General features: G+C 42.6%; 2 protein-coding genes across 2 annotated transcripts; one reads left to right on the top strand and one right to left on the bottom strand.

The window, feature by feature from the left end:
* The first annotated feature begins 2,802 nt into the window (after positions 1–2,802).
* Positions 2,803–11,706, top strand: TMEM243 (transmembrane protein 243). Its single transcript, XM_054399880.1, has 4 exons — positions 2,803–2,880; positions 9,341–9,391; positions 10,256–10,360; positions 11,584–11,706. The coding sequence occupies exons 1-4, from the start codon at positions 2,803–2,805 to the stop codon at positions 11,704–11,706; spliced, it is 357 nt and encodes a 118-aa protein (XP_054255855.1).
* A 1,663-nt stretch (positions 11,707–13,369) lies between these two features.
* DMTF1 (cyclin D binding myb like transcription factor 1) lies at positions 13,370–44,612 on the bottom strand. Its single transcript, XM_054399610.1, has 17 exons — positions 44,587–44,612; positions 35,967–36,083; positions 35,424–35,543; positions 34,402–34,496; positions 33,586–33,700; positions 30,303–30,379; positions 28,766–28,923; positions 27,947–27,979; positions 26,759–26,868; positions 25,553–25,781; positions 23,756–23,907; positions 22,094–22,309; positions 18,905–18,990; positions 18,100–18,261; positions 16,974–17,360; positions 14,265–14,412; positions 13,370–13,479 (listed from the first exon to the last, which is right to left on the bottom strand). Exons 2-17 carry the CDS (start codon positions 36,073–36,075, stop codon positions 13,370–13,372), a joined length of 2,307 nt encoding a protein of 768 aa, XP_054255585.1. The 5' UTR covers positions 36,076–36,083; positions 44,587–44,612.
* Between the last annotated feature and the right edge of the window lie 27,262 nt (positions 44,613–71,874).

Raw genomic sequence — 71,874 nt, forward strand, 5'->3', positions numbered from 1 at the left:
CCAGGCTAGCTCAGTCTGGAAGCGAATGAAAGCTGTTTTTACAAGCAGAATCTACAATCTATGATGAAATGCAATGAATATGTACAAATATACAAAATTCACAACATTTACATATATATACAATCAACAGAAAAGCACAGCCAAGCTCCCTTTGCTTCCCCACAAAGGGGACCTTTCCCAAGGGGCCTCTCTCCCAGGGGCCGCCTCCCCCCAGACTCCCCTGGCGGAAAGCAGTTAGTTAGGTAGAAGCAAAGAGGCTGTTAACTTAGCTGCCAAGGTCAGTGTGTTATCTTCAGCCAGAAGAGAAGAAACAGCAGCCAGACAGCCCAGCAAGTTGCCCCAACTGAAGACTGCCCCACTTTGTTTTGAGTAGTAGTTCTTAAACATTTCTATCTATCCAATGGAAGTGTTTAGAACAATCATTATTTTGCTTTCTTACACCCAATAGTGACTTATTTACACTCTTTCAGCTTTCTCTGCTTGAACTTTGAGAAGAAAAATTAAAAAGACCGTTTCAAACCATCACGGTACTTACTACTTAACTAAAGTTAGGTATCACAGAATCATAGAATTATTTAGACTGGAAGATCCTCCAAGATCATCAAGTCCAACCATTAACCCAATGCCACCATGCCCACTAAATCATGTCCTGAAATGCCATGTCTACACGTTTTTTTGAACACCCCCTGGGCTGGTGACTCCACCACCTCTCAGGGCAACTTCTTCCAATGCCTGACCACTCCTTCAGTAAAGAGTTTTTTTCCAACATCCAATCTAATCCTCTCCTTGTGTAATTTGAGGCCATTTCCTCTTGTCCTAACACTAGTTACTTGGGAGAAGTGGCCAACCATCACCTGATTACAATCTCCTTTCAGGTCAAGATCAAGAAGATCTCCCCTCAGCCTTCTCTTCTTCAAACTAAACAAGCCCAGTTCCCTCAGCCACTCCTCATAAGGCTTTCTCCAGACCCTTCACCAGCTTTGTTGTCCTTCTCTGGACCTGCGCAAGCACCTCAAAGTCTTGTAGAGAGGGGCCTAAAACTCAGCACAGTATTCAAGGTGGAGAAAAGGATTCCTGGATTCATCATTCCCACATGAAGAAAACGGAAGCAGTACTGGAATAATTGCATTGCAACATGAGGTTAAGAATTTTGGAATTCTGTCTGTAGTGGAATCAAATGGAAGTGGTGATAAATATATCGGGGCATGATTATGGAAAACATCCATTGGACTTGTCAGTGAATGATTCTTATAGAAACCAAATATTATTAGTCACACACAAGCACAGAGGCTGCAAAAATCACCCAGTGAATCAGAGGTCTGATTGGCAAGGATTTCAGAAATTGCAGTGGCAGGCTCAGTTTCATGCATTCAGAGGAGAGAAAAAAGCAAAATGAGGAGTAAATTTGTTCCAAAACTCAATGTGGGGTATGATTTCCATGTGTCAATGGTGGAATCATTAAAGCAGGAAACCTGTTGGATACGCATCTACTTCCTAAACCCACAGCATTGGTTAGTTTACCAATTCCTGACAAAAGCAATGGCAAAAATATCAGGGTTGTTGAGTGACAGTGTTGGAGATAATAAACAGTGGAATATAATCAATCCAAACCAGGAAAAACCCTATGCAAGATGTGTATGCAGATGCTACCTCCCCTCTCCAAAAGCAGTGACATTATGCAAAAAATCCCATCTTTGTAGGAAATCAGATGCAGTGCAGCAACTTCTGGGTTATCACTAGCTTGGCTTGCTCCATCTACATAGGGCATCTATTGCCAATGTGGAGGTACAGCAGATAAGGGGGTACCTCAGGTTGTGGAGGCATTTGCAATGGGCCCTGATGGCACAATAAAACCCAGTAAGCTGAATCAAGGTTCATGGTTGAGAACCCTTTTAAACTGCATAACAAGGGGAATGAGTCCTCTAGTTCAACAGTCAAGAGGATTCTTCTCATTCCAGCGTTGAAGTTAGGAAAGGCCAGGAATTATCACTCTGGGAATTATCACTCTAAGACATGGTTTAGTGGCCATGGTGGTGTTAGGTTGATGGTTGGACTTGATGATACTAGAGGTCTTTTCCAACTATGATTCTATGTAGATAACACATATGTTATGTGTCTATCTATGTTAGTGACTGGGAAGATCATTGTAAGCTTATTTTTTTCAGCTCTGCCAGAGTCAGATGTTTAAAAATGATGTTGAATGAAATGAAATAGAATTCAATAAACCCAAAATGAAATAAAATGAAGTAAAATAAAATGCAATACATTAAAATGAAGTGAAATAAAATTAAAAATTACATGAAATGAAATGAAATGAACTAAAAAAAAAAAAAAAAAGGATTTCTCCAAATCACAATGAGCTCTGCCTAAATAACGTGACTTTATGGAACGATACCTGAGCACAGGCAGTTAACAGCCCAGCGACCTCAACTCCTCTTCACGCCACAGCCGAGGTTGGCGACTCGGCAGCTGCGGAGGTCCCGCGAAGCCGCCCCGCGCCCGCGTACATCTGCGCAGGAGCGCAAGCCCGTGCGCCTACAGACTCGCGTACCTGCGTGCTGCTAGCGCAACACGAACACCGCGGCAGGTGCACGGCCCGCAACCCTCCGCAGCCCACTCCCAGCTCCCCCGCGGGGCGGAGGCGGGGCGCAGGCGGGGCGCAGGGGCGTGGCGGAGCGCGGAGCAGAGCGGAGCGGAGCGGGGGGTCGGGGGGGGCTGCGGAGGAACGCGGCGGGACGCGGCGCGGGGGCGCAGCATGAGGGCGCGGACCCCGCTGGCCGCCCCCCTTAGCGCCCCCGCGCCATGGAGAGCTTCGCCGCCCGCAGCTACGGCACCGGCGGGACGGACAACCGGCCGCTCTTCGGGGAGACCTCGGCCAGGGTAAGGGGGGCGGCGTGCGGGAGAGAAGGTGTGCGGCCCCGCTTCGCCGGAGGAAGGGTAAAACACTGCCCGGAACCCAAAAAGGGGGACCCCCTCTAAAACCCCCCTCCCGCCCTCCCCGTCCCCCAGCAAAGAAAATGCAGCTCTAAGCCCCCCACGAGCGCAAGTCCTCCACAGTAATGAAGAACCCCCTTTCTCAGCACCCTCCGTCATCACCCCCCCCCCAGCAATAACGGCAGCCCTCCCCCCACCTTCGACCCCCCCTCCCCCCCGGCTCAGCAGACGCCAAGAGCGCCGCAGGCAGCCGGAGCAGCCAGCCCCAAGCAGCGAGGAACCTGCCGAAATCCTGCAAAGAAATTAAAAAACACCCAGAAAATAAGAACAGCCTCAGTCCCCCCCCCCGCCCCCCCCGCCAAAACCAGCCTCAAAAACCGGTAAAGCGACAACAGATCTGCGCCCCAATGGGAAAAGATAAGAAGAAGCCCTCCAAATTCCAAAAGAAGAAATCCTTCAAATTGGCAGAATTATAAAAAAATAAATAAACCCAAGCTAAAGCCTGCTGCTCAGTGCCCCAAAACAAGGCAAAAATAATCCATCAAAACTATTCCAAACAAAAAGAAACAGCCACTCGAGTTTAAACAAAACCCCACAGCTTCACAACAGTTCCCCAGAGTGAGAACTCCCCCTCAAATGAAAAAGATTTCCCCCCCCACCCTTCCAAATAATCACCCCCAAACCAACCCCATGATAGGGAGCAGGAGCTTGGGGTCAAGAGAGCTCCAGGGTCGGGGATCCCCCTGAGTGGGGCTGGGGAAGAGGCTTGGGCACAGGCAGACAGTCACTTCAGACAGGGGGTAGGTCATCCCACAGCCCCCCAAACAGGGCCTAGGGCTGCAGCCCCCTGAGCTGCATCTGTCCTAATTCGGGGGGTGTGTGTGTGCCTTTGCTGGGAATGGGGGGGCTGCTTTTGGTGCTGCCCTGGTAATCTCTTCCCTCAGTGGCAGCTCTGCAGTGGTGGTGACTCTTCAGGTGTCAATCCTGGTAAGCTGCTCAGCTAGCAGCTTCCACTGCTGCTGTGGGGGGGCTGTGCCAGGGAGGGATCTTCTCAGGGCACTGCCTGACATCTCCATCCCTCAGGAATTGCAATACTCGGCAGTGCACACCTGTTTGCAGCAGGGTGACAGCAGGTGGTGGCTTGGTATTTGTCTGCTGGTAGGAGAGTTGACCCATCGTGGTATGTGTGGGTTTGGAAGGACCCAGGTTGGAGCTATGCTGAGTTATTGACAAGTGTACAAAATGCATCATCCCTTCCCCAAAATACTTGGAAATGCTGCTGAAATTATGGTGTTTAATAAAAACATAAATGATAGCAGCCAAATTTTGGGGGAGAACCGGGATGATGTGGGATTAGGAGGAGGACAGGCAGGAGCTCTGAGAACGTCAGGGGGGACAGGTCTCCCCTGACAGTGGTTGCTTGCAGTGATGGGAATACTTGGAAGTGATGGGACCTTCACCAGATTTGTGCCCTGCACAGGTTGTGTTGGCTGGTCCTTGACTTGGGATGCTTCCAGGGATGGGGTCTGGGATGTGCTGTGGTTGCTGGGCAGCAGTCCCCATCCCTGGGAACTTCCCATCCTGGGTCAAGCCTTTGATTCTTGACCCCTCATCTCTTTCTTGCTGCAGCTCTGCTCGCAAAGGAGAGCAGCAAAGAATAATGACAAGAATTTAATTCCAGTTCCTGTGCTTGAGTGGGGACCCAGTGTCCTGCACATCATCCCTGCCTATCTCCTGTGGCTGGTTTTGGAACCCTTCTTATGGGACCAGCAGCAGCCGATGGTGTGTTGCTGCTGTACCCGTGCCCGACGGACAAGCTATCCCTGTGCTGGCCTGGGGTGGTTTCCTCTGTGATTTTCTGAGGTTGCTTAGAGATGGATGCTGGTGAGGTCTGGAGCTGGATATATTCTGTCTTGGAAACGTGAAGCTAAACTTTGCCTTAAAATGGGAGCAGGTCTGCTGGGAGAAGCACTTGTGTCCATGCTCTGGTTCTGCTTTTAGGTCGTTACAAGTGATGGCTGGTGCTGGCAAGCTGGGACCTTCTGTTTAGGCTGGGTATGGGGAAGGGCAGAGGCAGTGTTCATGCCTCGGGAAGATCTGCACAGGGATCTTGTACCCTTGCTGGTGACTGGAGATGGATGTAGAGATGGAGATGCCCTCTTCTTGTTGCCTTATGCTCTCCTGGAATTCGAGCTGGTGGCTTTGGGGGTAAAGCCACCCCATGGGGATGAGAGAGCTGAGCAGCAGTAGCACTGGGTTCCTTCTGCTGCTGTTGGCCCAGCTACTTCTGCCAAGCTTGCCCTCCCAAGTGCTGGATGCCAAGCAGAGGTTATGGGTTGAGCTGGTACCAGAGAAGTCTCTGGTGGGAAGAGACTGGTGTGTAGCAAGACAACATTGATGAATGCCAAGCACTGTAGATTCAGCTGTGGTTACTAGGGATGCAGCACTGGCAGTGAGTGGGTGTGATACAACACAAAGCAAGGGCACGAGCGGAAAAGTGGCAAAGAGGAGAGAGTCTGAGATGCAGATGCAGGACTTCTTAAGTTGAAAGTAGAAACTGCTTGGGTTCCTCTGTGAGGGGAGCATTTAAATTTAAGCATGTGGGTTCTAATTGCTGTATGCTGGAAGCTGAAGGCAATAGAAGGATACTGAGCAGCTCAAGATGGGGAATGAGGAGCCACCGAGGACACAGCAGTGTTTCTGCATGTCTTGAAGAGGGAGAGTGGCCAGTGAGGTCCTGAACATGACTCTTCTCATGTATAGCATATGCTGTCTGCTATTCCATGCCAGTTAACCTGGCACTAGATTAAAGTGTCCCAACTGGCTGCAATGGGCTGTGATTGCTGCTGGCCATCTGGACTTGCTGATGTAAGGCATAAAAATGGCTTTTCTGTCATGCGTGCAGAGATGCCACCAGGTTCCCACCCTCTAGGGGACCAGCCCATCCCCCCTGACCATTCTGGTCAGGCCACTGCTGGGACCTTGTTCCCCATGGGCTCAGCCCACAAACTGCTATCTGGAGAATGCAAAGTGCAAAGCTGGAGTAGAGTGAAGAGCTAAGATGTCACTACATCAGAGCCCATGCTGCAGGGACAGTGGTACAGAAACACCCTCAGTCCTGCCTTGGTTTCCCTCTTGCTCAGAAGAACCCTGACCCAGATCCCAAAGGAAGGATTGTGCCCTCCTGTTCCATGAATGCTTCCTGAATTTGTCTCTCTTGCCCAGACGCAGTTGGAGGGAGTCCTCTGCACTGCAGCAGCTCCTTGGGACAAGCCTGGTGCCCCAACCCCTGCAATACCTTCCCTGGTGGAGGAGAGGGCAGAATTTCTCCTGTTTGGAAATGCAGCTTGTGCAATGCTGGAACACAAAAGTCATCATCTGTTTGGAGAACAGCTTGTGATGTCTTGGCTGCTGGCTGGCTGAGCAGAGACCCTCATCGGCACATGGTGCACTGCTGGGCTGTGGGAGTTAACGCCTTTGTGTGAGCACACGGCACTGGTGGCCTCCAGCAGCCTGTGTGCACACTGGTTTAGTGTGCACAGTGCCTTTTGTGGTTTACTCTGGGAGCTATCATAATACATAGTAATGGTGGAGAAAAGCCCTCCCTGAATCAGCTGTTCTGGTTGCAAGAGCTGACTGTGCCAGCTGGGTGACATGGTTTGTAGGACACACAGCTTGTCACAGCCCATTTCTCTGTGCCCAGTATCCACAGGTGTCAGCCCCAGCTGGGCTGTGCACTCGGACGTGGTGTGGAGGTGAAAGGCTCCGTCATCCCCAATCCCTTTAGCTGTCTCGGCCTCTGCTTGTGTATTTTTAACCTTTTTGCTGTGCTAAGCTGCCTGGGGCTGAGGTGTCAGTGGGCACCGGGGAATGCAGCCTCTGGCTGCTTTGCCAAGCCTGGGATTTCAGGATCAGTGGCTCTAATCCCCAGATCCTGAAATACCTTCCTCTGCCGGTGGTTCATTTGGAAAATTTCCGTGACCGTGGGTTTAACCGTAGAGAAGGGGATGCCCTGACCCGCGGGGACTGGCTGCCACATGGCAAAGCTGCTCCGCTGCTGGCATCCGTACCTGATACAGCTGTTGTTGTAATGTCCATCCCTTGGTGGCCTCAGATGAGAGGTTCTTTGTGCCTGTGGGAAGCTCTCCCGCAGCCTGTGAAACAGGCAGAGAGAAATGCCCTGTGGTCAATGCTGAGTCCAACCCCTGCATTTTCTCCCAGCAAACCAGTCTCTGCCCTGGCAAAACAGGTGAATACTCACCGTTTGAACACTGCCACCCTCCAGTCTCTAGGCAATTAGGAGAATCCTAACCTTGGCTAATCATGGGTGGTGTGTGCTGTCCATAGGTATGTGACCGTGTGTCCGTCTTTGAAAGCCTTTCTGTGGAGAGCAGGATGTGACTGTGCTCACCAGGTTAGCTGTACGGGATGGCTCTGCAGCTGGCTCCTCAGCTTTCCCTCCTTTTCCTCTGCAGTTCAAAACCCACCTTCCCCTGGCCCTAAGGGAGAGGGGATCCAGCTGCTTGCCTCCTGCCATCACTTTTGTCCCTGGGTAGCTGAGCCCAAATGCAAATTTTGGTCCTTCTCCATAAAATCATCTTGATGGACTCAGGTGGGTCTGCAGGGCAAGGGCAGAGTGAAACTTCTGTCCTTTCCTGATACCAGGAGTTGCTTTTTGGGATAATGACCCCTCCACATGTCCAGAGTGAAGTAAGCTTTGAGTTCTTTATTTTATCTTAGGTGGAGGAGCCCAGCTGAGCTGTCACAGTTCTCTCTGGTGGAGCTAGGGTGCTTGCATTTCACTCTCTTGCTTCTGTTACTTTTCTGGAGTTATTTCTCTTAGCTCATCTTTTGGAGTCTGTGATGGATAACTCATAGATGGCTCTCAGGGACTGCACACAAATCCCATTGAGAAGAGTTTGTGCCTGGCTGGTGAGGACCTTGTGTTGGGGGTGTTGGTGACCATTTCCTATGGAGGTGGGTCACTTCCCACTGCTGCAGCCACCACTGTGCCCCCACAGCGTGGGACCTCTGAACTGCAGCAGCAATGGTTTGGTTTTATGTAGAGGAGCTGGGGACTAATAGAAGAGGCTTTAAAGAGTCTGCGTTCTGTGGTCCATTCTCTTGGGACAAACAGAACCAGGGCACACATCTGCCTGTTAGTGAACTGCAAGCTCAGGTGCCCAAGCTCCAACAAGCTTCAGCTCAGGGCTCGTGGTTTCCTACTTTGCTCTCTGATTTCTCCTCCTCTTTGTTCTCTGCTTTCTTCTGTCCTACTGCTGTGCCATGAATTACTTCTCCATGACCTGGGGCTTCTTCCTCTACATATTGCCTTCAAAAATGTAATGCTAGGAGGGAAGAAGGTGTGCAAGACCAGGTGGAAATTTAGGTTGCCCTGCATGCTGGCTAGGATATCTTGGATGAGATGCTTTTACTGCTTGAACTCTTTTCTCAGTTTCCTTTAACTGTACCTGCTTAATGACTTTAACTGGCTGAACTTCTGGGGGTTTTCTCTTTGCACATCTTTTCTAATGTAGCTGTTTCTGCTAGCATTTTATTTGGGGGGGCTGCTGTCAAGGGTGTCACAGACTGCGTGCAATCCAGTCTGACTGATAGATGGTGACACTTGGAGCAGGACCATGAAGGAAGGGTATCCATTAGGGATGGGAATGCTCTCGTTTTGCATCACATCATTTCTTACTCCACGGAGTACAGGATCCTGTCCTGGGCACTCCTCTGGCCCCACAATCATGTAGCCCTGTGTCCCTGCCCTAATGCCATCTGCATAGGGTTGCAATGCCAGCACCAAGGGAGACCTCTTCCCAGGCGCAAGAATTGTCTGATCCCAGCCAAGTGTTTTATACTGATGGGGAGCAGCAGAAAGAAGTGTGTGTGGGTATCTATCTGTCCAAGCGGGGCTGCCCTGAGGCATGTTCAGGTCTGCTGGTGTTAGGAAGGAACATTGGGGCACAGGGAACACATCACTTCTTTGCCAGCAGCCCACAAGCTCCCACCTAAGACACTATCAAGCTGTTCATTCTCAGGCACTGAGGCTAAAATAAGCTTTTTATGGCAACTTCTGTCTGTGCACCCTCTTAAAATTTTTAAATAGGATTTGCACAGCTGTTAATTGGTGCAGATGTGGCAAAGAAGCCAATTGCAGATGAGCAAACCTGCTGCATGGGGCCTTGGCCAGTACAACTTCCTGAGGTCCATGGAGGTGGATGAAGGGAAACCTTCCTGCTTGGCAGAGCTGACCAGGTAGCCTCGATGGTGTTGCTGGTTGTGCTGGGGATAATATGGGTCTTGGTTTTTCTGGCTACTGGTCTGTTTTATGTGGGGTTTGGTTTGATTTTTTTTTTGGGGGGGGGAAGGTGTGCATTTAACTGTCCTCTCTTTTCTTCAGGACAGAGTCATCAATCTGGTTGTTGGCAGCTTAACGTCCTTGCTGCTTGTAGTAAGTATCCCCATCGCATCCTGTGTTTTGTGCCTCCCTCAGGTGACAGGGTGAAAGCCAGTGTTCCTTCCTACTGACCCAACAGGCTGCAGCTTCGGGCCCAGGTAGTCCTTTGAGGCACATCTGTCTTTTGAAACGCTTGGACAGGAGAATACTTTAATCCATATTTTAAGATCTGGCTGTGCAATAACAAGCCCCAAGTCCATGGGCAGATTGTCCATCCTGGCTGAGCATGAGGCAGAGTGAGATGACAAATGCTTATGACCCAGGAGAACATGTTTGCTTCCCTTCATTTCCTTCTGTTTACCATTCATTTCCCTCTCTTTATGATTTATAGGAGTTTGTCCATTGCTTGTTGCTTTGTTTTGAGCTGGGTTTTGCCCCAGCTTTAGAGACAAACCCAACACCATCACTACTGAAGAGCATCAGTTCTCCAGTCCAAGGTGACCACGGCTTGTTTGCAACCCAAGGTGTAGAGCGAGGAGGTAGGGAAAGCCAAGGTGCCAGCTGGTGGAAAGCTTGACTGAAGGGATGCTCCTACATGGGCAGTGTGCACCCCTGTGCCTGCTGGCTTTATGGGTGCTTGGAGGATGATTTCTGATGAAAAGCTAGGGTAGCAAAGCTTTTATCTTTGTCCTTTTTTTTTATTCCCACCCCTCTCTCTATGGTTGTTTCAAAGTGATTGTCCTACAGAATTTTGTTTCCCTCCAGCTCTTCATGGGGTGAGAGTTGAAGAGCAAGGAGGGTTGTGCAGAGCAGGATGTGAGTTCTGCACTAATGCCAGCTGTCAGGGTGAGCCTCTTCTCATCATACCTCTGATGGTGGCCAAGAGCAAAGTCTTCCTCTTTGTTTTCCTCCATACAGGTCACTCTGATCAGTGCTTTTGTCTTCCCGCAACTACCTCCAAAACCTGTGAATATATTTTTTGCTTTCTGCATCTCCTTGTGTTGCATTTCTGCTGGCATACTTGTAAGTACCGTGCAAGCTTTTGAGTCTGTGACTGAGAAGATCTGAACAGGATCTATTTTACATGCTGCCACCTTGTTTTTGCACTCTCCTAGAAAAGCTTTCCTGCCTCCTTAAAAGGAGTTGGCAGTGGGAGAATAGTCACCAGTTCTGTATTTACTGCAGAGTAAGCATGTGGACTGAGCCAACTTCTGCAGGCCAGCTGTGATGCAAGACTTGTCACCTTTGTGACAATGCCATCTGTAGCTGCCTGTAGAGACAAAGTAGGAAACCAGGGAGCAGAGCAGTGAGATGGGAATGCAAAGGTGGATTGTGCTGCAGGAGACTAAGGGTGGAGCAAAACTTGAACTCAAGTGGTGGGGCCAGCCAGATGCTTGCAGAAGTCCTTGACCTTTCAGGCAAAGGGGATGAGTTAGTGGCAAGAAGCTACAGCAGCTGGCATTTCAATGGGAGAGTGGCAGAGGTTCTTCTATTCCACAATTGTGGCATCCCAAGAGTTGGCCCCAAGCACTGGCAAAGGGAACTGGCAGGTCAGAATTCATGGTATGTGTTGGGGTAGAAGGGAGCTTTTAAGATCATCTAGTCCAACTGCCCTGCTGTGGGGTAGGGACATCAGTGACGCCTTCCTCTGCTGTAGGTAGGGACATCAGTGACTCCTTTCTCTGCTGTAGCTTTCCATACTTGGAACATTCATTCTTCCAGCTGTGACCTGGAACAGTCACAGCCTGATCCTCTCTCTCTCACGGCTGGGTAAGCTGGGAAAGTGCTGTATTGCCTGGTCAGTACCAGAGTCTGGCTCTGTGGCTGGTAGCCATGACTCTGCCCAAGAGAGACTCTGTAGTGCAAAACCTTGTCCCCATCAACCAAAGTATAACCAGTTTTGAGCATTAAAAAACCCAACCACCCATCCACCCTCTTTGACAACACTGACCAGACAACCCGTCTTCATAGCTAACCTGGCACACTAGTTTCACAAACAAACAGCCTTATTCTGGGGAGACACACTTTGCCAAATTCTTGTGTATTCCACAAGCATGACAAGAAAAAGGTGGCATTTCTTACTTGTTAAGAAAATGAGTGGGACTCTACCCCCAGTCTTCTCTAGGCAGATGAAGCGGAGCTGTTTCAGCAAAAAGAAGTCTAGAAGTTGCCAGGTCAGTTGCCATAGAAAGTTTCCTCAGAAGTACCCAGCTTTTTAAAGTAATGCAAACTCCTCTCTATTCCAGATCTACTGGTATCGGCAAGGAGACCTGGAACCTAAATTTAGGAATTTAATTTACTATATATTATTTTCTATTGTCATGTTATGTATATGTGCCAACCTGTACTTCCATGAAGTGGGTAAATGATGGACATTGGGAATACCCAGTGACGATGCTACTGTGTCAGACTGCGTTCAGCTCAGCTCTCGGCTCTACCAGAGGCATTTAAGTGAGGACAATCAGCCTGAGAGGACAGAAGTGGGTTGGGCAAGAATAAATCAGTACATGATCTTCATGTAAATGTATATGTAATGTCCCTCTTGTTGGGGAAAATTATTGCCATAAGAAGTGACATTCTGCTTTTTTTTGAAGAGCTACTGTTGCACTTAATGAACATTCCAGTTGTGCTGATGTTTTCAGAATGGCACAAGCTTTTTCATTTTGGAAAAAAACTGCATTTTTTATTACTGTACAAATAAACTGCAGCCTTGCAAGGATCTGTAGCAGTATAAATAAATGGCATCTTACAGTTACATAAGACAAATACTCTTTATTTTGTTTAAACTGAATATACAATGATTTCTGTTCCCTAGGCAACCATTTGAAACTACAACTTGTTTTTCACATTAACAAAACCACAGACTGAAAAAGACCAACTCTTGGTTATGAAGAGTTAATTACAGAAATAAATAAAATAATTTATACATGAGTCTTTAGTTTCTCTATAGCTTTTTCTCTTGATTCCTAGCTACAGGCTGCTGCTCAGCCTAGTGTCTGTTTCAAACCATTTAATTAATGCAGGAATTAATTAGCTTCCTTTGCCTCTGGGCCCTATGCCAAATTTCTCTCAGACTTACTTCAGGATTTGCCACCTCCACGTCACCCACCATCAACTAACTTACTGCATAAATCACCTCTGGAGAGGGGGCTGGTAGTGTCATGTAAACAACACAAGAGACAAAGGCTCCAGCCTACTCAGAACAGTCTTCAAAGAATTTAACAAGCTTGTGTGGGGGGAGGCTGGTGGGTCCCAGTACTTCCCTTTCTCATAGCCCTTCCCTTTTTATTCAGCTTGCTGTAGTGATGAAGGAAAAGGAAAAAAAACAAAAAACAAAAAACCAAAAACCCTGAAGTTTCCACAAGTGATCTTTCTGAGCTCTGTCCATTGCCGGCAATGGACTCCTCAGGAACCAGCAGACGAGGCAAGTCCCCTGCTCATCTGTTGTCCTCTTCCTATGCTGTAGATGTACTAATAAGCTAGATGAGATGGGAATACATCCCATTTCTTCATGATGCTGTCTCTTCTCCCTGAAGTCTTTGATGGAAAACATTTCTTCCTGAAATGTAACAGTCTCTTACTCCATGTATTACAAGAGTCAGTAAGTGCAGAAATCATCCTCCATTCTTCATGAAACATGTGCAAACTAATCCTTGCTGTGGCACTAAGAGGCTACAGTCCATGATCCTTGACTTCAGTCCAGTTCTCCAGATGTGCAGTTCAACACACCAGTAACAAGTCAGATCAGAGCTGACCATGTGGATCCTAGCAGTGACCGCTGCAGCAGAGGTTCTTTAGAACACTGGAACACCCTGGCTGAGACATGGTATGTCAGGCTTGGGTTGGCTGCTCTGTCAGCCTTGCAAATGAGGTAAAAAGGCTGAGCAGAGAAAGTGCATGGTAGTCACTGCAAAGTGGAACGGTCTGTGTAAAGATGGAGACCGACTGCTTCCTCTGGAAATGTGGCACAGGGTCGTAACTAATTTCACAATGCAAACGTGGTCGATAGGAAATGGATGTGGTTACTGCTTCTCAGTGACAGCTCACTAAGTCTTCAACATCCTTTGAATTTTCTGAGTCAGGACTGCCCAGTGATGAGCCAATGATGTGTGACCCATCTCCATGATGCTGTAGGATAGGATCTGTCATGAGACATAGTACATTAGAACTGTTACTTACTGTGCCATTGCAAGAACACACAAAACACACACTTAGGAGACAGAAAATGGTCTGGAATTTTAGCCAGTTTTAAGCAATGTTGCTCAAACTAGGCAGTTCTCAATTTCTGTTTCCAAGAAAGCTATGATTAATATGGATACAACTGGTGTAACTCATACTTGGATTCATCAGATATGACTATATCAGACCTAGTATTGACACTGTGGTGGCTCTGCAAGGAGATCCTTCCACTGGAAAGAAGTATTTTTTAGATGCTGCAGTGGGAGAATACGTATCAGTGCTGCTTCCAAGTCTGAGATGACTCTTGGCAGCAGGAAGTGTGGCAGAAGCCAGCATGCCTTTCCAAGTGAGCCTGTGCAAACCCTAAGCAGCCCAGCCCTTCACCACGAGAGGCATCAAGTGCATTTCTGATGCCTCAGGTCTTCTCTCAAACATTTCATTCAAGCACCAGGCATGAAGAAATGCACACTAGAGTTACTTATTAGGCTATGTGTGCTCATTCACGTCTCAAGGGTAATGGAAACAGCTCAGCAAGCAATGAAGCAGCTGCTTGTTCTCATGCTTTTCCCAAGAGGTTAAGTGGGACTTTCTTCTACCAATAACCAGTTGAGCAACCAACTTGCTTAAAGGTTGATAGCAACGACACGGGAAATTACTGAAGAGAAAGCAAGGATCTATAAAGTGTTCTTTGCAGGAACTCCAAAGTGCCATATGTTTTCATGAATCCTAACTCCAGCATCAACTGTACCTGTTAGTGTTGTCAGGGGCAAGACTGATTCGCTGTCTATATCATCTGCTGTCTGGATAAAACCATGGGAGGAAGGAACAATGAGCACAGTCTCATCATCTATTGTAGGCTGATCAACTTGTTCTTCTATTGTTGGAGAACCCAGGTCCTGCAGAACATGGAACAGGACATGAGTGTACTCTTGGTAGCATAAACAGGAAAACCTGATTTGCTCAGCCATAGATTCCCTAGGTGAATTTTATCTCATTAAATTGAAATGTCAACGTTTGAGCTAGTTCAGCATTTATAGGGCATGTTGCATCCTACTGCAGGAATCGAAAAACAAGATGAGAAGAATCCTACCCTGTGAGCAGTATGAGGGCAGGGAGAGAGGAGAGACTGCCAGGTGGTGATGTTTTCTTTTTAAGTCAAATGTTTTGTCTCTAAAGTGGAATCATTTAGCTTTTCCACTACTTGCTATCTAGATACTCTGAGATACTGACACAATACTTACCAGCTCCACAAATGCACTAGCATTACCTGAATTTAATAGATTCACAACTTCTGTGTCAAGTTCTAACTACTGAACACAGCTCAAAACACCCATTTCAATTGCTGTGCCATGCTTGCCCTGTCACTTGCTGACTGTAGGTAGACTCCAAACTCTTTCAGCTGAGCCTCATTATATCAAAAAATTGGCAACACATCAATTCCTCCCAGGTACAAGTTGTCAGTGCCCCTGCCCTCTTCCCAGCCCCCAAAGAGCTGCTGCTGCCTGCTGTAGTACTGGAATGGCAGGAATACATCTGGCTTACTCAGTGCCATAGCATGCTCTGGTGACTCCTGGTTTTGCAAACACAAACATTTGTCTTTTGAAAGAGGTTACAGAGTTCTCTGTTCAAGAAAATCCTGTAGTTCCTCCACCTATATTTTTCAGGAAAACTTGTTTCCCTGCATAGTTTCACAATATTTTTGCAAAGGCAATTGCCTTGAAACTCCCTCCCTGGTGCTGCTGAAGAAGAGTTGACTACCTATGCTGCATCTCAGTGAATCAGCCTTGGTCTAAACATGTACCCATTCATGCAAGGTACAGTGTGCCTGACCTGCAAAAGCAGCTTCCTGCAGAGAGCCCAGCTGAACCTGCCTATGATGAGCAGTACGGTGCAAGGCTGGAAAAGCTGGGAAGAGGAGGTGTGAACAACTAAAGAAGCCATTGTGGCAAATGGGCACCTTTCCCAGCCACACAGAATACAACCCTGCAGCGTGACTGCCTGCTTCGCACTACTCACACCCACAGTGACAGCACAACACTGGCAATGATTTAAAGCAAGCAAAATGTAGGCATGTCACTCTAGAGTGACTTTTCACAGACAGTTCACTATTTCCTAGAATTTAAATACACATGTGAAACTCAAATCTTACTAGAAATGTAAGGCAAATTAGAATTACAAACTCAGTTTGGGTTTCTATATAGAAAAAAATGTTTAGTATCTCTTTATATCCTGCCAGCTGTAAGTGACTTCTACACAGTTTAATTAGAAGCGAGGTTTACAGGAAAGTTTTAATAATTTTACCTCAAGAAACTGAAATTTTAAACTGAGAGCAGAAAGCTGGTGAGCTGCCTCAGCTGTTGAGAATCTTACCACAACTGTGTCAACCATGAGACATGAAAGAGGAAAATGAAATAATAATTCCCAGCTTTGGGTGTATTCAGGGTTCAAATGCTTCTGTAGTAGCAGACTGCTGAGACATCCAAAGATCCCCCTCTTTGTAAAAGCATAATGGACATGCAGTGGCTGTGACACACTTTTTCAAAGGCAAAGCCTGGCAAAGTCAAAGCATTTCAACAATGGGTTTTCAAGACTGATAAAACAATTACAGCAACTGTAGAGAACAGTTGGAGAACACGGTGGAGTGTTTGAATCTAACTCATCTCTTCCAACAGTCTAGCCTAATCAAGTTCTTACAGAAAAAGGTATTTTCTACCCACTAAAATGAGTTATCTTCTTTTTAGCATTTCTATTTTCCTTGACTGACTTGTTATCACAATTCCAGCAAGTGAAACATGATGGCATTTAGTATAAACAATCCAAATGCCCAAAATCATGGAAACTAATTTCTGCATCTCAGGTGTCTAACCTTAATAAAGCTGAGGCCAAAGAAACATTTTAAATGCTTTAAACTCCTGTTTAACAGGTACTTAACTGGAGTAGCACATTTAATAGAAGTCCTCAAAAATGGTAACTGTTGTGCCCCTCAAAAATACATTACTAGGAATCATAATGCAAAACTAAGTAGTCTATCTCACCTCCCTTGCTCAGCAGTTTACCTATCTGCAAAGTATATGCTTGACAATTAAAAGCCCAGTTTAAAGGAAGAATGTCAGAGTAATCAGATGAAGGCAAATGCTCAGTGACACTAATGGTCCCAATTTCTACAGTCATCATGCAATAGTACCCTAAGTAGTGAAGCAAGTCCACAGCTAGTAAGGTATTTAATGTTGCAGAAGTCAAATGTGAGCCTAAGTACCAAATTAAATGCGATCACTTTCACACCCATATTAATAAAGCTCAAGGATAGAGGCTCTGAACAAAATACTCACAGAACTCTGATGTACATAAAATCACTGACATATTTCATATGTATATCTGAACATAAAAGTCAAAGATGCAGTTAAATCACTCTCCATGCAGAGACAGGGAAAGTATCAAGTATCACACACTCCCTTACCTCAGTAACATAAGTGCTGGGTAAATCAGAATGAGAATCCTCTTCCTGTTTCAGACTGGCATCTGAAATCTCCTCCTCGGTTCTTACCATCACTCCATCCATCAGTTCACTGCTATTCCTGTTGCTGAATTTGGAGGCATCATCTTCATTGTAGGCTGTCCGTTCTTCATCACTCAGCTTGGACTGATGGATATCATCTGGGAAGGTATTGGTTTCTAGGGTATCAGGAGGATCCGTCAGGTCAGCTGACTGAATATCTGAATCAACAGTAAGTTCTGCCTGAGTGACAGAGGAGGAGATATCTTCAGCAGCAACGGTGCGGATTATGACACTTGGTGTGTGGCACTGCACTGTGACATTGTCACTTGTATTTAACAAATGCTCTGGCTGTAAGCAGTATTTGCAAAGAGACACAAACAAAACCCAAACAATGTCAGAGACTTTCCTCCTTTCAAATCTTTCAGCTAATAAAAGCAAAAGGATTCAAAGAACTCATTAGTAAGTGTAATTTAGAATTTTAATTACATAGTATGTCAGTCCATGTCATCTGTTCATCTTTCCTGGCCTTAAATGATGAATACACAGACTGAATTTCATTTCAGCTGTTCTTTAAGTCACAAATAAAACAAATAGATTGTATGAAAGAGGCAACTGTTAGGTGAGGATCACTGTAGATTTAAAATATCAGAGTTTTTTTTTTTCCCCTGAATAATTTTCCATCCCATTTGTCAATCAGTTTCAGTTTGTTCCCCGTCCCTCCCTCAAATAAAAAAGTAATACAGTCACTACTATGCAAGTTTTGTGAACACCAATATTAACTTGTGAGAGTAACTGGAAATACCAGGAAAAGAGGAGGATTTTGTTTTGCTGGGGGGAAAGCCACTAGATGGAGACACTACGTTCAGCTGTAGTAAGAACGTGGCTGTTTCGAAGCAACTTGAAGTTGCTTTTTAGAAACAACACAAAAAGAAATTCTCAGTCTTCACTATTTAAGCAAAGTTACACTGTTATGACTTAAGAAATGCCTGGCAAACGTAGCATGCACACACAGACAGGGACATGCATTATCATGTTTCCCTCCCTCCCCTGCCCAAACTCCAGTCTTTTCACAGCTCAGAACACATACCGATAAGGCATGGACTATGATCTGCTCTGGGGAGGCTGGAGCAGCAGCAGCTGCTGTCAGGGTCATGGTAGGACTAGTTGTCAGTGTTAGAGGAAGGCCTTGGCTTGAGCTTGTCTGTAGTAAGTATGTACCTGGTGTTCCAGTTGGCTGGAGGTGGAAAGACTATGAAAGACAAAACAAGTTTAATCTGGAAACATGATGCCTTCCTAGGTCACAGAAGCACTCAGCACTGCTTATTTACATCATCCAGCCTAACTGTAATTCCTCTGGAAAACAAATAAACAAATCCAATCCCTGCTGCACTGGTAAGAAGCAGAAAGAACTCATTTATAACCCTAGGTTACCAACACAAGTATTAAGGCTAAGACCCAACCAAGACTGTATTATGCTGTACAACAGTAGGTAAGAAAAGAGGAAATTCAGCTTACTCTTGAGATGAAAGTGAAACCACGCTATGAATTACAGCACAATGCAACTGAGAGAATCTTTGCTTGCTGGGAGCTTCCTGTGGCTCTGTTGTGTCAGATTTCAATCAAGAAACCCAAAGCACAAAGAAAAACTTCATAGCACTAAGGCATTAAGACAGATTTAAACCACTTAACTGTAATTCATGTTTTACTCTACAGCTCTAATGAATGAATAAATTAGAAACACATTTTTCTTTGAACTTTCAAGTTTCTCTTAACTTTCTCTTTGCACTTGAGAACTGTTTTTTTTGTTGTTGTTTCTGTTTGGTTTTGGTTTTCTTTGTCTTTTTCTTTTTGCAAATGCACAAGCCACAGTAATAAATCTCAGTTCTACTTACTGGAAGGATCTCAAATGTCTGCAGCGTTCCACTGTTTAGTGTTATTGTCTCAGAGTCAACAGTAGCAGCAGGGGAATCAGATGAAGCTGAAAAAGGAAGAAAAGGAAGAAAAACCAAAATGTGTAAACCAAAAATGCTTCAGAGAGCGTAACTGCAGAGCAAAAATGCAGAGAGCATAACACCCTATAATTACTACATAGCAGGGTACTGTTAATTCCAGCAGTAAGAAAAGGAAAACTGGCTGTAATCCTAATGACAAGGTTCTCTAATTAGTACCCAAGCAACAATTTAAAGAGGGCATTCTGCAGTGCAAAAGAAAGGAAGTATGGTTTTAGTGCCCAGGGATAAAAGCAGACAAATAAAGTTATCTGATGTGATCTAATTACTTTTTGTAATGAGATTTGTAAGAGGTTCTGTTGTAAAGATATCCTTTGGATCAGGTATTACTTGTTTTTAACAGGTGTCATGTTTCATAGTGCTGCTTCCCACAGACTTCTTGAGGGTTTTCTTTACTTTTAACCTTTTCTGCTCTCCACAGAATGTCCATCACTGATGAAACATCAGTTGATCCCCAAGATATTTGCCTACCCTGTGTTATGACTGCAGTGTATAAAAGCTGTTTAATATTCTTACTACAGGTGTGTGATAACTAATGCAATTATCTCCATTAAGAGAAGCATTGAAAACAGTTTGTGTATATTTCAAGATCACCAAACAGCTCATGCCCAAAGCTTTATAACATATTAAAAAAAATATTCTGAGCCACAATTATGGCTTTCACTTTTAAAGAAGTCACAAGTTCCTGGAAGCTGGAGGTAAATTAATATTTTGCCTGGGATTATCCAGCAGTTCCATGAATACTGAAAGGGAAAAAGATCTACATGATGACAGCAGTGTTACAGGCATTGAAAACACGGCCATCTATGACTCAGTGGCTTCAAAGTAGAACAATATTGGTCTCCTGAGAAGATACAAGCTTTTATTGTTCCATTGGCATGTTTAAGGTTTCCTGCTGCAGATTTCCTGGCACCTAATAGAAGACAGCTCTAAAGCATGGCCTGTTACCTAGACGGTTATGTTCATAAAGCTTACAGGAACTACGCCTTTGAAACCTTGAGCCTTCTATCAAATGCAGCTGCAAGTGTTTCAGAGGTTCAGCTCTCAAGGGACTGGGAAAGACACAATGCAAAATTCCCTTTGATTACACAAACAGAAATTCTTCAGGAAAGCAGACCAAGTGGGGAAAAAGGCTTGTAGGCAGACAGGCCCATGAGGCACATGACATCATAGCATATGGGCTGGGTGCAGAGTGGGTTGAGCGCAGGTCTGAAGAAAGAGACTTGGGTGTAATGACTGAGGAGAAGCTCACCATGAGCCAGCAGTCCACTTATGCAGCCCAGAAGGCAAATGGTGTCCTGGGCTGCATCAAGAGGAGTGAGGCTAGCAGGGCCAGAGAGGTGATTCTGCCCTTTTACTCTGCTCTTGAGAGATCCCACCTCAAATACTGTGTCCAGTTCTGGTGTCCCTATCATAAAAAGGATACAGAGCTGTCAGAGTGAGTCCAGAGGAGGGCTACAGGGATGCTCCAAGGGCTGAAACACCTCTGCTATGAGGATAGGCTGAGGGAGCTGGGGTTGTTCAGTTTACAGAAGACTCTAGGGGGACCTTAGAGCTGCCTTCCAATACCTGAACAGATCCTACAATAAGGCTGCAGAGGGACTTTTCCTAAGGGTGTCTAGCATTATGACAAGAGGGAGTGGTTTTAAGCTGAGGGAGAGTAGGTTCAGATTGGATCTTAGGAAGAAGTTCTCCTGTATGAGGGTGGTGAGACTCTGGAATAGGCTGCCCAGGGAGGTTGTGGATGCCTCCTCCCTGGGGGTGTTCAAGGCCAGGTTGGATGTTGCCTTGAGCAACTGAGTCCAGTTGAGAGGTGTCCCTGCCCATGGTAGGGAGGTTGGAGTAGATGATGGGTGAAGTCCCTTCCAACCTAAGCCATCCTATGATTCTATGTTTCAATTCAGAAAGATCTAAAAGTTACAGAATACCAGAACATCTTGCCTGCTCATCAAAACCCAATGGCTTTGACCAAGTTTTGGTTGAAAGTCTGAGATGATGGATGAATTACGAAAGATAAAAAATTCTTAGCGTGGTGTTGCATGCCATTCTAATTAAAAAATAAACCAGACAAAATGAAGATGGCACTTAAAAAGTAAATTAAGATAGGCTAATTTAGTGGAATCATAAAAAGGAAATTGTTTACTAAATGTCTACCTAGTCAGAGTCTGAAGAATCAGGTCTTAACCTAATTAACTAATTTTGAAATCAGCAAGTCTGAAGTACTAAATTTTCCTAAAAAAAAATCACAAATGACAAACAGTGCAAAATTGTGTAAAACGGAGATGATAGCCTGCATATGGGGTGACTGAACTAGAGTAACTGGATTGCTTAGTAACATTAATTACAAAAACAAGCAATAAGCAACAGTCCAAGTAGACCTCCTAATAAATGTTCATCCGTAAAAGTATGGGAAACACCAACAGTAGTTAGAGTAGATCATCAGCTGAATGTCTGTGTTGAGTTGGCAGATAATGGTTTCCAGAGTGTTTGTGCCTAGAAGTAACTGAGTAATAAAGTACAGGAGTAGGAGAAATGTTATTTACCTTCCCTTCAGAGTCCTTCATCAGAACTCAGGGACAGCAGTGCACCTATTTTACATGAAATTCATTGTTCTGGACAACAGCTACCAGCAGAAATATAAGAAATAAACATACATGTTGACTGATTAAGAAGCTTGTGTACTGAAACCTTTTCAAAGAACATGTTCTATGGCAACTCTTGTGTGCATGCACACAGATACCTACAACCCCTAGGTCCAGGCACTCCAATTGCAGCTGCTTGGTACAATTACAGAATCACAGAATGATAAGGGTTGCAAGGGACCTCTGGAGATCATCTAGTCCAAGCTATACACCAGTGCAGGTTTAGCTAGTTTTGCACAGTAATACCTACACAGTCAGAAACAGCAAATGGAATCCAGAAATCCTTAAACTGAAGATAGGACAAGACCAATGAGGAAATAATAAAGTTCTTCAAAGAAATTTAAGGAGCCCACTGCTCCTTCACCACCTTAACATAAGAAAGCTTTGGGTTTCATGAGAGGACAGTGAGTTGTTCCTTCTAGTTACTTACAAACATGAGTGATCTGGACTGGAATCTGCAAAGCTGCCATAGGGCTTGGTGCATTGCCTGCGTTCTCCTCTAGGCGAGCCACTCGAATCTGCACGTGCTGAACGCCTGAACTGGAATTAGGGTTTGCTAATCCACTTCCAGATTTGTTCTCTGAAAGCTGGTGTCCTGGATTGGATTTTTGGTTCTCATGAAGTTGTTTAAGACCCTTTATCAGCACTGTGAGAAAGAATACTTGTGTTAAAACACATTGAAGAAGCACATTTGAAATGCAGCACGTGAAATTTATCTAACACTAGAAAAGTAACCAAAATCCTTCTGAATTTGGAAGCTAAACAACTTGCAGAGATATATCAACCAGAAATTTAGTGCATATATGAAACATATTTACATTAAATTACTGGAGATAACTTGATTTTCTCAAGGAACCCTTACATTTTAGGATGCTTGGAAAGAGAAGAACAGTTCATAAAGCTTCAGATGTCTCTAAAAACATGCCTGCTGCACCCCCAAGCTACAATCAAGTGCCAGTATCACCAGCTGTGTAATGCTGCTACTAGAAATAAACCCTCCAATCTTACAAAACATGGAAGCGGATTTGTTGAAGTGTTTGACACTGGAAACAGGAAGCAAGAGAGAATTAATTTCACAGTGGCTACACTACAGTTCCTTATCTGTGCATGAAGTGGCCCATTGCTCCAATAAAACCACCCATCTTTCTTCCCTGTGATCACTTTGGTCCCACTGAGAGAGCAGTTAACATCTATTAGGTTACAACAGCTGAGACCTCTGCTTTTCTAGCATTCTATAGAGCAAACTGATTAAACATCTCCCACTCTTGAAAGCATCACAGAAGGAGTGGGGCCTGTTAATTCAGTGGCATATTTGTATTATGGATTATCTGATAGCATGCCTATTAAGGCATGGTAAATGTAACATGTCTGCCTTATCAATTGCAGCCTCTGGACAGACTATAACCATACTGATGACCACAGCAAAAGCGTCCATTAAATTACACTTTTCATTACAACATGGCTAATCTGATTTTTTTCTTCCCTCTGCCCAAGTCAGAGAAAAGGAGGACTGAAGGTCACAGAGATTAAAATATTCTTTGGCTCAGGCACTAATTTCTCTGACCAAGAATGGAAAATGCTATGAGAGACATACTTGGGAAACTTTATATGCCCAATTCCTCCCTGTCTCCTCTACACTGTGCAGCTAGATCTACTTTCTGTCTACAGCTAAGGTTCTGCACCTCACAAAGAATACCTATTAACATTTTAACCTGAGGTGATACCATTAGGCTGCAGATAAATATTCTCTTTCACCTGAAGAGGTCACTGCCCTCCATACCAAACACCATCATCTTGAGACCTGCCAGCTGAGCGGCTTAGATACACGCACTCCCTTCAGCCAAAGTGACAGGAGTTGGCAAAATCTAGTGTTTAGTTGGTATACATCAGCTTGGCTTGTTTTGACTGAAACACTTAAGGATTGCTTGTAGGAGCAATTCAGGCAGCAGATCCAAGGGGCCATTAAGTCCCAGCAAAGCAGCAATATGCTATTTGGCCAGCAATCCTGTGAACAGGCAACAAAATGCAGCCTTATTCCTTTGATATTTGTGAAAGGAGCTTTCAAAAGAGAAGCATGTAGATAGTACATTACCAGGGAATGACACATCTTTGTGGTTTGCAATCTGTCTTTTAATGGTCCACCATTTACTCCGAAGCCACTGTGGTGAGCGGACACTACTCCATCCTTCCGCTAGTAAATCCCAGTTGATGTCATTTTCATCAGAAACTTCGAGTTCCGCTATCCTGGCAGGATAGAGAAAATATTTACCTGTTAGAAACTACCCCCCAAGACTGGCAGGGGTGTTGCACATCTCTGGTCTTGTCACACAAAACGGCAGCAAAATGGCATGCTAGTAAATAGTCCACCAGAGCTCATGAATCGACACAGGCTTCCAAGGCACCACGCTGCCAGAGGTCAATCAGAATCATAAAGAAAAGAAGATGGACTTGACCTGTTAAGATGATCCAGCCTATCTCCTCACCATGCAGGATTATTCTCCTTTACATACACATTGGGACTCTGATCAGATTAATTTGAAGCATTTCAAATGATGGTGCTTGCATCTTTTGTCTTTGAAAAATCATTCCCCAAACACATTTCCAAGGCAGGAAACACTTCCTGAGATTCGCTCTGAACTTTCATTTAATTAATCTCATGTTATGATATTTAGTTCTGTTTTCTCCTAAATAACATTTATCCCTCCTTAACATAGATTTTGGCCTCCTCTCAGATGCTTCTTAGCCAAAGCAGATGAAGTTAACTACAGCATTAAAGAGTTTCTCATAAATCAGTCTCATCAGGCTCTCCAGGTAAGGTACAATCTTTACACAATTTTAGCACATCTTCTGCACACACTACCAGAATCTGTTTAAATATCTCTGAATTGTCTCCAGATTATTTCTATATGGAGCATACGTAAGAGAGGTAACCAGTGAGAGTGGTAAAGGTTTTTGTGGAAGAAAAGTTCTCTTCATAAACCAAGCAATAGCACTGAACAGACTTAAAAAAAAAAAAAGGAAAAAAAGAAAAAAAAGAAAAAAGAAAAAAAAAAGGAAAAAAGTATAAAGCTACCAAACTCAACCCTGCAGGATGAGTTGTGTATCTGGACAGACCAAAACAGAAACCGTTTGTACAGAAATATTAAGAATTATAACCATCACATTCTGAAATGTGGAATCAGGTTCCTCATTTTGAGTTCATGAATATTGCTTTGCAAATAACATTTAGGTTCCCTGGCTGTCTTGGCGTTTTCTTTCCACCCAAAACTATCAACCCATAAAAATCCACTGGCTAAAAAGACTGAGTTAAAGGCATTCAAACTGGGAGGAGGACTGGAGAGAGCAAAACATTTCCAAAGTTACTATCAAGTTGCTAGTTCAAATGTTGTCAAGGATGCTAACATCCAATCAGTGTTCAGTGGCCTACATAAAATTAATTTGCAGTCTCAGTTCAGTTCTTTGTAGACAAGATGTCCACATCACAGAAACCACCACCACACTTGGCCCTTGTTGGTCGTCTCAGCAGAGAGGCCAAGGATTGAATGGGCAGGGAGACTGAACTACCCTCTAGTTACAGGTTGAAGCAAATTGGTGGGGCAATGTGTGGGAAGCTTGAACAGTTGCTGCCTCTGCTGTACCTTTTCTGTGGAATAAAGAAGACTTCAGTCTCCAGGGTTTTCAATCTGACACCTTTCACGAACACTAACATTCACTAAAAAAACAAAAAACAAAAAATATGTTCAATAATAAATCTCTGGGAACTGTAAACACAGCTGTGATTTTTGGAAGGTTCTAGAGTTTTTAGTGTCTAAGAAACCAGCAAAATGGACCCAAATGAAATCCCACTAGCATTGTGTATTATGAACCTTCACAAGTAACAGTAACAAACCTCAGGATCAGATTTATTTCATCTTCCTTGGTCCACTCAGTGCCCCCACTTTGTTTCCAGTTGAGATAGTTGAGCCACTTCGAGCGGCATTGCTTTTCAGAGCGTGTCCCGACCCGTTCAGCCACAGCCGCCCATGAGACACCTTGTGTGACGATGTCACCTGGTTCTGTGCTCGTGAGCTCATGCACTACTTCTGCTAGCCTTTTTTCTTCTTTCTCTGTCCACTTTCCTGAAAGAAAAAAAGCCCTCCAACTTACTAACAGCAGATGCCCTCTGTTCTGACCCATAACACATTGACATCTAACCTGAGAGCCTAACACCTTATTACAGATGCAAATGTTGACTTGTGAAGGAGATAGAACTTACTACTAATTTATATCATATCCATTCTTAATTAACAAATGTTGAATTACACTGGTTTGCTTCCAAGTTTCTCTTATCTTTCTCTTGCAGATAACTGAAGCCACACAAAACATCAAAATACTGACCAAAGCAAACTGGTCCAAGCTACCTGAGTAGTACTGAAGTAAATACAACGATTTAGTACACAGTCATTAAATGAAGTCTGCCTAAATCTTCCTTCCATTTGAATTTATACACTACAAAATAAACATTATTTCACTTGTAAAGTGCATCTGTCTCTCAACACCAAATACAGAGCATGTATTTATAAACATAGGCTGATGGGGAATGGATTTAAGATGGAAGAGAGGAGATTTAGACTAGAGATTAGGAAGAAACTCTTTACAGTGAGGGTGGTGAGACACTAGAACAGGTTGCCCAGGGAGGTTGTGGATATCCCCAGTCTGGAGGTGTTCAAGGCCAGGATGGATGAGGCCTTGAGCAACCTGGTCTAATGGAAGGTGTCCCTCCCCATGGCAGGGGAGTTGGAACTAAACGATCTTTAAGGTCCCTTCCAACCCAAACTATTGTATGAATCTATAAATAAACATTAAACAAAGGGAAAATACGTTTCAATAAAGCATGCTGCAGTGACACAAACCTACAATAGATAATGGACTACAAAAATAAAAGTAGTGTTCTGATCTTTAGGAAATGAAACTGGAGAAACCTATACCAAATACCAAAGATGTCTCCAGATTTCACATTGTAAGCACCTCAGTTCAGGGAAAGTAGCACTGACAAAGGCAAAGGTGACAGAGTTTTAACTGGAACATCCATTCCTGCCACCAGCATGTACCTCACCTGTGTTGCAGGTATCCTTCATCAGCCTACATCGATCTTTTACAGATGAAGCACTTCTCCCCAGTGCAGCTCCTATTGTGGCCCAATCGTTACCATGCTTTACTCTCAGCCTAAACAGAAACATGCTCATCAGCACTATATCCAGATTACCAAAATATCAAATGTACTCTAATAAAAATGAGCTAAGTCTGCAGTTTACAGGCTTAAGGTCAGGATAGGAAGTCACTTTGATACTACATTACTAATATTTTCTGTCATCATTACTAATTTTTCTATGTGTTTCTAGAAGCCTTCTGGACCAGCTAAGCCACAGGATAGTCACTTATAAAATGCTTACATATTTAACTGTCTTGTAGTGGAGCTTAATTAATATTCATATTGTATTTAACACAACCATGTTATACAAGATCCTCAAGGATTTACAGGTGGCATAGAGCTCACTTGAGAAATCTAAATAATGCCCAATGGATACCCAGGAATCCTATAATTTAAATGAAGCAAACCACTGCATAATCATTTTCATAATTTTAACTGTTATTTTCCTTCCATACAGGATACAGGCTTAACACAGTGAGCCATGGCTACTTTTGACAATTCTGGAACCACAGGCACCTTGCAAGTGACATGAGCCAGCTAAATTGATCCAAATATGTCCATTAACTCAATGAAATATACTCCCTTCCTTCAATCCAATCTGGTTTCTTCAAACTGCTCAACCCTAGAAAGCTGCAAGAGAAGACAAGTCTGCAGCCCCTCCTGGACCTGTCAGGTTCCTTGTCAAAATCAAAGAGCCTTACTAACAATTTACTCCACAGGGCAGAGCCTACTCTGCCTGCCACCTTCTTTAGAAATAATCTAAGGAATGGTTTCCTAAAGAAAGGGAATTTATTTTTCACAAACTTAACTGCAAATGTTAACTGTGCCTGTGAAATCTGAAACATTACTAGTTTCAACAGAAAGCCTGCTTTGGAATTTTGTTGCATATTGCTCATGTCCCTAATGACACATTAGAAAATGTTAAAAAAATGTAATTCAAATGTACTTTAGTGACCACTACTTCCTGAAAGAGTTGAGCAGTCATATTTACTTTTAACTTTTCAGCAATTTCACTTAATAAAACCTGTAAAAACTATGCAAGCTATTAAATATAAACAAGACAGCATGATACTTATTAATGAAACTACTTACTCTTTAAGTTTTTCAATTTCCTCAGGAGTATACCTAACCAGCATAAATAAAAAGATATTATTTTAAATAGACAGCATAGAGCATAAAGACTTCTGCGTTACTAACACAGTAAACATTTAGCTACAAGAGATTAAGGAATTTCAACTGTAAAAAATAATCTGACTGAATGCTTCAAAAGAAAGGGATGAGCAAATGCTATTTTCCACGTTAGTGAAAGGTTATCTGGTGTAATGTTCCTGTCATCTGCCAGCAAAATTCCTCATTCTTGGTCACCTTAGTGGTAAGAACAGAATCAGAATTTTGTGTATTAGGCTTTCAAATAAACACCTAACTTTTCCTTCCCACCTGAGTTCACAATCACTATAGAGCTGACTTTCTATTAAAAAAAAAAAAAAGTCAGCATTGAGATGGTAGTTTTAATTTTCAACTGCCTTCAAAACTAAACTCGAACACCTTTCTCAGCACTTCTGGATGGTGCCATACCCCCTGCTTTATAGATAGGCAAACTAGGGGCACAGGGAGGGAGATCAATTGGCTCAGGGTATCAGATCTAGAAAGAAACTACATCTCAGCAGATCTGTATCAGTCTTCCAATCATATCAGAATGCTCTGGCACCTTTGTTTTTTTTTTCTTCTTTCTTCAATTTAACACAATTATTGTCAAGGCTGATTAATCACAATTGACCATAGGTGCCTTATGATTAGGAAGCACTAGGTCTGTTGGACTAGAATCTTCTGTCTCACACAGAACATGTCAAACATTAAATACATGACCCTACTCATACCAATAAAACCATGCAGCATTAGAGGTTTTCATACTTTCCAACATGGTTTCTGTCATCGTACATGCGAAGAACTCTTCTATAGACAGCAAAGAGAGGCCGGTTCAGACCCCAAGCTATTGTCCTGTAGAAATCTTTCCTTTCATCTTTTGACATTTCAAATATAATTTCAGTGGCATCTTTTATTCCACGGGCCTAGAAGAGAACATTTTTTTAAAAGCATTTAAGAAAAACATTTAAAAAGAAAAAAAACTAACCATAAACCACAAACAAAGCACCTTAGATAAAATCTAGAAATCAATAAGCAGAACATTTAAGAAGTGAAGCCTAGCGTATTATTAATCAATTTTCTATGCATCTCAAATACTACAGTACAAAAGTTAAAACTGAGTAGTTATGAATTAGCTATCTCTTGAACACTAGGTTTTGTTTGGTTGGTTTTACACTAGAAACAAATTCTTACTTTCAATCTGTCTAATGTGTATTTTAAAACATTGAACCATCATTTGGAACATCAGGGAAAACAGACTGTGGTGGAATTAGCCTGGGGTTCTAGAGGGGAAGGTTGTCAAAGAGTGCTATATCAATTTATTACATAATTTTGGATATTCCTTATCTGAAAGAAATTTTGTTTCAATTAATACTCTTTTTGTTTTGATGGAAACTCGAAGTCAATATGATATAAACCCACAGGAGTTAATTTTAAAAGGAAAGCTTTAGTTTAACTTCAGCATAAACTAAAAAATAACAGTATTTCCATTATTCAAAGCAGTACAACAAACTAGATAAATGGGGAAATTATGATTTGAATGAGTTATCAGTAACTCAAAAAGGTTATTTAGCTAGTTTATAAAAGCTTTTCTACATTTTAAAAAATAGTATTACCTATGAACGATTTTGTGTCATAAATTCTAGTACATGTGTGGGCAGGCACACTTCATATAACTAATACTGAAGATTTTTATACCAATGAAAACTGAATTCAGGGCTTTCTTTTGTTCCACAAAAGAAGGATGGTGAACCTGTAATACCCAGGTTATATATTCCCAACTCAAATATTCTCAGCTGTTAGCCTACCACAAATATGACTTATGAGCACTTAGCACTTTCACCATGTTTACCTGCATGCCAATTTTTACAGTGAACTCTGACACCAATAGATTATGAGGAAGAAAGCAGATAAAGGCATCCTAGTAGTAAACAAATACAGGTGTGGTATCAGGTGTGGAAGTTGTATTCAATTCTTTGCAAGGAAAACTTGCCCTACTCTGAGTGGAATTTTTTTCTGCTGTCTTCATCAAAGGTTTCATGAGCGATGCATACACGGAGAAAGGGATTAAGCCACCTGACCATCCTGTTGAAGTACACAAATTAAAAGCAGTGCTATATTCACTCATCTTAAATCCTGTGTATGAATACTATTTTGTTATGTATTTCAAATGGCTAACGACCATTTCTATTACAAACTAATCAGAATCACTTATTGCATCTTCTGAGAACTACTGAAGAAACTTGGTTTCTAGCAGGAGGTACATAACCACACCACCTAGCAGATAAGATAGGCTTACGCATACCTTTAAATAACGCTCAATGTTACTCATCAAAATGTCAATTTCTTCCTTTGACCACATCCCTTGCTTCCACTTATGGCCTGGAAATAGAAACAACAAACTCATTACTGAAGTGAAAGTCAGCAAAACAAGAAATATGAGAAAACACAATCCTCATTACTGTAATTGATGAATAAAAAGAGTAACTGTAGCCACTTTAACTGCAACAATTTTAAACAGATGTTATTTCAGAATTAAACAAAGCCTGGTAACTGTCAACTAATGTTTAAATAATGTGGGTCAGACCCCTCTTCAAAACCATCCAATTTTTAAAAACAGAACACGAATTCCTCTATTTGCCGTCAAGTCACATTTTCAGGTTTTTAACCACAACTACAAAATTTGTCTTTAAACTGACAGCAGAAATTTCCATGCACTCAAATGATTCCAGAAGCTGGGACTTACAATGTGACTCATAATATTACTGGAGGAATTGGTAACAACATGGGGTTCTCTTACATGCCTTACCACTTCCCAACACGCAAGTGATGCCACCTACCGTACTTTTCATAGAGGGAAATGCTCTACCTAGTCTATTTTGACAAGCTGGTCTCTCTCTCTTTTTCCTTGCATTGGGAACAATGCCCACTAGTCACAGTCAAGATAACGACTCATGGCAAGTGTTTTATTTCCCAAATAAATGCTGCAAACCAACAGAAACAGACATGTTTCATCTCTGTCCCTGCCTTCAGTAACTACAATGCCTCAGCTGAGCTTTAAAAGAAAAAACAATCAACTTCCATTTTAAATGTAAGGTGTATCAATAAACCACTAAAACATTCCTACCCTCAACTTACACTTAAGATTCCTCCATTACTCCTTCATGCTCATACCACATTTAATATTGATGACCACTTATAATTAAGATTATGGTGCTGACCCAGTTCACATACTAGTGTGTGCTGGCTACCTGCCCATCTCTACTCAGAAAAAAATCAGGGTACTTCCTTCTCAGCCTGCTAATTACTAGAGCTGAGAGGCAGAACACACCAAAGAGGCTGTTTACTCAAATCCAATTATAATAAAAAGTACAGGCATTATTACTAATTCTGTTGGAACTGATGAGAGAAAACTCTTCCCTGCACCTGATGGCTTAAATCTCTTCTTCCAACACTACAAAGGCAGAAAAATAATTTACTACTGTAGCTGTGAGTCACACCTCTATCCAAGCACCTAAATGGACTTAAAGGGACGCTACTACTCTTAACATGGAACAACTAAGACCCAAATATTCTAGAAAAGGAAGTGTATTTGCACTTCACATGTTTGCACATTCAGTGCTGAGATTATTATAACCTGCTCACAGGTTTTCAAAGAAAGCTTTACTAGGGGGAGACTGCTATAAAATGATCAACTGAGACAACACACATCAAAATCCAAGCTACTGTAAAAGGAGACCCATACTGTGATTTCTCCAGAACTCATCTCTGTGACAAAGCATGCAGAACTCAAGAAAAGTCATAGAATGATAGGGATTGGAAGGGAACTTTGGAAATCATCCAGTCCAACCCTTCTGCTAAAGCAGGTGCATCTACAATAGGTTGCACAGGACCATGTCCAGGTGGGTTTTGAATCTCTCCATGGAATAAGACTCCCTTGACAGACTGTTCCAGTGCTCTGTCACCCTCAACGTAAAGAATTCCAGCTAGTATGGATTCTCAGATATTCTTCTTGTCGAGTTTTACTGCAATGTCTTCCTCAAATTATTAAACTCTTAATTAGAATAATCTGATTATGACCCTCATTCATTCACAACCGTACATGCCACATATGATATTGTCTCTTGATACACCTGTGAGTGCAGTAAGTTTGTAATATATTTAACAAGACACACATTAAACATGAGGTCACCAAGTCACATGAAGACAGTGATTTCTCTGCCAAGCCACCAGTCACAGCTGAGGATGTGCTGCTGCCAACCAATGCACTTTACCATGGGGTACTAAAAATGATTGTAATACCTGTGCTTCCTCACCCCAGTGCACTGCAACTGCAGCAACATTTCTCACTACTTCTACCCAGCTGCCTCAATGCTTGGGCTCTCTTTGCTAACCCAACTCTGCCCCAGTCCCTGGACTGACCAATGAATACCTCTGAAGCCCTATAAATCCACTAAATAAGAATCCAAGAAGAAATGGGAAGAAATTATGTATTTGCTGTTACAAGTAACTGTTAGTGCACACTTGGGATCAGTGAGTGGTCACTGACAGAGCTGCTTAGCTCCCTTTCTCTAAATTTTCCACATTGCACACCCAGGTTCTGCATGCCCCACCCACATTTTTTCACTGACTCAGCACTACACTCAGCTCTCTGGAGCAGAAATCACTGGGTAACAGATCATTTGCTCCTGTGACAGAAAATTATTACTTCTTTTCCTAAGTATTCCTTTTTTACCTAACTTTTTCTAACAAAAAATTGAAGTACTTTGGACTGACAGAAAAAGATGCCATTTTTTCCCCCTAGTAAGAGGTTAAGTCAGAGCAAGAAGAAAGAGGTTAAATCAGAGTAAGAAAAATAGCAAAGAGACTGAGGATACCAGAATATGCCTTCATTTGAAAGTTAAGTATTTTCTCTACGTTTAGAAAGGCACTTTCGCAGGGTATGGTGTGTGGTGTGGAAAAGCTCTCAAGTTCAGCAGCAATTTTTGGAGTAGCAGTGATTATTTCAGTAGATCCTGGTCTGCACTGGTCAAGGTGGATGGAGCTCTGAGCAACCTGATCTAGTCAAAGAATGTCTCTGCTCACTGCAAGAGGATTGGACTAGATGACTTTTAAAGGCTCCATCCAACCCAAAATGTTCTATGATCCCTCTTTTTCAGAAGCAACTCCATTTCAGAAACTGTTTTAATCACAAGCCTGACTAATAAATCCTGCTTGGGGGAAGATACAGTAACCTGGACACAGTTGTTTTTTTAACCTGGTGTACTCCTCTCTGACTGCAGTTGCTCATTTCACAACCAGGCAGAAGTGCAAATGGAGCAAGCAACTGCCCAGTCTGTTCAGCTGTTCTCTACCACAGCCACTACAATCGCTGTCACCCTCTCTCTCTTCAAGTACACTTGGAGTTCTAACTTTCTTCTTGCATACTAAGTGGTATGGTGAGGACCTAACACATTAGATCTCAGCATTTTTAGAACTGGTCCTCTCAAATAGTGTCACTAAAAAAGCCAGAGATTACACTATGCAACCTGTAAGAAGTTCTGAGACACCTGCAACATGGTATCTTTCTGAAATTTTAAATATCCTACCTTTATTTGTCAGAGAATCCTTATCCTCTTTGGTTGTGAACCAAGCTTGACTGACAGCTGACACTTCTTCATTGCCCACTGGGGAGATTTCATCCAGTTGTTCGTTCTGAAGAATCTTGAAAAGACCAATATGAAATCATCCAGTAAGTTCTTCAGTTTTGTCCACCATCTTGTATTTAGCATGGAGGCATAACTTGGAAGGCAAATAACACCAGCACACCTAATTACTTGCTGGCTGGTCAGAAAGTGCCACCTTTTAGATACTGTATTAAAAGTATGCTCATATTTCTTAACACATCTGAGTAACACTTAACATCTTAGCCTATAAATGTTGTGAGACTTAATTAGATAAGTCTCACAGGCTTTGGTGGAAAGAAGACTATGTCTGGCATCTCCAATATAGAACTCTGAAATATGATATACCCACAACAAGAACTGTAACTGTTAGGACTGGTGGTAACATAAAGCCTACTTAGACTTGCTATAAAGCTTAATTTATAATCAAAGAATGACAGAAATAACAGACAAATTTGTCTTCTATGTGGATCACCACAGAAACAGTAATTATTGGTTTAGTACTGTTTACTGTATTGCCCTTTGGGCAGTAAGTTACACTACAAACAACATATTTTATATCTAAAATGATTCAACTGCACTTTTATAGAACATTGTACAAAGAAGATGTGTGCTCAAATACATTAGTTTCATAGTAAAAAAATCTCATTAATTAAGCCCTTTCTGGTATTTGTTTCCCTTTCCATTTCAATTTAAATAAAAATATACATCAAATAGGTCAGTCTTGAAGTTTTACTGTACCTGGATCTGAGTAACAGTCCCTTCATCAATCTCATCTTCAGCTACCTCAGTGGTAGCAGTCATGGTCACCTCAAAGCTCTGATCATTTTCTGAAACTTCAGAATAGGTTAAGTTAGTTGTACATCTTACTTTTGTAACATTTTTAATGCAGGCTACAGGTTGTACAAACTGCTGCCTTTGCACTGGAAATTTTAAAGAGGCCTTATTCAGTACTTATCTGTCAACACAGTAAAATAATCAAAACAACTGCTCCTCTTCATAAAATATAAAGATGGGGTTTGAAACCTTCCCTTTTACACTTCATTGTAAGCAAAATGTAGTGTGAAACATATAAATAAAAGGTGTTTGATCTGGTACAGCCCTTTGGTACCGTATTAATCCTTCCTTTCCAGCCTTGTCTTCAGTATTTTCCAGTTGCTAAAGGACAACACTCAAATCTTTCAGCTGCATTCTTTCCCCCTAGCTTTCCTTCACAATAATGCCTTTATTTCTAAGGAGTTTCTACTAAGTTACACCAAATAAACAGTCACGCTAGGTATTGTAAATTGCTGTTTACACTTGTTAGATGGGTTTTGCTTCTCATGAAATTATATTGAACTCTCTAACATACAATCAACTTTCTTAGGACTAATGCAGTATTCAACCTATCTTCTGTACAACAATTTCTATCTGAAAAAGACCCTATATGACAGTATTACAAAACATGGAAATGCTAACTATACTGTTTGGTCATCAAAAAAACCCTAATGACTCTCTGCAAGAAGAGAACATCTTATTTGTTGTTCATTTATCCTTCAAATTAATCAATGCATCTGTGCCTGCAGTCCTATATGTGTAAGGCAGATTTATTTTGCCAGTATTGTACAGGTAACAATTTCTGCAAACCCATCCAAGGCTCTGAGAGGTAAAGATGACACTCAAGTATATTCATAAAAGTTAAAAATAAAATGCAAAATATTCTAGTGTGCTCCAGAGAGTCAACTTTTAACCTTTACCAACAGAAACATTTGCTACAAACATACTTGGAACTGCAACAACAGAAATGCATGGGGTGGAATCATCCAGGCTTTGATCATCCTCTGATAAGCAAAGCCTCTTCTGTGGAGGTTCAGTGCTGTCTTCAGAGTCTACTTCATCAGTTTCTAACAACAAAAACATAAGATAGGTTACTTTCTGTTAACAAAGAGGACCAAAACTAAGGGTGGAAGCAAAAGTGATAGGTTGGTTCAGTGCTTTACTATTGCTCAGGAACAAGTTAGAGGCATCAATAGTTCACTGACTTTTTTTCAACTTATCTTTTGTTAGAGGAATTTTCTTTTTCAAAAATCCATTCATAGGCCGTTGCACACAAACAAACCCCTTAAGTCTACAGAAAAATGCCTGGTTCCAAGAACCCATCTGCACTGAAATAAATCAGAACAGCTATATCCTTGTTTGGACCATAGAGAATATGGTCAATTAACACCTAGTTTGACAATTAATCCTTCTTTAAGCCAAAACAGAACAAAGGAAGCTGAAACTGACGAAGAAAGAAGAAAAAACTACTACACAATACAACTGCATACCATTTTGAGGGCAATGAAGTATAAGATTTCCTTCAGTGTCCTGAGTCAAAGTCACAGAGTTCACGGTTTCTACTGTCACTGTGTCAGACTCTTCTTCAACTGTGCTCATACTCAAACCTGAAAAAGCAATACACAAATTACTTTTTTTCAGCCAGACTGCCACTTTAATGTTGCTTCCTTTATCTCAAACCACCAGCATAAACTCCCATGAAGAATGCTATTTTACATGAACAATGCCATGTTTAAGACATTTACCTGCCTTTCCTTTTTCTACATACTTACGTATCATGCAGGGGTAGTATCAGAGTTTCACAGCTACTATTCCAATTAAAAGTAGTACCCTGTAAGGGTCTAGAGTATAACTTTTATGAGGATTGGCTGAGTCTGGATAAAAGAAGGTTCAAGGGAGACCTTACCACTCTCTACAAGTACTTGAGAGGAAGTTGTATAAAGATGAGTGTCAAGTCTCTTCTCCAAAGTAACAAGTAGTAGAACAAGAGGAAATGTCCTCAACTTGTGCCAGGGCAGATTTAGATTGGATATTAGGAAAAATTTCTTTACAGAAAGGGTTGTCAAGCATAGGTACAGGGTACCCAGGGAAGTGGTGGAGTCACTGTCCTTGCAGATGTTGAAAAGACCCATAGATAAGGTGCTCAAGGGTATGGTTTAGTGGTGGACGTGGCAGTGCCAGATTAATGTTTTGACCTGATGTCCTTAAAGGTCTTTTCCAACCTAAAGGATCAGAGAGATTGGAACCTGATGATCTTTAAGGTCTACCACTTTTTTATATTTCTTAAAACAGAAACCTATTATTATGTTTTTGTTTCACTAATATTTGTTTCACTGCTCATTTAATAGTTCTACCATTATATAACACAAAGCCAGTTAGGGCTGAGAAGCATTCTCATAGCATTACACTACTGATAGCTGCACTGTTTACAGACTGCCAAACTGCAGTTTTATTCTCCTTGCATGCATAGAACTAAATGTGAATCTAGACCTTTTTCTTCAGCATTGAAACATCATGAGCAACAAAGAAGTTGGGTGCAAGAAATCACCAGTATAAAAGTTATCTAGGGTAAGTACTATACACTGAAGTCAGTGAACGAGGACAAAACAAAGTGCTTCTGATGATCTCACTTCCACTATGAAAAGTATTATGAAGAAATCCAAAGCTTGTACAATTTGCAATGTAAACTACCACCGTGACTAGTTTTGAAATAAACCAAAATGCACACACACACACACAAAGTCCTAATCCATCAAATACAAGTAAATGATTCTGTGAAATGTAGCTTTTTCTGCTGCACAAGCTAAGTGGAATCACATCCAAAACACACAGGAGCTTTGCAATGATCTTTTGAGTCTTGAATACCTAGGTTTAGTGACTGTCTTTGACAGATTCATTAAAAAAAAAAAAAACAAATAATCCATTTCTCCTTTTGGTGTTCAGTTCTTCTTATGTTTCTCTGTAAAAAGTAATTACTTAAAACTTTTATGTTAAGGTCAAAATACTGTTACCAACAATAGTAGCTTATGTTGTTAAAAAAGTCATGGACTATAGCCTTAAAAAAAAAAATCACAATTGCATGACAAAGCTTCTGTGCACTAGGCAAGGATACCCCTGTACTTGTAAACAAGTGGAATTCACAACCTGGATTTTAAATCCCTTGTATGATGATAGTAATATTGTTTCAGCAGGAAATGATTTAACTTTCAATTAGAAAACACGTTCCTTGCTATTGAAGATTCCCAAGAGAAGCTTTTTCTTAGAAGGATAAAACTACTGCCAAACTCTCAATAAAATTACTTATCACCTCTCCAGCTTTGTGAAGATTTGGCATGTCTTTAAGCACATGTAGTGCCTGATTCCTAGAATTAATTGATATTACCCTTCTGAACGTGTCAAAAATTTCAGATACTGTTGATGCTTCTAATCAGAGGGTTCTCAAATTTACTTTCATATCTACCATCGGCAACAGATTCTTGCCAGGTGCAAGTGTAGGAGGCGCAACTTCCTTGGCAGTCATCTGCTTCTGAGTTTTACAGCCTCTGCTCTATTCTTTACTACAAGTGATGTTTGCTGCACAGCTATAGCACTCATTTTTAAGAACTGAACGAGACCTCCGTAACTCTGAAATATGAAGAAAGAAATCCAAGGTGCTTTAACTTCAAATCAGTTGTGAGTTATTCATGTAACTTTTTGGGAGTGAATAAAACTTTTTGGGAGTGAATAAATCAGGTAATTCTGGAGGAGCAAAGGAAATATGTAAGATTCTCTTACTCATGTTTATATGCATACATATATATATATATATATATATATATGTATGTATAATTTTCACTATAGGGAATGCTGTAGCAAAAATTCCCAAAGGTACCATGGAGGATTCTTCTTTACTTATAATTGAACAAGTAGTGATAACATTTATTTTTTTATAGTGAACTGGAACCACTTGTTTTTCTTCTTACCACTGTAACGGCATGAAAAACGTTGAGTTTTATAAAACATTGTATGTCAACCATCTACTTCACCTAAAGCTGATCTAGATGCAGTGGAAACTCATCTACAGCAGAAGACACAGAAAGACATTCCTTCTTTTATATTGAAAGAATACTGAAAACTGAATAGAGAGACAGCAAAGCTGGGTCATTTTTTCATCAGTTACTGAGGACTTTCTGAGAATCAAAGGATAAACTGATAGGATTAGGCTCTCAAATGAAAACCAGAGCAATTAGTGTTGTCAATTAGCCTGCTCTCCCTCACTGGTTTGCCATCTTAGAAAAGGACACAGGATGGAAGGGGTCCATGCATCCAAACTTGGGATTTCCATCAAAGTTGGGGAGGAAGATAAATCACTATCAATGGCTGCTACTCAGTCACTTCCATTCAAGCAGAACTGTAAGAGGACTCTACATATGTAAACAGAACTGTGATTTCATAAAAAGTTTCCTCAGTGTAACTCCTGCACTTGGAGGAGGGTTTTAGAACTTTTGCCAACCTCTCAAGACAGGTTTATTCCAACAGTAAGTGCAGGTTCTCCAGAGGGAAGAAAAAAAAAATTGCGTATCTCAAGTTTTTTGAATAAAGGCACTAATAACCAAGCCTCGATAAAAACTTAGGAAAAGACAAATTCTTGATTTGACTGGAAGAATTCCCATCAACTTTAATGGTGTCAGACCTCAGCTGAAAATGGCCTGCAAAGAAGATGACGATTCCAGTCAATACCAAACAGGTATTTTGGCGATCACTTTTTATTAAGACTACACAAATACAAGAAATCTGAAGGAAACACACAAAGTGCACCCTCAGCAAGTTTGCTGTGTGGCACAGTGGATGCACTTGAGGGCAGGGATGTCATCCAGAAGGAGCTCGACAGGCTTGAGAAGTGGGCCAAACTGCATGAGGGTCAACAAGTCAAAGTGCAAAATCCTGCATCTGGGTCAGGATAATCCCAGGCACAAATTCAGGCTGGGTGCAGAGCAGGTTGAGAGCAGCTCTGAAAGAAAAGAGACTTGGGGGTGTTGATTGATGAGAAGCTTGCCATGTGCTGGCAATGCATTCATGCAGCCCAAAAGACAAGTTGTATCCTATGAAGAATAAAGAAGAGTGTGGCCAGCAGGTCAAGAGAGGTGATTCTGCACCTTCACTCTGCTCTTCTGAGACTCCCACCTTGAATACTCCTACTCCATCCAGTTCTGGTGTCCCCATCATCAGAAGGGCATAGAACTCTTGGAGCGAGTCCAGAGGAGGGCCACAAAGATGATCCAAGGCCTGGGGCATCTCTGCTATGAGGACAGGCTGAGGGAGTTGGAGCTGTTCAGCCTGGAGATGACTCCAAAGAGGCCTTAAAGCTGCCTTCCAATATCTGAAGGTATCCTACAGGAAGGCTGGAGAGGGACTTTTCATACAGGTGCCTAGCAATAGGACAAGAAGGAATGGTTTCAAGCTGAGGGAAAGTAAGTTTAGAGTGGACCTTAGGAAGAAGTTCTTCAGTACTAGGGTGGTGGGATTCTGGAATAGGTTACCGAGAGGTTGTAGATGCCTTCTCCCGGGAGTAGTGTTCATGGCTATGTTGGATGAGGCAACCAAGCCTGGCTGAGATGCATCCCTGCCCATGGCAGGGAGGTTGGAGTAGATGATCTCTAGAGTCCCTTCCAACCTAAGCCATTCTATGATTCTATGAAGTTGTTATTCCAAGACACATCTATACCAGGACAGGAGGGTTAACCTATGAAGCCATGAATTAGTGGCTGAAAGGTAGAGAAAAAACATCTGGAGCAACTTCAGTGGTTCTTCTGTGTGAATTGGAAACAATCTCCAGATCTCATAAAAATCACTGCATTACACTTAAATAATGATGGAACTACCACATATGCTGAAGGTAACATCAAATATGACATATGATGGGTCCGCTTGGAGGTTCATGGTGAGCTCAGTGGTGAAAGCATAGTGCTGCTGCAGGAGACAATACCCTCTGATGCGGGCTTTGATACTGCCTGGAGTGACACTCTACTCGTCCTGTATGTCCTTGATTTATCACAGGATGACAGCGCAAGCCATGCTAAACAATGCTGTACCACTGCAGAGGTCTTTTAGGATGTGCCATGCAAATTGTTTAATACAGCCACTTGCACATCCACTACAGGTCTGCTCTTGAAAAAGATAAATACAAAGTTAATGACAGCCAATGCTTCTCAATTAGTGAGAAGTAACATACCAGTAATCTCATCACCTCAAAAGTATCACTTTCTTTTCATAACTTCACTCAATATGCTTTTGAGAATGCATTGCCTTCTATTTTAAAACAAAAAGCTGCTTTAATTTTAAATGCATGAGGAGACTTCCTTAACGCTCCATTTGAAACATATTCATTATAGATACCAATCTACAACTAATATTTTATGTTCTGAAAGAGGATGTCAGCTTGTAGGGGGAGCACTGTTGGATGCGTCAACATTATCTGTAGATGTATGCTAGGAAATGCAGTGAAAACTGCATAATCTTAAGTGTTTGAGAGCACAGCTTAAAAAGTGTGAATTTCACAAGCACTTTTGGGTGCATTTACAAAATTCAACGTTTTTATGAGTTGCATTACAATTTTAAACAAGTTTCAATATGCAACCAAACAGACAAGAAAATACTTTGCCTACAAGAACGATTTAATAGAGAATTCCAAAATAAACTTTCAACTAAAGCCATATAATACAGCAGTTCTTATTTATTTGGGAAACATGCAGCAGATTCAGGCAGACATCTCCCCCCTCCCAAAAAAAAAGTATTTTGCACTTAGTTACAAAAAAAAAAAAAGAATATTTTTATACAAAAATCCCTGTAATTCTAAATCATCTTCATCAGGCAGATGGGCTCAATTATACTGTGGGATGTAAAAATTAGAAATAGTATTTTTACCCTTGCAGACAGAATTCTGTCACTATGCCCAGTTATTAACTGAATGTTATGTCTAGTCTTCTGCGGGACTGCTGTAAATCTTTCACAATTTCTACATGAAATTGTTTTAAAGGATGTGTTCTCTGCACTGGACAAGAAGGAAGACATTTCACTAAATTCTGCAAGAAGCAAAAATGGAAGTTTATTAAGGGAAGCTTTCAGCTACTGAGGCATTTAAACTGGAAAAATCACATGGGATGCACTGGGATTTCAGGGCATGCATTCAAGAATAACACATAAGGAAATAAATTAATTACTGAACCTCAGATTTAAGGAAGTCTGCATGTTTAGTGTATTCCATATCATGGCTCTTACTGAGTCAATACTTTCAATACATAACCAGGAATTTTTACTCTTCAGCTAGTTCCAATGCTACTACTCTTATGCTATTCCACAACAACAAAAAAATCTTTTCTCAACTCATACCTAAAAATCCACCACACAGGAAATGTCTAAAATCTGTACCAACAGACTTAAGGGACCAAACTGAACAGGCACAAAACAGAATGATCCAAAGACTTGAGTTTAAGACACACAAAGATTTATTAAACTGTATCAGTATGACATTACAGTCCCCTAAGAGGAGTTACATTCTACTCATCAGTGGTAATTACAGAAGCGAGACATCACAAAAATGGAATATATGGGAGACACAACAGGACAAACTGTTCTCATTTGCATTGATCCAAATCTGGCAGAACTCCATGGGTTCTAGCCTATCCATTGATATTTTAATAAAATGAACTGAGCATGCTTTAGATGTCACACAGAAGAAACAACAAAAAAAGCCAACTCCTAGCTCTTTCCAGAGAAAAGAACACAGAAAGTTTTAAGTTATCTTTTTCAGTCATAGCAAATGTCCCTCAGGCACAAGGTTATGACTATGAATAAAAATCTTAGTAAGCCTCATATGTACTAAAATAAATACTATTTTTCTTTCATGTAAGTGCAATTCCATTCTAAGAATTCCAGCAGTAACTTTATCTTTATAAACAGGCAAGAATTTAGCATGCAATAAAATATCAAGAAAGATATCGAGGTGCTAGAGTGGGTCCAGAGACCACCAAGACTGGTGAAGGAACTGGAGGGAAAGTCTTATGATGAGTGGTTGAGGGAGCTGGGGTTGTTTAGCCTACAGGAAACTCAGAGGGGACGTTATCACACTCTACAACTACCTGAAATTGTAGTAAGGTGGGGGTCAGGCTCTTCTCCCAGGCAACTCGTGACAAGAGTGCATGTCCTGAAGCTGCACCAGGGGAGGTTGAGGTTGGATGTTAGGAAGCACTTCCTTACAGAAAGGGTAATTAGACTCTGGAATGGACTGCCCAGGGAGGTGGTGGAGTCACCATCGCTGGAGGTGTTTAAGGAAAAACTGGATGTGGCACTTAGTGCCATGGTCTAGTTGATGTGGTGATGTTAAGTCATAGGCTGGCCATGATCTCAGAGGTCTACTCCAGCCTCAATAATTCTGTAATCCTAGTTGTACATAAGATTGATAGACAAAGTCACAGCTCTATTGCTTTCTAATGGATAACAACAGAATTAATGCTGATAAATAAGGAAATGTAAAATAAAGTACAGACACATGGAGGTCTTTGTTACACACCACCTTCTAAAATTTTGAGTGGTTAAGACAAAAGTCAGTGTTTTTAAACATTCAATTTAAGATGTTTTAATGTTCAGTCTTTTTGGTGATAAAACACTACGTAGAAAGTTTCTGTGTCTGGAAAACAAGCATGAAGTTGCTGCTATTATTATATTTATGTGGCTTGATGGAAATCAGAATTTGAATGAGATGCATCCCTCTCATTGCAAAGCCTACATCGCCTGGTTTTGCAAAGGGAGTTTAACTATTTTGTCAAGAAGCCAACTTACATCTATGACCAGAGTAATGCTGGCAAACAAAAAGTGCTTTCTAGATTACTTTAACACAGAACTCACAATGCCCACGTGGGGTTGAACAATGGTAACTGTGAATAAACACATACAAATATTGTCAGCTAACGAGGCAGATAGTAGAAGTGTAATATACTTCACTATGCCCAAGTGCACAACCAAGAATAAAGAGACCTCGAAAAAATAAAAAAAGGGAGAGGGAAAGAAAGAAAGGAAAGAAAGGAAAGAAAGGAAAGAAAGGAAAGAAAGGAAAGAAAGGAAAGAAAGGAAAGAAAGGAAAGAAAGGAAAGAAAGGAAAGAAAGGAAAGAAAGGAAAGAAAGGAAAGAAAGGAAAGAAAGGAAAGAAAGGAAAGAAAGCTCGTCTCGGACCAGAATTCTTTATTTTGGCAAAAAAGCCCCAGAAAAAGCCCCATCATAACTCCAGTGCACAGAAGCCTGGTACTGCTTTTAGGTGAAACCTCTGATCTTAGCAGAGCTACACATTTCAGACTCCACTTAAAAGCCCCAAGAAACCTCAAATCACAGCTGGGGGGGTGGGAACAACAAAACCAAAAAAACACCACCACCAAAACAAAAGATAAAAGCCACAATCTTAGGATACTCCAACCGCAGACCCCGCGGTGGGAAATCGGGAGATTTAAGCGCGTTCGTGCTGGTGGCCTTTTATTACGGGCATCAAGGCAACGGCAAAGGAGTTTAGAACAGAAATATTAAAAACACAAAAAACCCTCGCACGCCACCCTCTCTTTCCCCCTCCCTCCCAATGGAGCCAAGGTTTGGTTATTTTCAAGTTTTTCCCTATTTTGCCGCGACGCTCCCCTTCCACGTTTCTGCGCAGCGCTCCCGAGGCCCAGCTGCACCCCGGAACGGCGGCAATCGACCGGGGCGCAGAAGACAGCCACCGACAAGCAGCGGCCTTGCCAGCCTTGCCCCAGCCCCCGGCACTGCCCCCAGGGCGGCGGCTCCGTGCCTCAGAGCCCGCCTCAGCCCCCCACTGCCCCCCGGCCGCCAGCGCCGCCATTTGGTCCCAGGCCGCCATTTTCCCTTGCTCTCGGCGGGCGGCGGCGCTGGCCGACCGCTGCCAGCTGCGCTGCTAGCCCCGCTGCTAGCCCGACCCGGCCCGGCTCGGCTCAGCCCAGTCCGACCGCAGTTGAGGCGTGAGGCCGGACATGGCCGCCTCGCTCTCCCGATCTCCGCAGTCCGCCGCGCTCAGCCTCCGCGGCGGCCCGGCCGCTCCCGGCCCTGTCAGCCCGCAGGCCCCCGCGCACTTACTTCCTGTTTTGGGTCCGGGCACTTGAGAAACCAGGATGGAGACTCCCAAGTACCAGGATGGAGGCGCCGAGCGGCAGCGAGCGGCGAGTGGGGGAGGCGGAGGCAGCGGCGGGGCAAGGCGCAGGCAGCCCGCGTAGCCCGCCGGAAGGTTCCGCCGCCCGCCCTCCCGTCGCTTCCGCTCCGTCGCGGCGCCAGAAAGCGCACGGCACCGAGCCTGCCGTGGCGGTGGTGCTACAAAGCGCACAGCACCTTTCCCTTCTTCGCCACGGGGGAGGTGGGAAAGGCCCTTCGTGCCCGGCCCTGAGAAAAAGCTGCTCTTCCCAGCCATGGCTTGGTCTTCATTTTCCTCCTACCTAATAGCCTGGGGGGAAAAAAAAAAAGTATTAGGAAAAAAGAACTATAAAAAGGAGTACAAAAAAGGGTCTATGGTGTGCGATTTGTGGTGCTCTCTGCTTCACAGAGTGGGTGCCTGCAGACACCCTAAGCTTTGGTAAAAAAATCCATCTGCTGAGTCCCCTTAGAGGCAATCCATATTGGTAAGGGTGAGAGGGCAAGTGGCACCCCGTGTCTGCAAGTCTATGTGTAAAGCCTCATTACACTTCTACCACAACGACCCTTTTGGGCTGCTTCCCTCATGCAGTGGACCTCCATCTGCATCTTCCACCAAACCACCAAGGGCTTCAAAATCTGCCCTTGTGCCCTGTTAACAGCTTTTTCTGAAGACCTTCCTCACAGGCTGCAGGGATGCCAAGAAGCAGAATCTGTTAGCCAGGCAGGATTCAGTTGTCTGAAACATCTGGTGCCTTTTAGTGTCTTAAAACCCCCAAAGCATCAAAGATGCCTGTAAAGGACAAGTCAGCATAGCAAGGAGAGCCCTTCAAGCTTCTAAAGCAGAAACAAGGCAGAAGAGATGCCCCATCTACTCTAGGATATGTCAGATGGACCTAAGGTAACTGAATCTTACTCATGATTTAGGTATCTCTGTCCTAAGCGTGCTGGAGCTTTTGAGATACAGGATTGAACAGGGTCCTCCATGCATGGCTCTTCCCAGGGAGTTTCTCTGAAAGGGAGTGCAGCAAAGCTTGACTTCATTGTCTCTTATTTTAGAATAAAACATAGTCATGAAGAAAAGGTGGAGATTTGTATCTGTAAAACAAAGCTTTGTAGTTTGGGTGTAGAAGCAGAGGGGCTAAGACTCAGAATTGAAAGGAGGAGACAGGGCAGGATGGGGAGGAGACATTGCACATATGATAATGGTGGTGAAAGAATGGCATCAAAATGCATGGCTAGGAGAATGTAGTTGGGATAAGAGCCCTGAAAGCAGGATTTATATATAGCATCTGTTTTGTGCAAAGCACAGTTTAACTCTGGTTTCTCTGTACTTGGTCTTTTTGGACATCAAACCTCAGAGATCTCAAATGCTGCTTCCAGTAGTTGACTTCCATGGAAAAGTTTGCTTGAAGTGCCCAGTGCCCAGTCACTCCTTGGCCCAAGTAGAGATACAGTTTGTTTTTCTAGTATTGGATACCCCTCTTAGACTCACTAGCCCACGGTATCTTGCAGCTCCCACATTTTTTTCACACTAAATGAAGTGAGGACCCTAAATTTGCCTTTTTTGAAGTACATTTCTGGTTTGGGGTTGTTTTGTTTTCATTTTTCAAGGTGACTATGAACTTGCTTTAAAAATAACAGGATCTTACTGAGTTGAGCTGTACCAAAATGCATGACCAAGAGGCTGAATTCAGACTACGAGAAGCAGTAATTTTGCCATTTCCTATATGCCTTCATCATATGAAAATTTTTAGAAAGACCTCATGTATTAAGCAGGAAACATGGAAAGAGCTCCTTTCATACAATGCTTAATTTCTCCGTATGTTATCCCTCACTTACGAGGGTTTTATTCATGCTGGCTATAAGGTCTTTCTCTTTATTCTCTTTTTGTTTTATTTATCTGATGTACCTTGTGGAAAATTATATTTTAACTGCAAAATTGTTGCCTTCTTTTATGTAGCGCTGTTCTGGGATGTGATGTAGTGGGATATGAAGATGATAAGCTGCTGCTGTCATGTCACACAGCAACACTTTGTGGACTGGGGTACTGGAAATTGTATGCCACCATCCCATGTCTTAGTCACAGATCTGCAATATTTATTGCACAATTTTGGGATTACGATCTCCATTTGTGCTCCCTTTCTCATTTGTACAATGGGAATAATATAACTTTCCTGACAGATACATGATATAACCACACTCTGGAACACTTACGTTATGCCAGGTTCAAGATATATGTAGGAGAAGCAATGACTGGAGTTCTTCAGTGTTTCATCAACATGATAAAATCTTACTCTGTAATGGACTCTTGTTCTGGGGAGCAAATGAAGTTCACATGTCTTGAGTTGTCTCTTGTTAAGGGAACAATTACATGTGTATATACCTCCTTAAGCTGACAAACAAATCAAGCACAGAATTTGCTATGGAGCTAACACACCATTTTTTAAAAGTAGCTGTTAAGTTTTTTACTCACCAATGCAGGGTTTTCTTCCAGAGCGCCTATGTTCCTGGTAGCCACCAGGTGTCTCTACTGCAATGTGCTCTGGACCTTTCAGCTGCCTCTCAGAGATGAAACTTTTCCCTTTGCTGTGATAAAGTAAACGAGGTTTAGCTCTGTAGGTTGTGGTAGTAGCCACCACACAGGTACACTATACTCACTCCTCATCAGACATGAGGGGAAAAGTGAGACTGTGGCACTGCTTGATAAGAATAAATTGTGAGAGGGAGGATCATCAACATGCTGATGGCTCACTATGGTGCTCAGTAAATCCTGAAGGCAAAGCATAAACTCTTGATAATCCTAAATCTGATTACATGGAGAGTGACAGGAAGTGTAGAAGACTGAAACCTTGGTATAGATCCTTTTTGTTAATAGAAAAAAAAAAGGGTTAATCTGCAAGATTCAAGAGAAGAAAATAAAAAAGTTAGAGAAGGGCTTGGATTATATGTATTTAATACTGGGAGGTGAGCAGGGTGGATGATGCATGAGATGACAAGCAGTGGGACTGGCTTTAGCAGCTTGCTCTTGAACTAAGGGTTAAGAGTGTGTATGGTGTAAATATGAAGTAGATGACAGGGAAAGGTAGTAGTCGATATAGGGAACCCTGGAGCAGATTTTGGTGTAGAATCATAGACTTGTTTCAGTTGGAAAAGACCTTTAAGATCATCAGATTCAACCATTATCTAGCTATCAAGTCTGTTGCAAACCCATGTCCCTTAACAGCAGTGTTCAACTATGTGTCTTTTAAAGACCTCCAGGGATGGGGATTCAACCACCTCCCTAGGGAACCTGTTTGGGTGTTTCATAAGGCTTACGGTGAAGAAGTTTCTTCTAATATGCAATCTAAACCTCCCTTGGTGCAATTTGAAGCCATTTCCTCTCATCCTATCACCAGTTACTAGGGAGAAGAGGCTAACCCCCATGTCACTACAACCTCTTTTCAGGTAGTTGTAGAGAGCAATAAGGTCTCCCCTCAGCCTCCTCTTTTCCAGACTCAATAATAATCCCAGTTCCCTCAACCACTCCTCACAAGGCCTGTTGTAGTAAATGAACTAACCAAAAGTGTCTTTTAAAGTTTTATTAAGAATAAGGATAAGCAAAGAAAACAGCATGCTGGGCTGAGAAAAAGGGACGAATATACAGCAAGGCAATAGTTTTTCTCTCCTTCTTATATAGCTATCTCATTTACATAAACAGATTTATGTTAAATAGAAGGCAGGACATGATAATGAGCCCCCAGAATGTTCTGAAGTGCTCAGGAGAGAAAATAAAAGGGATCAGAGAGTAAAAGCATCTTTCTCACAGAACGCCGCAGAACTCCCACATACTTATCTGACACACGCATTCCAAGGCAGAGCCAAGCAAGGCCACCTTTATCTATGATTTGTCTAATAAGAGGTCAAATCGAGCCCCTTGAAAATGATCTTCCAAACGAAATTCACTGAACTTAACTCTTTACTTGACACAAATCACATAGTCCTCCATGAATATTGTAAAAATATTCACAACACCTGTTCTCCAGACCCTTCACCAGCTTTGCTGCAGTCCTTCAGGGGTGTCTTTGCTCCAGTGTGGGTTGCCCATGACTGCACTCTGTCAGGAGGTCAACTCTGGCGCAGAACATCTCCTTCCAAGAGCGCATTGCCAGCCACATGTCTCAGCTGTCTCTACTTTTATCTCTCTCTTTACCTCTATTTCCTACTTTTCCAGCTGTCCCACTTTCTTAAATCTGTCTGAGAAGGGGCTTCACATTCTCCCCTGACCAACTGGTGTTTTGTCACACAGTGGCTCATTTACAGCAGATTCAGAGCTGGCCAGAGCAGTTGCAAGTGGCCCAGTGCATGTCATAGCCTCATCCCATGCAGGGCACCCAGCTGCTTAAACCCTGCTCCATTGTGCCTCCTGCTTCCAAGGCAATATGGTTTCATTCCCTGTGTTGTGGAAAGGTGAGGATCTCAAGAATTTTGACTTTGGGAAATTCTTGTTATGCATGAAGTGATTAAATGTAGAAAGAGCTACTGATTTCAGTGTATTTGGTCTTTGATTGTATGTCTTTGCAATGACATCAGAAGGAGCTTTGGTGCTCACAAGGGGAATGGTCCTTCTGCTCAGCCTTTGTATGTAGGATGTTCCTTGCTTAATGCAGTCTGGTGCACTGGTCCCAGTTTGGAACCTAGACTGGTTTATTACTTTTGTTTTCAGTTTTATGGAAATCGTGCATTTCTCCCCTGCTTGTTGCAATCCACACCTCCAGAGATTCTCCCTGTTTGGCTGCATTTAGTTATCTGTTGTGCCCACTTAGCATGAGATTCTTCTCTGTTGCTTTGGGCTGGTAGAGCTGAACCACTGATCTAACCCACCAAACGTACGCTGCTGCAACTCCATTCATTCCCAATTGTGCTGACAGGCGTCGGGGTGCAGAGCAACAGTTCAGGATTCACATTACAAAAATGCATCTTCATGGCAGTCATAAAAATTTTGCTTCAAGCAAAAGGCAAGTGCACAGAGAAGAGATGAATTCTCTTGCAGACTGTCCCCTGACTAAGACTTTGTATGTGGGGTTTCCCATCCTTTCCCAGGGAGCTGGACTTTGCTTCCTTATTCTCTAAGGAAGGGATTTTCTGTGTGGAGGCGGTAGTTGGCACAAGCTGAGAGGAACAAACCCATCACAGGAAAGACATCTCTTTTTACTGCACTGTCCTGCAAACAATCTGATTCCTATTTCTTTAGGAAATTATTCATATTTATATAGATTTATGTAACTCTATATATGTATCTAATTCTGTATGGACATAGAGAATATATTCATGACATTTATAGATTTTTTTCATACATAAACAATCTAGTATTTATATAACACTTGTTCATTGGTATGCTCACAGTTTGGAAGGTGCAGGTTCTGGGGGATTACTCAGGCTCTGAAGGGCTGCCACAAAAGAGAGCAATGCCAACGAAAGAGTAACAGAGCATGGTGTCAGCTTGTGTGGCTTCTCTACTGCAGAGTGAATCTCCTGGAAGAAAACTTATTGTCTTGGGGCCTGACCCAGAAGAATCCTACAGAGCGTGGTCACTCGTTTTGAGACCTTGTCTTTGGTGACCTTGTCTTATACATTTCCTCACTTGCACCAGAGCGAGGCTGTAATGGACGTCATGACGCACCTTGAAAGCCTCTGATGATACAGTTTGAATGCCTGCTATATCACTTTACCCTCTGTCAGAGTCTAAGAAATTATTAGAGAATGTCAGTGTATTCAGAAGCCTCAATACACAACCTGTGGAGCAGGGAAGGAGGGCGTCTTCCTCTCTTTTTGTTCCTGAAACCTCCACTGAGACACCTAAGTTACAGTCACAGTCAGCCTAGGCTGCATGGGTAAGCACACTTAACCACTTGGATTGCCATCTAGAGGTGCCCAAGGTAGCTCCTTGAGGTTGTGAGCCCTTCCTTGCCTTCTCAGGTGAATGACTGCACATTTTGGATCATTCATCGAAAGCTTAGGAATTGTTAAGTCGGCTGTGTACTATTAGTTTTATTTGACTGACATCTGAACCTGTAGTTTACTAATGAATGTTGGAGTGCTAAACAGTTTTGATTAGTACAAATCTCATTTTCAGTACCTGCCTCATCTATGTTGAGAGTCTCTGTGACAATGGCAGCATTTAGTCCTTGCTGTAGAAGGGACAGACAAAAAATGGAGGGATGCTCTCTGCATTGTATCATACACAGATTTTGTGCAAGGGCTATGGGTTGGTGGAGGGGTGGCAGCTGTGCAGGGGAGGGAGGGACAGCATGGGGAATAAGAGGTGGTACCTTGGCCTACGCCTCCCATAAAATTGCATGACCCTGGTCTTGAACTCTCCTAAGAGGTGCAGGAGGAGAGTGATGTGTTCCACACTGTAAAAATGCATCCTGCTTTGGAGATGCAGATTGGTTTATTTTTCATGTAGGTCTAGCTTTTTTTGGCAGTGTTTAACAAATGCTGGTTAGGATGAAAGCAATGACAAAGCTCCCGTGCATTTGAAAGGGCCAAAACGTTTTTCTCAGGGAAACAAAAAAAAAAAAGTACCGTTTCTCATGTAATTCTGCTCTCTGATGGCAGATGGTGCTGCAATATACCCAGCATCTGGGAACCAGCTTCTTGAACTGGGAGGGGATACGAGCAAGCAACACCTACTTGTATTTTCTAATTGGTTCCTAAATTTGGTTTACTATGAAATGAAAGTCTTCTCCTCTTTGTTGTTCTGCTTCCAGCTTTAACTATCTAAGCAGTTTTATTTTTGTCTCTTTGGATTAGCACCAAGCTGGCAGGCAGAACTCAACTCCAAATGCCCTTCTGCCCTAGTTTTTAGTGTTTTTATCTCACTTGTTTGATACTATGGTCCATTGCTGATTGCTTTTCTTGAAACATACAGGGTGATTAAAGGTTTCTCTCAGTGGTTTCTTTCTGAGAAACAAGCAAGAAAAATCCACAAAACCCAACCCAAAACCTTTCCTATTGAAAAAAAAAAAAAAAAGAAAAAGGGAAAAGAAAAAAAATATTGGAGATATTCAGAGGAACTAGTGAAGGCTGGCATTAGCCTATTTAATCTCAAAATTTAAAGGTCTAAAAGGCTGCCAAAAAACAAGTGGTAGATCTCATCTGCTTTCTTGGAATTGCTGTCCAAGAGGAGCATGAATCTTTATCGTGACCCAGTTTTCAGCACAAAGACACAAAGCAAAGCCCTAAGAGAAAGCTGCAGGACGTGTGAGTAGAAGTGATTGCAGGCGGAGCACCTCAGAAACCTTAGATGGCTTCACCGCTGAAGAGAGCATGCCTATGGACTCATGCCCCACACTGAGGAGGACCAGGCTCCTGGCAAAGAGATTGTGCCAGAAGCTCTCATGCAAAAAGAAGAGAGCACTGGTGCACCTCTCACTTTCTTCCCTTTTACTAAGAAAACGGATCATTAGGGAGGTGTTCTGAGGTGATGGCCAGGTGAATGGGCCCACTTAGAATGTAAGTGCCTAGCATTCCTCACCCTCAAGAAGAGACAAAGGCTAACATAGGCAGAAATCTTTTCTCTCTCCTCTAACATCTCAGTAAATGTCTGCATTACATTAGAAGGACCAGGGTGAGGCATCCGATGTTTAAGCTATCTGGGCCTCAGGTAGTAGTTTTCAAACTCATCACTTCATAAATAACATCAATAATGTTAAGTACAGATCTCCATGACTAAGTTCTTTAGATAGATTTACCTTATTGATTATGATTCCACCTGAAGTCACAAAGAACTGGGGAGTCTCAGTACAAGATTGTGCCCAGTGCCAGAAACCAGTTTCAGTGGTAATTTGATGTGCCTCTTTCCCTTGTATTGAGCTTTCTTATGTGTTCTGAGCAAGGCTCAGACATGCTAGGTACTCTGTAGAGTGGACTTCAGAGTCCTTATGCCCATTCACTTGAGTAAGAGTGCAAGAAGTTCATCTCCTGGAAAATTCATTGTGGAGTAGGCCTTGAAATCTGAGTCACAGCTGACTTATTTTTTTCCTATCACAGATGTGCAAAAAATAGTGAGAGTAATCTTCAAAAGCAATCAAAGCAGCAAATCAAATTTGGTAATTTCCAGGGCAGTGGCCAGGATGACACTATCCATTTCCAAAAGTGACAGATACGGCTCTAGACCTTAAACAGGCCCTCTATTTCCATACGATTTAGCACATTCTAATATAATTTCTGAGGCTAGAGAATAAGTGACTAAATGAGCTGATAATACTACCTGGCAGCTGTCAAATGACTTTTTGCCATCTAGAGAGAAAACGGAAGAACATATGTTCTGAACTCCTGCTACTTAAGTCAGAGGATGAAAGAAATAGGAGGAGTTTAAGTTGGAAATGAGATCATGCATTATGCCCTTTGGACAGCATGTAATCTGGCTAATGGCATCAAGGAGCTATATAAATAACTTCATTAAAATGAACTTGCTTCAAATGAGCTAAATAAATCAGACTCATTTGTCAAAGAGCTGGGATGAAATAATCAGGTTAATTTAAAGCTGCTCGCTGTGGGGGCAATTCTTGAATTTATCCCACCGATGAAATTGCCACCAATAGCTTCAGGCTCAATGGGAGCCATGAGCCCAACATGAAAATTGTCATGGCCCCCTCTTGCAGCCTCCAGAATTCCATGGCTGAAGGTATATCTTCCAGGGCATTTAAAGGATGGTTTGAGACCCACTTGATCTAAATCCTTTTCTGGTGGTTGTGAGCTGTTCAGCTTGTTATTCTGCACTCCACTCTCCAGTCTTTAAAAACTTTGAAAGATGAGGTGAATTTCCTGGAATTAATTGCTTTTGGAAGCTATCCCTGCCTTGGAGTGGGAAAGTACATGATGCTACCGGTCTTTTCCCCATGGTTATGTCAATGCTTTGTGTCTGTATTTTCCCTTTTTTTCATTAAGCCCTTTGCTTTAGCAGTTTCTGAAGGAGTTAGAAGGATAAATTCAGTTCATCAGGCTTCAGACTTTCTCCTTCATTGTCCCAACAATGCCTACCTGCTGTAAACCCACTTCTCTGCGGTGCAGTCAGTCAAGCTCTGCAGATTTAGACTAATCAAGGATGTGATTCTGTAGAGAGTCAATGAGTAGGAAGATTGTGCCATCCAGATGCAAGCTGTCTGTCTGGCTGTCTTGTCTGGTTTGCTGCAAATTTGGATTGTGCTCCAGTGGAACAGGAGCTGCACGTACACCGTCATCACAGAATCACAGAATTACAGGAAACATCCGGTTGGAAGAGACCTCAAAGATCATCCAGTCCAACCTTTGACCCCCAGGGGTGGCGACTCCACCACTGCCCTGGCCAGACCATTCCAATGTTTGATAACCCTCTCCATGAAGAGGTTCTAGCATCCAGCCTGAACCTCCCCTAGTACAGTTTGTAACCATTTCCACTAGTCCTGTTGCTTGACGCCAAGGGCTGACCCCCTCCTCACCCCAACCTGCCTTCAGGTAGTTGTAGAGAGCAATGAGGCTTCCCCTCAGCCTCCTCTTCTCCAGGTTGAAAAACCCCAGCTCCCTCAGACACTCCCCACAGGCCATGTGCTCCAGGCCCTTCACCAGCCTCATTGCCCTTCTCTGGACATGATCCCGAACCTTGATGTCCTTTTTGTAGTATGGGGCTCAGAACTGAACACCATACTCGAGGTGACCCCACCAGTGCTGAGTACAGGGGGATGATCGCCTCCCTATTCCTGCTGGCCACAGTGTTTCTATTACAAGCCAGGATGCCGTTGGCCTTCTTGGCCACTTGGGCACACTGCTGACTTAGATATAATCAATTGTCAACCAATACCCCCAGGTCCCTCTCTGAGTCGCATCTCTCCAACCACACATCCTCAAGTCTGTAGCTTACCATGGGGTTATTGTGACCCAGGTGGAGGACTTGGCACTTGGCCTTGTTAAACTTCATGCAGTTAGTCGTGGCCCATTGGTCTAATCTGTCCAGGTCCTGCTGCAAAGCCTCCCTACCCTCTAGCAGATTGACACAGCCACCCATGATGCTTTGTTCATCCTACCTGACCCATGTTACCAGTTTTCCCCTGTGTTGCATTGTAGATACATTTCTTCTACATTGTGGAAGGGAACAATGAGGACATGGGTGTCATGGAAAATGAGTTTACAATTATCATTTGCAGAGAGCCAAATTTCAAACAAAGGAGTGAGAAATTGATTTTTCATTATTTTTTCTGCCAAGATCACAGTTGGGGATATGGCACATTGTGCTCTTACACAACGAATCTGCCCTGAAGTGTCTGTAGGTGACAGCTATGGGTTTATCAAATGAGAAGCTGAACTGTGAAATCAACTTCCAGCAATAAAAAGCCTTTCAGCTCTTTAATATTTCTCAATCCTGCCCTTTGGTTGTGCTCCGGCAATGATCCTCCAGCTCAGGTAAAGGGGTGTGCAAATGACTTCAGGCTGCAAGATAAGTACCTCATTCCTGGGGTGCTGGTTTATCCAGCTTGGTTGCTGATAGAAACCTCTGGGCTATTCTAGCCCTGTGAGATGAAAATAGCTTCAAGTATCTGCTTAGCAATGACATGGTGGACACTCCAACCTCACTCTCTCCTTGCGTCTCAATCAGCTACTGCTTGAGCACTGTCCTAATCATGGCTTATCCTCCTGTTCCCAGCCTGGTCTGTACCTATGGATAGGTGCATAGCTGTGCTTCCCAGTGGAGCACTCTGGCCCTGTAGGGTTTGGGTTCTTTTGTTTTAAGTTCAGTCATGTATGTCTTTAGTGGTTTGGGAACTCCTGTGGTTATGGAGAAAGGCATACTGTCGCCACCCACCTCTCAGTGCAGTCAGCCAGGAGCAAGTGCTGTATGGAAGCTTAAATGCCTTCAAGAGTCTGAGGGCAGAGGAGCCTGGTGAAGGGATATCCAGCTAAGAGCTGCAGGACTCAGCTCGCAACCAGTTCAAACAGGATTGAACTAATAAATCCTAGACTTTATTATCAGGATTTTTCCACTGGTAGGGAAGTCTGAGGGCTGCTTTCTCCTCTGGTAGGCATTAATAACCAGATCAGCTCACCTTGGGCTGACACAGCTGCAGTGTCCGTGCAAGTCCCATTGATATCAAATAGCAACTGTCTGTGTGGGGCTGGAGATTATCCTGCTGTGGTGTATTTGATGTGATGCAGAATGATGTGCAAATCCGTTAGTAAATGTCAGCGTGCTGTCTGCAGTGGAAATCCAATCAGAAAACTTCAGGTATGAAAATGATTTATGATATTATGGGTTTCTTCATTATGATAATGCTGATAGTGGCAGTTCCTTTCCGCAGGGCTGAAACACATTGTTCTTCCTCTTTCCTCTTTTATGAGTGGGAAGAAGTGATCCTCTTAGGGATTTGAATGCATCTGGAAGATTTTTTTGTTATATCCTTTTTTCCTTTTGTTGCTGAGTTGATTTATTGCACTTGGCTGACTCTTATCAGAATGTGTCCAGGTTTTTTTAGAAGATTTTTAGTTTATAGTGATGGAGTTAGCCAGTCAGGTATTAGACTCATTCCTTTGATTCATTTGTAAAAGCTTTCTAACCATATTGAGCCAACCAGAATGAAAATAAAGCACAAAATACTACACTCACAAACATATGGCTCGTTTTCTGCATTGTAGCTGTGACTGCTAGACTGCAACTTGTTATCCTGGTTCCTGTTGTAATTTCTCTTCTCATCTGCTCAATTGTTTTTGAGATGAATTTGTTCTCAAATTCGCACAAAACTTTCACTATGGTGCGTGGCTGCTGGCGGGGCATCTTGCATCTACAAGGAGCAGGACACAGACGAAGGAGATGATCACCAGATCACAGAATGTTAGGAGTTGGAAAGGACCTCAAAAGATCATCCAGTCCAACCGCGCCTGCCAAGGTCACACACAAAAGCACTCAGGCAGGTTTTGAATGTCTCCAGAGAAGGAGACTCCACAACCTCTCTGGGCAGCCTGTGCTCTGTCACCCTCACTGTGAGAAGGTTTCTCCTTATGTTTACGTGGAGCCTCCTCTGCTCCAGCTTGCACCTGTTGCCCCTTGTCCTATCACTGGACATCACTGAGCAGAGCCTGGGTCTGTCCTGACACTTGCCCTTCACATCTTTATAAACATGAATGAAGCCACCCCTCAGTCTTGTCTTCTCCAAGCTAAAGAGTTCCAGCACCCTCAGCCTTTCCTCATAAGGGAGATGTTCCACTCCCTTCATCGTTTTTGTGGGTCTGTGCTGGACTCTTTCAAGCAGTTCCCTGAGGTCCTTCTTGAACTGAGAGGCCTAGAAATAGACTGAATATTCCAGACGATGCCTCATCAGGGCAAAGTAGAGGAGGAGGAGCACCTCTGGATCTACTAATCACACCCGTTCTAATACACAGTAATGTACACAACAACAGAGGTTGCTTCGTGACAGTAAGAAATTTGGAAGGAGCATTTCAGCTAGAGACAGACTCTGTATTTTGGTATCACTCTCTCACTAAATCCAACATGTCCCTGAAACTTAGAAACACAGCTTTTCCAAACATTTATAACAAGGGAGAGTTACTGGCAGAAAATGAGGCATTATGTCATTAAACCCCAAGTTTTAGCTGTCAAACAGTGAATGGACACCTGGCCTGTCTGTAACAGGTCATTCTGAGTCATCTGTGTAGGAAATTCTTTTTTATCTCTGCAGTTGATGAGGCATGTCACTGGTGATCAGAAAAATCCATGCTCGGGGGGAAAAAGGCATCTCTGCTTACAGGACTGACAAGAAGAAAAAAAGAATTACCAAATCAATTTTCTCCCCTCAAATAAACAGTATGCCAATTAAAATATTCTGCCAGCAATCACCTAGTTTGGAATGAAAGCCTAAAATATTCAAATGTTAAGATCGTAGTCTTGAGATCCACTTCTTGCATGTTCTTCCCCTTAAGACAATGTGAGCATTCACATGAGTAGGAAGAAATGTGCATTGAACATCTGCAGGATCGTCACCTTCTTCAGCACAGTCCTGCTGAGAAATTAAAAATATCAGCCTCACATTTCCCAGCATGTAAATACCTATAACTATATTCTTAATTCAGTCATAACTTGTTCTGTGAATTTACATCAGGAACATACATGTCATAAGAATATTTGGGTATTTAGGGCCTTTTCCAGAGTGGCTGAAATCCAAGAAGTCATACAGCTTAAAGAGCCTGAATTTGACGTCTTTGCACAAGCAGTGCAAACCCCTCTTAGACTTTTCCTTGCAAATCTCCTGATGAGAAATATCGTCAGGGATGGCAAATAGACACATTTGCCATATATAACATCAGAAATGTTGACAGCTATGACAGACAGCTTGTCAACTTACTTATTTTGGGAAAAAGAATCAGCTCTGATTACCTAATGTATGGTTGAAAGAACCACAATTGTAACATCAGCCCTTGCAGGTATTTCAGAACACCTCAGCCCTCTTAAAAAGAATGCTTTTAATAATTCATATATACTACGTCACACCCAGTTGTGAAAAGTAAAGGGGAAAACATGGAGGCAAACCCAAGAGAAGGACCTTTCAATGACAGTAAATATTAGCATTTTAATCCCATAAAGGAACAAATAAATACTTTTGCTATAGATGCAGTAATGTGGCTGAAATGCTGAAATCAGTGATTTAGTTGTTGTATGAATTTGTGCTTTTTTTTGCTTTTTGGCTTTTCTGTACTGTGCCTTTAATCTCAAAGCTGTTTGCTGCCTGTCGAGACAGCAGCTGTGAGTCAGGCCTTTCAGGTCTGATGCAGGAAACTGTGCACCAAGCCTTGACTTTTCCTCTGTCTTTCCCTTTCTAATGATGATTTGACCATAGAAGCCCTTCAAATTGCTGTTGGGGAGAATCTAGCCTTTTATATCCTGCTTGTTCAAGCTGAAGAAATTGCCTTAGCTCTATGACACTGTTCACTGGTAGCAAGAAAGTCAGATGCCAGCATTAAAAACTAGGTTTCAGGTGCAGATCTCTATTGTGTTTCAGCTCTGAATATTTCCTAAATTAGAAGCTGCTCTTATCTGAAGTCAAGACTGAGAGGCAGCAAAGGCTACTTGTAGAGATTAAATGTACATTCAGTCTTCTCCTAGTTATCGTAGTATTCAGATGAAGGGATTTGGATATGTCAGAATGCAGTAGGATAAGATATTTGCCTTGAGTACCCATGTGAAATTGTGTGAAGTCCCTCTCATTGGAATTTGCCAGTCAAATTTAGTTTTTTATATGCAGCTATTTTTGAACCTTACAGTGTGTAGTAGCTCCGTTATGTGCATGAAGAGCTGGGAGAGATGTGAATATAGCACCAAAGGAGTGACAAAAACATGATGTATTTTCCCAGCAATTATTTCTATGCAACTTTATTACATTGGTTAATCATAAAAAAAAAATTGCAAAAATAATTAACTTCATAGTAAATTAACAAAAATTAACTATTTAATGCTTCAGTAGTAGGAAAAAGGTGAATTGCATTTATCACAAGGAGAAATAAAACCCTGAATAAACATTTCACCAGCAGCCCAGCAGCATATACAGGAGACAAACAGATGTCTTTTAAAGTGTCTCTGTTTGCTCATTGCAGGTAATCATTACAGCTCTGTGCAAATCCATTTCATTCTGCACCTGTAGGTAGCAAATGCCTGACTACTATAAATACATGGAAAGAAACATGCTATAGTGGTAAGGTCACACACAGCAGGGAGCCAGGAGTTCTGTCTCCTCACTTACCTTCTGTGTTGCTGCTTAACCTTGCCTGAAGTACGTATGCCTTTTTCTGCTCAAGAAATAGAACTACTCAATTTTCAATTCACTCATATTAAAAAAAAAAAAGGGCTTTTCTCTAAAAAGCCATTATTGGTAATAATATTTGTATTTGATTGCCAAAGGAAAAAACCAAAAGTTTCAAGCTCTATCTTCAGTAAGAAAAATCTAAACAAAAATATCCTTTTTTTTCTTTCTCTAAAAAGGAAAAATCTAAGCTGTTCTTTTAAAATATGTTAAGCCTCTGGGACATCATCTGTAACACAGATGTTCTCATGGTCAGTTTGGGCTCCAGTACAGGTTTTCAGAGTTTCATAACTTGGTTATAGCACAGTTTAGTTCCAGAGATGCAAAATCAGTTCTAAATGCCAGTCCACACACTGTCATATTGCAGCATGTCTGAGCACCTCTTTCCTTTCTCTCATCATTGTGAACCTGGCAGGTTTTCCATTTTTAAGATAAAAAAGAGCATTATTTACTGTCTCAAGATGCCACAAAGTGTGAGTAACATTGATGCAGTATCTCCAAGCTACGTAATTAGCAAATATTTGTATTGATTTTTTTCTTGAATTTGACATTGCCTCTTTAATTTTGCCTTCTAACATCGCCACTTAGGTAGCCATTGAAAGTTTGAGATCATTTTCGGTGCTGAATGACACATGGCTTACTGCACAGAGGTTGTGTGTCTGTTCAACCATTTGCCCATCACAGTTTGGGAACCACAATCCTCATTAGAGCATGGGGAGATGGAGAAGAGCATCATTACATTCTTCTGTCTTTGCCTCTGAGTTTCAAAAGTAAAATTTCCCTGTGGCAGAAACAGGACAAATAGGCGTGTGACAGCTCCAGTCTTGAATCCTGACCCCAGGCAGTGACCTGGACCTCAGCCTACCTCCTGAATGCCCCAGGCAGCCAGTGACTATTGGCTTCCTGGTGCAATTCTTAGTTTCTGTGAGATCTTTTATACATTGTCTAATCAAAGAAACAGTCATTGTGTCAGTCAGAGATTTCCCTGCCTTGAAAGTAGCCAGTCTCAAGATGGTACATTTATCCAGCCCGAGTGAATGCTTTAACACAAAGTTCTTGAATATGCCAAAGTTGTAGGGTTTTTTTTGGTTGTTGTTGTTATTGCTTTTTTCTTTCTTTACCTTTTCACAAATGAGCTTGCTCCGTGGTGCAGAAACCAAGATGACAAATAGACCCTAAATGTCACATGACAGAAAAAGCATTTCCTGACCATCTGTGCTCAGGTTACTGTACTGGCAAACAAAGGAAGAACCAGCAGGATGAAGCTCATGAGGTTCAACAAAGTTATGTGCAAGGTACTGCATTTAGGTAGGGTAAGCCCAAGCACAAATACAGGCTGGGTGATGAGTGGATTGACAGTAGCCTTGTGGAGATGGAGTGGTCTGTCTTGGGATGCTGGTGGATGAAAAACTGAATATGAGACGGCAACGTGTGCTTGCAGCTCAGATGGCCAACAGTATCATCAACCGCATCAAAAAAGTCTAGCTGGCAGGTTGAGGGAGGTAATTCTGCAGCTCTTCTTCACTCTCATGAGACCCTACCAGGAGTACTGTGTCCAGGTCTGGGGCCTGCCAGTGCAAGACAGGCATGGACCTGCTTGCGAGTGTCCAGAGCAGGTCCACAAAGATAATTAGGAGGCTGGAACACCTTTGGTATGAAGATGGGCTGAGAGAGTTGGGGTTGTTCAGCCTGGAGAAGAGAAGGCTCTGGGGAGACTTAATAGCAGTTTTACAGTATTTTAAGCAGGCTTATGGGAAAGACAATGAGGGACTCTTTATCTGGGAGTGTAGCAATAGGACAAGGAGTAAAGCCTTTAAACTGAAAGAGAGTGGATTTAGGTTTGATGTGAAGAACTTGCATTCTTCGCTGTGAAGGTGGTGAAATGTTGGAACAGGTTGCCCAGAGAGGTAGTGAATGCCCCATCTCTGGAAGTATTCAGGGCCTGGTTGTATGGGGCACTGAGCAAGCTGGTCTAGTAGAAGGTGTCTCTGCCCATGGCAGGAGAGTTGAAACTAGGTGGTCTTTATGGTTCCTTCCAACTCAGACCATTCTATGATTTTATAATTAGGACAATTACAAGATTTTTCTTGGGATAGGCATGAAATCTGATTATTATCACTTGCATCTCTCTGGGTGCTAATGCTTCCCATAGGAACTGAGAGTCTGGATCAGTGTTGACATTCATATGGCTCAGCATCCTGCATCTGGTCTGTCTGCACAGCTGCATCCGAAATCCAATACAAGCAGATTGGGAAGAAGCCAACTCCAGCACTGACCTCACCAAGACTGACCTTCCTTGGGTTTTGTCCTGCTGTGAATGAATATCCTAGTTATCTGTGTAACTACTGAATCTCTTCCCTGAACAGCAATGCCAGTGTGAGTTCTGTATATTTCCAGGGGCTCTACACACTTTAGTGATTGAGGATGAAATACCTGTTACAACTGCTTCTAAAGATCCAAAGTGTCAAGGTCAGGACCAGAATGCCATTGTTTGACCCACCACACAATGAAAGAATAAAAAACCATTTTGGTCTAAACAATTTACTATCTGTTTATCAAAGAAGAGATGGTAGGGAGATGTGAATCACAGACCGAGGAATGCTGCGAAATGAGCAGTTTGGTCAGGAGGTTCTGCAGCAATTTCATTCTCTTGCATGTTTTTTATATGCTGGTTGGTTTGGAGGCAACACTCCACACAGAAACCGAGTGAATTCTGGGATGGAAAGAGTTGTCTTCATTACTCACAGAATCAAATGGCATTTTTTTTGTGGACCAGGCTTTTGTATTATGTGTCATTTTGAACCAAACCATGTTGTTCAAAGCAAGATTTGACCTTTGTTCTCACTTTATTAGCACCCACAGTTCCAGCCTGTTGTTTATGACCATTACCTGAAATTCATATTTGTTGAGCCAGCTGCTGTTTGCTTTGGCTCTTGCTTGATCTTTTTCTGTTAGAGTTGCAATAGATGTTTTATTGGCTTCCCCTTTCCACAGTGCAGAGGGGAGCAGAGAGAGAATTTCTCTACTTACAAAATGGGTGTAGGCAAACAGTTGCCATAACATACAGTATCGAGTGTGCTGAAAACAACCTTTGCTAGCAGGATTTTTGCTCTCCCCATCAAGCTGTTAGCTCCTGGAGGGGTGAATGATTTGCTGAGTATCATGTTCTGCTCAATGAGAATTTATGAATTAGATTTTGAGGCCTCATGTCTGTTATTAGTGGTGTCATTTTGCATTCACACTTGCTTTTAGCAGTGTCACAAAACTGGGTTTTAACTACAAGGTTCTGTTGTTCCTTCTAATGAACTCACTCCTTGCACAGTGCATACTTCTCAGTCCCACTTAGTAACTTCTGCATGGAGTGGGAAATTTTGTTTCAGCTGTAGCAGACCTTTCAGAACAATGTGTCCATGATTTAAAGATTTCTGGTAATATACGACCCACACAACCCCACACACATTCCATGACTCACCTTTCCTGTCGCCTTATCTTATTTTTAATGTGAAGTAATTTAGCATCAGCTTCCAGCTGGAGCTAGTTCTCATTATGTCTCTTCTTAGGGGAAGGAACCACCTAGAATCCAAAATAAGTTTCTCATACAGTATGTTATCAAGGCACCAGTGAACAAAGCACCTTTTAACCTCCTTTGAATAAATGGAGGGAAAGGGTTATCTTTTCCCTCTTGCTGTGATTCATGCTTTCCAGACTTACGTAGAATCATTGCATCTATTTTTTTCAATTTCAGGTAGGATTGGAGGTCTTAAGTGCCTGCATTTAGGTTCCACCATTTCACAACCTCAAAAAATATCTGTCTATGGCAGAGCTGACAATCTCTACCTATAAATTTTGTGGAAAGGTACAAACCATTACACATACATCTATTATAGCCATGAAGAATCAGGGACACCTAGCACTGCAAGCTTCCATGCATCAAACAAAGTCATTGCCATTTTGATGAAGGAAGTAATCTTCATGATGAATCAGAATTAACTTGAAGAGCTGTGATTTCAGGAACTGTGGAAAGGGAATAATTTTTTATTATAATTGTATATAAAGAAATCAATTAAATCAGGAGTATACTTACTAAATGTAACACATTGAACTTCTGTCTCTTAGGCCATTGTATCAAGTTCATCTTCAAGCTCAACATGAGGTGGCAATGCACTAATACAGCCCAGAAGGCAAACTGTATCCTAGGCTGCATCAAGAGGAGTGTGGCCAGCAGGACAGGAGAGGTGATTCTTCCCCTGTACTCTGCTGTTGTGAGACCCAGCCTTGAATACTGCATCCAGTTCTGGTGTCCCCATCATAAGAAGGACTCAGAGCTCTTGGAGCAAGTCCAGAGGAGGGCCACAAAGATGATCCAAGGGCTGGAACACTTCTGCTATGAAGATAGGCTGAGGGAGCTGGGGTTGTTCAGCCTGGAGAAGAAAAGACTCCAGGGCTGCCTTTGAGTACCTGAAGGGATCCTGCAGAAAGGCTGAAGAGGGATTTTTCCTAAGGGTGTCTAGCATTGGGAGAAGGGGGAATGGTTTTAAGCTGAGGGAGAGCAGGTTTAGAGTGGATCTCAGGAAGAAGCTCTTCAGTACGAGGATGGTGAGACTCTGGAGCAGGCTGCCCAGGGAGATTGTGGATGCCTCCTCCCTGGAGTGGTGTTCAGGGCCAGGTTGGATAAGGCCTTGAGCACCTGAGTCTAGTTGAGAGCCTATGGATTTTCTTGGGACATGTTCAGTCAATACATTTGTCAAATTATCAAATAGTTAACAGCTAAATATAGTAGGCTTTCAGAAAAGTATTAAACAGGCAAGAAAAAGAAATGGAAAACAAGCAGTCACAAAACTTCTTTAGTGCTTTGTCTATATTCTGCTAATTTCTGCCTTCACAATCCTTCATGCACAGTTGCCTCTGTTTACTTTACCATCACAGGCAATCCTGACCTGATCCAGTCCTACCTGCTGGTCAAAGGACGATGATTTAATTTCCATTTCCAGGGCATATATCCAGCAAGGTATTTCTATTGAAAATGCTAAGTCTCTTCACATGAATGTGGAGCAGAGATGGCCAGAAGCACCTGCAAGCTGCCTTTGTGGTAATGCATCACCTTCCTTCAACTTTCGAGCTTTTAGGCATTAAAAGCCAACAATAACTCTGCATGCTGGTGGAAAGTAATGATGTGATGCCCTCTCCTCCCCTTCCCTCCACCTTCCCCTCCCCTCCCCTCCCCCCCGTGCTCTGGAAGACAAATGTAATAACAAATACTGCCTCTCCTTCTCCTTTCTCTTAGCTTGTATTGCTGAGCAGATGCCACATTGTATGGAATTTGCCTTTGGTCAGTTTGGGTCAGTTGTCCTGGCTATATCCCCTCCCAAGATCTTGGCCAGCTCAAGCCTACTTTTGGGGAGGAATGTTGGAGGGACAGCCTTGATGCTGTGGAGCACTTCTCAGCAGGAGCCAAAACACTACTGTGTTATCAACAACTTTCTAGCTCCAAAAACAAAGCACGTCAGTATGATGGCTGCTGTGGGGAAAATGAACTCCATCTTTGCTAGACCAAATGCATTCTGGTTTAGGGAGGTAATTACTTATTTAATCTAATTCTGATGTCCCCATCATAAGAAGAACACAGAGCTGTTGGAACGAGTCCAGAGGAGGGCCACAAGATGATGCAAGGGCTACAAGGACAGGCTGAGGGAGTTGGAGTTGGTCAGACTAGAGAAGAGAAGACTTTGGGAGGACCTTAGACCTGCCTTCTGGCACTTGAAGGGATCCTACAGGAAGGCTGTGGAGGGACATTTCATGAGGGTGTCTAGCAGTAGGACAAGGGGTAATGGTTTTAAACTGAGGGATTGTAGGTTTGGAGTGGACCTTCGGAAGAAGTTCTTCAGTACAAGGGTGGTGAGACTCTGGAATAGGTTGCCTGGGGAGGTTGTGGATGCCTCTTCCCTGAGGGTGTTCAAGGCCAGGTTGAAGGAGGTCTTGAGCAGCTGAGTCTAGTTGAGAGGTGTCCCCACCCATGCTGGGAAGATTGGAGTAGATGATCTCTAAGGTCCCCTCCAACCTAAGCCATTCTATGATTCTGTGGTACTCCATCTTCAGCCTCCTGGACTGATATTTGCACAAATCAGCTCCACAAAGACAAGAGACATCATAACAGTGTGGAGTCTGGGGAAACCCTCCTGCCAAATCAATGTGATGTGACCTGGGCTTAATTTGTCTCAGCCACACTGTGGCTGCAGGCTGGGTCAGGCAGGGCTGTGAGAGCAGCAGAGCCAGGTTCAGAGGGAGGGAGACAGGGTCAGTACACATTTTTACAAAAATGGCTGGATTGTCACTCTATTGCTAGGAGACAAAGAGCTTAATTCTCTGGCAAACCTTGCAGTGAGTGTCACATAGTCCAGGCGTTTATATCCCATTTCGAGTATTAGTGATTTGGAAGGAAATACAGGGAGGAAGAAAGGGGAGGGAAAGAAAAGGAAAGAAAGAGGCAAGTTCATATTTTAATTCTTGCTAGAGCCCTAAAATACCTGAATGGATAATACTGCATAAATGGAAGAAAACTCACTCACTGCTTGTGTTTAAGTTTCACGGGTGTTTTAATGCCCTTGGGATGTCTTTGGGGGTCAAAGTATTTCAGTATTTAGCCTTCAGAAAAACTGCTTATGTGAAAAACCCTGTGATTCTTCATCTCTGAGAATGGAGAGCTGATATTTAAAAATACCTGAAGCATACGTGCTTGTTTTACTATTGCATTATTTCCATTTTTAATGAGGAAGCATCCAATATAACAAGTGTAGTTGCACTGAAATAAGAGTACATAGGAAAGAGATGGGAACAGGTGAGCTTCTTCAGGATGGCTGCACCAGTGGGATATTTTCAGTGTTGTGCATTTCCACTGACTTCAGTAGGACTGCAGCAGAGTTGGCCTCAGGGAAGCTGCATGATATCTATAGAGCCAGCACCCCACTGGAGACCTCATCTGTGAGGAGCTGAATCACCCAACTCACATCATCAGTACCCCAGTGAGTAGAGATGGGCAGAATCACTTTTTGAACAGATGCTCCCTCTACACAAATTAGCCTTCATACCAAAGAGAAATTTCATGCCTGGTGTGCAGCTATTTCAAGCCTAGTGTTTAGCTTTGTGCTTTATTCCCAGAGGAGAAAAGGGCTTAGGCTTTATTTTGCCAAATGGGGGAAAGCTTGCACAGCTGGGAGCACCAGAATGACACACGAAAAGGCCAGACATGACAGCTCAGCTCTGCCTGCTTCCAGGCTTAGCTTGCATCGATTTCTGTGGACATCCAGAAGGAAAGATAAAAGGAAATGAGGAACTGAAGAGGGAGTTCCCCTCTAACCTTTTGTCTCCTATCAAAGCTTACACCTGCATCTTTATTAGCAATATGCTCTGCATGCTTTGAGTTTCACTAGTTGATGGTACTCTTCTGAACTCCTATGGGTGGTTTCAACAAGTGCTTCCAAGACGTGTGATCATTAAAATGGAACTGGTTATTTCTCTGCAAACTTTGCCAGACTTTTAGCATCCTACAAATTATCATTGCAAACAGTCACCGTGAATATTTAAAAAAAAAAAAAAAGGTGATGTGAACGATTTATTGGATTCTAGGCAGATTTGGATGCACCTCTGCAGCTGGTGCAAATGTAAAGAGTAAGTTTGTCTTCATGAGGCTGCAGTCATTTACACACTGAAATAACCTCAGCATTTTCCATTTGTTTCCTGAGGCTTTGATAGGAAGGCACTGAGTGTGCTGGGAAACCCAAAGGTATATTTCACAGGAATTAAAGATGACATTCTTAAAAATGTCCTCGTGATCACATCTGATCAGCCTATTTCTCTTGGCAAGGGCACAGGATTTTTCTATCCATGTGCCCACCTCATGTCATTTTTCCTCTATAAACTAGCTGCAAAGTGAGCAATACTGAGATCATGCCCAATATACAAATTAAGTAGAAATCATATGTTGGAAGGGACCTCAGACATCATCTGCTCCAACCTCCCTGCCATGGGTGGGGACACCTCTCAACTAGACTTGGCTGCTCAAGGCCTCATCCAGCTTGGCCTTACACAACCCTAGGGAGGAGGTGTCCACATCCTCCCTGGGCGACCTATTCCAGAGCCTCACTGCCCTCATACTGAAGAACTTCTTCCTAAGATGCAGTCCAAACTTACTCTCCCTCAGGTTCAAGCCATTCCCCCTTCTCCTATTGGTAGACACCCTTATGAAAAGTACCTTTGCAACCTTCCTGTAGGATCCCTTCAGCTCTAGGAAGCAGCTCTAGGGTCCCCTCAGACTGTTCTCTTCTCCAGGCTGAACGACCTCAGCTCCTTCAGCCTATCCTCATAGCAGAGGTGCTGCAGCCCTTGGATCATCTTTGTGTCCCTCCTCTGGACTTGCTCCAACAGTTCTGAGTCCTTCCTATGATGCAAACGACAGAAATAATTGAAATTAGTCTAGTCTGATGGGAAAGACAGACATAATTGAAACTTAGTCTAGTCTGATCTGCAATATTTTGATATGTGAGTAGCATCTGGATGATCCAGAGAGGGCTTTTTTTTCTGCTTTTGCAAGCTTATGAGCATCAGATTCATGACTATGCCCATATCTGGGGTGGAAAATGGTGTTGAAGATAAGAAGGTAAGAGCTGGACATCTCCTTTCCACTGCAATCTAAAGAATTGGCGATTTTGTCCTCACCATGCACAGCATGCACAGGTGAAATGGCAAGATTGATAGTATCTTCAGAGATTTAAAATGTGCTTGTATCCACATGTTTTGAAAATAACATAGCCTGAATAATCTAAAAGTCATCTGATTTCAATTATCACTTAATCTAGGTTAACAAATCCCAGGGAAAACCATATGGCACTCGTTTTCACTGGAACACATCTAGAAAACTAATTTAATTTAGCTTTTCCTTAACTGGGTAAAGGGAATAAATTTTATTACTGCTTTCTTCCTTTAAAAGGTTTATTTTTGACAGAGCTGGGCAGGGCACAAATGTTTGATTTTAACCCCTTATTTCCAAAACAACTATAGAAAAGTGTATTAAATCTGAATATGATCTTTTGGGAACCTGGGACTTTAAATCACATAATCATGGAACTGTTGAGGCTGAGACCTTTGAGATCATCAAATCCCACCACTCACCTAGAGCTCACAATCTCAACACTACTGCTAAGATACTACCACTAAACCACATCCCTCAACACCATATCCACACACCTTTTAAATACCTCCAGGAATAGTGACTCCACCATCTCCCTGGGCAGCCTGTCCCAATGCTTGATAATCCTTTGTGTGAAGAAATTTTTCCTAATACCTGACCTGAACCTCCCTTGGCACAATTTAAGGCTGTTTTCTCTTGCCCTGTCACTTGTTGCATCTGAGAAGAGATGGGACTCCATCTCTCTCCCACCTCCTTTGACGTAGTTGTAGGGGATGATGAGGTCTCACCTCAGCTTCCTCTTCTCCAGACTGAAGTATCCCAGTTCCCTAAACCATTCCTCCTAAGATTTGTGTTCAAGGCCCTTCACCAGCTTGGTTGATCTTCTTTGGACATACTCCAGCACTTCAATACCATTCTTGTAGTGTAGGACCCAAAACTAAATACAATATTCAAGGTGAGGCCTTACCAGTGCTGAGCAGATGGACAACCATATCCCTAGAGCTTCTGGTCACACTACTCCTGATGTAAGCCAGGATGCCATTGGCCTTCTTGGCCACCTGAGCACGCTGCTGGCTGACATTCAGCTGGTTATCAGTCAGCACTCCAAGGTCCTTCTTTGCTGTGCAGCTCTCCAGCCGCTCTTCCCCAAGCTTGTAACATTGCGTGGGGTTGCTGTGGCCCAAGTGCAACACCCGATACTTGACCTTATTGATTCTCATACCATTGACCTCAGCCCATCTATCCAGTCTGCCCAGATCTCTTTGCAGAGCTTTCCTACCCTCCAGAAGATTAACACACCCCCCCCAACTTGGCATTAAAACTTTCCATCCTTTGAAGATAATAGAGAGCTTGGCTATTCTCTCCTCTATGCCTCCATCCCTTCCTCCTTAGAGTAGGATGAGTCAGGCATACTGGGCAGTCCTCACCGTACTGCACAGATCTTTTAAAAAGACTGCATCTCTGTAACAATCCAAGTACTTGAACCAAGTACTGTTGTAAAGATCACAGATTCACTTCCAGGAATTTAGAATGTTTTGTGTAACCTTTATTGAATTACAGATCACAAAGACTGCATAGCCAGATTTCACATATTTTGCTGAAGAGAAAACTGTTTTCAATAATACTATAGTGGAAATTGTTTTTACCAAAACAGACAATGACATTGTCAGCTTCTGCATTACACTGCAGTTTTGGATATGTTTTCATGTATACAGGGAAACACGAACATGTCTTAATCTTGCGTTTTTTAGTGGGTATTTTGAAGGGCACTATTTATCTAGCCAGTAGATTTGAGCTAAACAAGGTTACAAGGAATGTATGCCATGACTTGCTCTGGAATACTTTTTGGTGCTTGGCAATTTTATTAGCTTTTTGGTCCTTTGCTCTCTTCTTTTTGGGATATGAGCAATGGTTTTTGTTACTGTTCTACTCTCATTTCCATATAAGTCCTGTGGAAAAGCAAACATTTCTGCTCTGATGCAGATCTTAAGTAAAATCCATCCATACTCTAAGGAAAAACCTAGAGAAACCAACAGTACAAATGCCCTTCCAGGATCTCTCACTCTCTCTCATACTTCTGATGCTCTTTCTTGCATTCCTCACTGTGCCTGCCCTATAAAAGGGCTTTTCCTCCTCACCAAAGAGGTTGAGGAAATCTGCCTGTTTCAAGCCCCCTGTTGTACTCTGCTCTTCTGTAGTGCCCACCTGGAGTACTCCATTCAGCCTTGGGCTCTCCCAGTACAAGACAGACATGGACCTGCTTGAAAGGGTCCAGAGAAGGCCATAAAGATGATCAGGAGGGTGGAGCACCTCTCATATGAGGACAGACTGAGAGAGTTGTCATTGTTCAGCCTGAAAAAGAGAAGGTTCTTGGTAGACCATATAGCAGACCTTCCAATACTATAAGGGGGCATTTGGTAAAGATGGGGAGGGACTCTTTATGAGGGAGTGTAGTGATAGAATGAGAGTAACAAGATAAATTTAGATAAGTATTAGGAAGAAATTCTTTACTCTGAGAGTGGTGAGACACTGCCCAGAGAGATGGTAGATGCCCCATTCTTGGAAACATTCAAGGTCATGTTGGATGGGTCTCTGAGCAACCTGGTCTAATGGAAGGTGCCTCTGCCCACGACAGAGGAGTAGGAACTAGAAGATCTTTAAGGTCCCTCCTAACTGAAACCATTCTATTATTCTAGATGCCTGATCACAGTGTATAGAGATTTTCCATTTTGAAGATCTATAGAAGCTTGGACACCTCCCACAGGAGCACAGCTCCTTTACAGAAGGGCAAAATTGGGCCACAATACCTGCCCAAGGACAACAGCATGTGTTGGTGATACTGGAGAAGGAGATGTTCACCGAAAACAAGGTCGTGCTGAGTCCTTGCCTAAGAGCACTGCCTTCTTGAGGTGGTTCCTCTTGCCTTTGCCACAAATGATTGTCAGCCCTTCCATTGTGACTGTGTCTTGGCTCCTTGTTGCAGCTCTCTCAGCTTGTTAGTCTCTGAAGGTGTTTCACTATTAATTCAGCTCCTTCATGGTGGTCTGCTTCATGTTCCCGGCTCTGATCAAGTCCTGCTTCATCTTTCTGACTTAATCCTGAACACGTTTAGTGTCCTAACCTAGCCTAAAGCAATACCAGATTTTCTTGTCCCTTCACCTGGCCATGTCCTACCATGACTGAAGAAATCCCTATAAGGTCACAGCATCTGCAGTTGGATGTAGACATTTATTTTGAAATGTATCTGAGGTTCCTAATCTTTTTTCTTGGGGTTAGAAAGGCATCTCTCTGCCATTTTAACTTTCTTCTCAATCTTAATTTTGTGGGTTATTCATTTTGCAGTCTTACTATGTTATGATATTTAATTTCCATTTACAATCTATAGGAAGAGGCTCTTAAATGGTCTTTCCTTAAGTAGATGATTCAGACTAAGAGCCATTTCATTTGGTCTGCCTCAAATCTGGTGTTTAAAACTGCATACAGTCTAGAGTACTTGTCAGGATTTACCTCTGTGCTTATCAGATTGGTAGGGAAATCTTTTTTTAAATTGTTCTCATAGAATGAAATACTGGGGTTTTTTGTTTTGTTTTGTTTTTCTTTCTAAACTGCCATGGAAAGGAGCTGAGAAGCAATTTTGGAGCTGATAACTTTCTGTGAGGCTGATCTGGAATACTAATTCAAAACTCTTAAAGTCACATTAAACATTTGATCAAACTGTTTTGGGTTCCATTATCATGGGTTTCTTAAATAGAA

This window comes from Indicator indicator, chromosome 3 (assembly GCF_027791375.1).
Source record: "Indicator indicator isolate 239-I01 chromosome 3, UM_Iind_1.1, whole genome shotgun sequence".
Taxonomy (NCBI): domain Eukaryota; kingdom Metazoa; phylum Chordata; class Aves; order Piciformes; family Indicatoridae; genus Indicator; species Indicator indicator.

Excerpts from the sequence above, each read along its gene's own strand:
- TMEM243 (XM_054399880.1), top strand. The coding sequence starts at position 2,803 with ATGGAGAGCTTCGCCGCCCGCAGCTACGGCACCGGCGGGACGGACAAC. Across the intron at positions 2,881-9,340 it reads TCGGGGAGACCTCGGCCAGG|GACAGAGTCATCAATCTGGT; the intron begins GTAAGGGGGGCG and ends TCTTTTCTTCAG. Across the intron at positions 9,392-10,255 it reads TAACGTCCTTGCTGCTTGTA|GTCACTCTGATCAGTGCTTT; the intron begins GTAAGTATCCCC and ends TCCTCCATACAG.
- DMTF1 (XM_054399610.1), bottom strand. The coding sequence starts at position 36,075 with ATGAGCACAGTTGAAGAAGAGTCTGACACAGTGACAGTAGAAACCGTG. Across the intron at positions 26,869-27,946 it reads GAAATTGAAAAACTTAAAGA|GCTGAGAGTAAAGCATGGTA; the intron begins GTAAGTAGTTTC and ends GTTTCTGTTTAG. Across the intron at positions 25,782-26,758 it reads GAAGGATACCTGCAACACAG|GAAAGTGGACAGAGAAAGAA; the intron begins GTGAGGTACATG and ends TTTTTCTTTCAG.